At 43.2% G+C, this 60948-nt stretch overlaps 4 protein-coding genes and 1 pseudogene across 4 annotated transcripts in view; all 5 read right to left on the reverse strand.

The window, feature by feature from the left end:
- The window catches only part of LOC134338325 (hydroxycarboxylic acid receptor 2-like), a 2959-nt gene extending 2929 nt beyond the window's left edge, over nt 1-30 (reverse strand). The window contains exon 1 of the mRNA XM_063034075.1: nt 1-30. This exon is cut by the window's left edge and continues 2929 nt beyond it. Coding sequence (XP_062890145.1) covers nt 1-11 — 11 coding nt within the window. The 5' untranslated portion in view covers nt 12-30.
- Nucleotides 31-12572: 12542 nt separating this feature from the next.
- On the reverse strand, nt 12573-13649 carry LOC134338568 (hydroxycarboxylic acid receptor 1-like; annotated as a pseudogene).
- A 16527-nt stretch (nt 13650-30176) lies between these two features.
- LOC134338371 (hydroxycarboxylic acid receptor 2-like) lies at nt 30177-31208 on the reverse strand. The gene has a single exon (XM_063034159.1). The coding sequence runs from the start codon at nt 31206-31208 to the stop codon at nt 30177-30179; it is 1032 nt and encodes a 343-aa protein (XP_062890229.1).
- Nucleotides 31209-53198: 21990 nt separating this feature from the next.
- LOC134338372 (hydroxycarboxylic acid receptor 2-like) lies at nt 53199-54230 on the reverse strand. Its single transcript, XM_063034160.1, has one exon. It carries the CDS (start codon nt 54228-54230, stop codon nt 53199-53201), a length of 1032 nt encoding a protein of 343 aa, XP_062890230.1.
- Nucleotides 54231-59714: 5484 nt separating this feature from the next.
- LOC134338373 (hydroxycarboxylic acid receptor 2-like) lies at nt 59715-60746 on the reverse strand. The gene has a single exon (XM_063034163.1). It carries the CDS (start codon nt 60744-60746, stop codon nt 59715-59717), a length of 1032 nt encoding a protein of 343 aa, XP_062890233.1.
- Nucleotides 60747-60948: the final 202 nt, after the last annotated feature.

The raw sequence follows: 60948 nt of genomic DNA on the forward strand, positions 1-60948 counted from the left end.
GCGTTCTCCATTGTAAAAGTACTCCAGTAACTTCCGTTACATTGCAATAAAATGTTTTACTTAACCGAAAGATGGGCAAATTTATACACTTTCTCTAGATTACGTCATGTCACATGACGGGGTTAACAACATTGGGGAAGTACGGGATTTATAAACTTACTGTCACGAACCCCGTGACGGGAATAAAGAACCAGCAGAGATGGAAAACACTTTGGAGTCCAGTATTGCTATAAACTAATAATATTTATTAGTAACTACGCAATACAGTAATATAAATGTAGATAAATCAAATAGGTTAGCAATGATTATATATATAAGTAAGTATATCAGTAAGTGTGGAAATGTATGTATGAAAAACCCAGCTTCCTCCAGTCTAGAGGTAAAAAGATGATGAGTAAAGTTCAGTTCAGTTCAGTTCGTGGTATTGAGTTGAGTAGTGATGGAGAAAGCGAGAGAGGGAGCGAGAGAGAGAGTGAGATCAGAGTCTTCAGGTGAGCTGACGCCGTCGATCTTCTTGTTGTCCTTCGAAATCCTTTAAAAGTCACCGACTGTGACTTTAACAAAGGGGACCGGTTTTCTGTGGTGGAGCTATCCCCCAGGCGAGGGTGGACACATGGACAACTCCCCACCAGTCAACTCCTTTTCCTTCTTTCCACTGCAAGAGCAATGGATCGATCCGCCTGATCAATCCTCCAAACCCCACTTTTTCTGCGGGCACAACAATGCTCATTCAGTGTCCAAAACATGTGCCCAAGGTCTGTATCATCTGACCTCCTATTTTATCTTCCCGTACTGAGCATCAACTGTCACTCAAACAACTCCTCCTTCCTGTCTCTGTGAAAGAAAAGCAAGCAGGCCAAAAATCCTTGAAGAAAGTGTCAACAACCTGCCGAAAATCATAACATCGAGTGTCCATTAAATTGCGCTGCCTTCGGTCACCATGGCAACTTACGAGCTGCTCGGTGCTGTCTCCACTTCAGCAGAAATCCAACAGTTAACCAGTTCTTAAAGTGACCGTCCAACAATTAGTCTTCGTCTCTCTCTCTCTCTTTTACAAACAAAATAACTCTCTCTCTCTCTCTTTTCAAAAGCACAGTTAATATGGGTACTTCAGAATCCTCTCACATTACTGAGAAAAAAAATTCAAAGATACCATATGATTGAATATGCATGAGGTAGAGAACAGAGTAACAGTAACCGGTAAACCAAATTTAAACTGTTCTCCACACGCAAATTGATCTCTTTGGGATCAAATTTAATGAATAAAAATAATCGTAATGAGAGCATTCACATTCTTATTACACCCATATCAAAACATTAAACCTTATTAGATATTCGGAACTCAATAATTTGGGGCGGCACTGGAGTGTAGTGGTCAGCACAATGCTTCACAGTACGGGCGACCCAAGTTCAGTTCCCGCTGCCGCCTGTAAGGAGTTTGTACGTTTTCTTTTCCCCGTGACCGCGTGGGCTTCCTCAGGGTGCTCCGCTTTCTTCCCACAGTCCAAAGACCTACTGGTTAGTAGGTTAATTGGTCATTGTAAGTGGTCCTGTGATCAGAATCAGAATCAAGTTTATTATCACCAGCACGTGTTGTGAAACTTGTTAACTTAGCAGCAGCAGCACAATTCAGTACATGATACTATAGAAAGAAAGAAATAAGTAAATAAATTACAGTGAGTGTGTATATATGTATACTGAATAGATGTAAAGTAGTGGAAAACAGAAATATTATATTTTTTTAAAAGTGTTCATGGGTTCAATGTCCATTTAGGAATCGTATGGCAGAGGGGAAGAAACAGTTCCTGAATCGCTGAGTGCGTGCCTTCAGGCTTTTGTATCTCCTACCTGATGGTAACAGTGAGAAAAGGGCATGTCCCAGGTGATGAGTGTCCTTAATAATGAACGTCGCCTTTCTGAGGCACCGGTCCTTGAAGATGTTTTGGGTACTCAGGAGGCAAGTACCCAAGATGGAGCTGATTAATTTTACAACTTTCTGTAGCTTCTTTCGGTCCAGTGTAGAAACCCCCCCCCCCCTTTCCAGATAGTGATGCAGCCTGTCAACATTCTCTCTATTGGACATCTATGGAGGTTTCTGAGTGTTTTAGCTGACAAACCAAATATCATCAAACTCCTAATGAAATATAGCTTTCAGTACGCTGGATGAACTCAGCAGGTCGGGCAGCATCAGTTAGAAACGATGAGTCGACGTTTCGGGCCGGAACCCTTCGTCAGGACTGAAGAATGAAAGATGGGGAAGGATTTGAAGAATGCTTGTAATGTCAGTTGAAAGACCGGTAATTTGAAAGACAAAGGGGTGGGGGAGGGGAAGTATTGACGTCATAGCCCTGAAAACAATGGGTGGTAGAAGAAGGAGGCGGAACCATGAGGGAGCTGGGGGAGGGGGGAGGGTGAAATAGGGATAGAGGAAGGGAGGGGGAGGGAATTACCAGAAGTTGGAGAATTCTATGTTCATACCAAGGGGCTGGAGACTACCTAGACGGTATATGAGGTGTAGCTCCTCCAACCTGAGTTTAGCCTCGTTATGGCAGTAGAGGAGGCCATGTATAGACATATCTGAATGGGAATGGGAAGCAGAGTTGAAGTGGGTGGCTACTGGGAGATCCTCTCTGTTGTGGCGGACGGAGCGGAGGTGCTCAATGAAGCGGTCCCCCAATCTGCGTCGGGTTTTACCGATGTAGAGGAGGCCGCACCGGGAGCACCGGATGCAATAGATGACCCCAACAGACTCACAAGTGAAGTGTTGTCTCACCTGGAAGGACTGTTTGGGGCCCTGAATGGTGGCAAGAGAGGAGGTGTAGAGACAGGTGTAGCACTTACACTTACAGGGATAGTGCGGGGTGGGAGATCCGTGGGGATGGACGTGCAGATAAGGGAGTCGCGGAGGGACCGATCCCTGCGGAAAGCAGAGAGGGGTGGAGAGGGAAAGATGTGTTTAGTGGTGGGGTCCTGTTGAAGGTGGTAGAAGTTGCGGAGAATAATGTGCTGGATCTGGAGGCTGGTGGAGTGGTAGGTAAGGACAAGGGGAACTCTGTCCCTGTTGTGGTTGCGGGAGGATGGGGTGAGGGCCGAAGTGCAGGAAATGGAGGAGATGCGGGTGAGGGCATCATTGATGACGGTAGAAGGGAAACCACGATCTTTAAAGAAAGAGGACATTTGAGATGTCCTGGAACGGAAAGCCTCATCCTTGGAGCAGATGCGGCGGAGACAGAGGAACTGGGAATAGGGAATGGCACTTTTGCATGTGGCAGGGTGGGAAGAGGTATAGTCAAGGTAGTTATGAGAGTCAGTGGGCTTGTAGAAGATGACAGTGGACAGTCTGTCAGTCTGTCTCCAAAGATGGAGACCGAGACATTGAGAAAGGGGAGAGAAGTGTCCGAGATAGAGGAAGTGAATTTGAGGGCTGCGTGGAAGTTTGAAGTAAAGTCGATGAAATTGACGAGCTCAGCATGGGTACAGGAAGCAGCACCAATGTAGTCGTCAATGTACCGAAGGAGAAGTTGAGGAGCAGTACCAGAATAGGTTTGCAGCACAGACCCAGCTACGCCTGCCTCTTCGTTGGTTATGTGGAACAGTCTGTGCTCCAAACCTATTCTGGTACTGCTCTCCAACTTTTCCTTCGGTACATTGACGACTACATTGGTGCTGCTTCCTGCACCCATGCTGAGCTCGTCAATTTCATCGACTTTACTTCAAACTTCCACGCAGCCCTCAAATTCACTTGGTCTATCTCTGACACTTCTCTCCCCTTTCTTGATTTCTCAGTCTCCATCTCTGGAGACAGACTGTCCACTGTCATCTTCTACAAGCCCACTGACTCTCATAACTACCTCGACTATACCTCTTCCCACCCTGCCACATGCAAAAATGCCATTCCCTATTCCCAGTTCCTCCGTCTCTGCCGCATCTGCTCCGAGGATGAGGCTTTCCGTTCCAGGACATCTCAAATGTCCTCTTTCTTTAAAGATCGTGGTTTCCCTTCTACCGTCATCAATGATGCCCTCACCCGCATCTCCTCCATTTCCCGCACTTCGGCCCTCACCCTATCCTCCCACAACCACAACAGGGAGAGAGTTCCCCTTATCTTTACCTACCACCCCACCAGCCTCCGGATCCAGCACATTATCCTCTGCAACTTCCGCCACCTTCAACAGGACCCCAGCACTAAGCACATCTTTCCCTCTCCACCCCTCTCCGCTTTCCGCAGGGATCGGTCCCTCTGCAACTCCCTTATCCGCACGTCCATCCCCACGGATCTCCAACCTGGCACTTATCCCTGTAAGCGTAAGTGCTACACCTGTCCCTACACCTCATCTCTTGCAACCATTCAGGGCCCCAAACAGTCCTTCCAGGTGAGACAACACTTCACTTGTGAGTCTGTTGGGGTCATCTATTGCATCCGGTGCTCCCGGTGCGGCCTCCTCTACATCGGTAAAACCCGACGCAGATTGGGGGACCGCTTCATTGAGCACCTCCGCTCCGTCCGCCACAACAGAGAGGATCTCCCAGTAGCCACCCACTTCAACTCTGCTTCCCATTCCCATTCAGATATGTCTATACATGGCCTCCTCTACTGCCATAACGAGGCTAAACTCAGGTTGGAGGAGCTACACCTCATATACCGTCTAGGTAGTCTCCAGCCCCTTGGTATGAACATAGAATTCTCCAACTTCTGGTAATTCCCTCCCCCTCCCTTCCTCTATCCCTATTTCACCCTCCCCCCTCCCCCAGCTCCCTCATGGTTCCGCCTCCTTCTTCTACCACCCATTGTTTTCAGGGCTATGACGTCAATACTTCCCCTCCCCCACCCCTTTGTCTTTCAAATTACTGGTCTTTCAACTGAAGCTACAAACATTCTTCAAATCCTTCCCCATCTTTCATTCTTCAGTCCTGACGAAGGGTTCCGGCCCGAAACGTCGACTCATCATTTCTAACTGATGCTGCCTGACCTGCTGAGTTCATCCAGCGTACTGAAAGTGTTGCTTTGATCACAGCATCTGCAGATTATTTTGTGTTAATGAAATATAGCTGCTGTCTTCCCTTATTTATAGCTGCATCAATATATCCGGACCAGGTTAGATTCTCAAAGACATTGACACCCAGGAACTTAAAATTGTCTCACGCTCTCCATTTTTGATCCCTCTATGAGGATTGGGTCATTTCCTTTCATCTTACCCTTCCTGAAGTCCACAATCAGCTCTTTCATCTTACTGACATTGAGTGCAATGTTGTTGCTGCATCACTCAACCAGCTGGTACCATCTTGCTCCTGTGCACCCTCTCATCTCCTTCTCAGATGGTACAAACAACGGTTCTATCATCAGCAAATTTATAGATGATACTTGTGTTATAACTAGCCACACAGTCGCGAGTATAGAGGGGGTAGAGGAATGAGCTGAGCACACACCCCTGAGGTACGCCAGTGTTGATCATCAGCGAGGAGGAGATATTATGACCAATCCACACAGATTGTGGTCTTCCGGTGAAGAAGTTGAGGATCCAATTGCAGAGGGAGGCACAGAGGCCCAGGTTCTGTACCTTATCGATCAGGACTGTGCAAAAGATGGTGTTAAGTGCTGAGCTATAGTCAACAACCAACATCCTGACATATGTGTTTTATTGTCCAGGTGGTCTATTTAAATCCTTAGAAAGAGGTAACATAGGATTGGAAGTTGTAGAATTCTTGTGGGTAGCATTAAGAAACTGCAAGGGTAAAAAGCGTCTGATGGGTCTACAGGCCTCCAAACAATGGCCAGGGTGTAGGATGCACATTACAATGGGAGATATAAAAATGCACATAAAAGGGGCAATGTTGCGATAGTCATGGGGTATTTCAACATACAGGCAGGTTAGAAAAATCATGCTGGTGCTGGATCCCATGACAGAGAATTTGTAGAATGCCTACAAGGTTGTTTTTAAGAGCAACTTGTGGTTCGGGTTCTGATTAGGAAGCCGAAGGTAAAGAAACCCTTTGGAGACAATGATTATAATAAGATAGAATTCACCCTGCAGTTTGAGAAGGAGAAGCTAACTTCAAATATATCAGTATTACAGTGGAGTCCAGGGAATGACGGGGATGTGAAACAGCAGCTGCCAAAGTTGATTGGAAGGGGACTCTAGCAGGGATGATGGCAGAATAGCAGTGGATGGAGTCTTTGGGAGCAATTTGCAAGACACAGGGAAGGTATTTCCCAAAGATGAAGAATATTCTAAAAGGAGGATGAAGCAGCCATGGAAGTCATGAAAACAAGAGAAGTCAAAGACAGCAAAAAGGCAAATGAGAAGGCATATAAAACAACACACACAAAAAAATAGGAAGTTAGAGGATTGGGAAGCTTTTAAAAAACACCAGAAGGAAAGTAAGAAAGCCATAAGGAGAGAAAAGGTGATATATGAAGGTAAGCTAACCAATAATATAAAGGAGAATACCAAAAGTTTTCTCAGCTATATAAAGAGTAAAAGAGAGGAAGAGTGGAAAATAACACTGCAGAGTTAGTAATGGGGGACAAAGAAGTGCCAGATGAGCTTATTAAGTATCTTACATCAGTCTTCACTGTGGAAGGCAACAGCAGAATGCCAGAAATGCAAAAATGTCAGGACAGAAGTGAGTGTTGTTGCTTTTACTAAGGAGAAAGTGCTTGGTAAGCTGAAAAGTCTGAACTTGATAAATCACCTGGACAAGATGGACCACACTCCGGGGTTCTGAAAGAAGTAACTGATGAGATTGTGGAGGCATAAGTAATGGTCTTTTAAGAAACACCAGTTTATGGAATGGTTCCAGAGGACCAGAAATTTGAAAATCTCACTCCAATCTTTCAAAAAGGAGGCAAAATAAAGGAAATTAGCCTGATATCCGTAGTTGGAAGAAAATTAAGAGTCTATTATTAAAGATGAAGTTTGGGATGCTTAGAGGCACATGATTAAATAGGCCAAATTCAGCATGGTTTTCTTAAAGGGGAATCTTGCCAGACAAATCTGTTGGAATTCTTTGAGGAAGTAACAGGCAGGATAGAAAAGGAGAGTCAGAGAATTCTTCAATTCGATTTTCAGAAGGCCTTTGATAAGGTGCCACACATGAGGCTGCTTAGCTAGATAAGAGCCCATGGTATTACAGGAAAGATACTAGCATGGATAGAAGATTGGCTGACTGGCAGGAAGCAAAGAATGGGAATAGAGGGGGCCTTTTCTGTTTGGCTGCCAGTGATTAGTGGTGTTCTGCAGGGATTGATATCTGGACTGCTCCTTTACACGTTATATGTCAATGATTTGGATGAAGGAATTGAAGGATGAAGGAAGTGGCCAAATTTGCAGATGATACAGAGATAGATGGAGGGGCAGGTAGTGTTGAGGAAGCAGGGAGGCTGCAGAAGGACGTAGACAACCCTCTGGCCAAAGAAATTCCTCCTCATCTCTGTTCTAAAAGGTCATCTGTCATTTCTGAGGCTGTGCTCCCTGGTCCTAGAATTCCCCACTGCAAGAAGCATTCTCCACATCCACTCTATCTAGGCTTTTCAGTATTTGAAAGGTTTTATTGATCGTTCCAAACTCCAGCAAGTACAGGCTCAGAGTGTTGTGTATTTAATGTTTCAAAGTCAAAGTATATTTAATATCAATGTATACCATGCACAGCCTTGAGGTTCGTCTCCTTACAGGCAGCCACAAAACAAAGGAACCCAACAAAACCCATTTAAAAAGCTGCCAAACACCCAATGTGCAGGGGAAAAAAAACTAACTGTGCAAACAACTGAAGTTAATGGAATTGAGACCACGAAGCCAGCCATCACTGCAGCTGGTCTCGCAACCCATTGGTTGCAGCCATAGCTTCAGTACAGCACAGAGAATACTTCAGTAATGTTTGAGTAAACTTCTAAACAAATTGTTGGTTCAGCATTCTTTGTTTCAATAATTCATTATGAGCTAGCTGTCAATTGCATATGTTGTGACACTATCACATGATATGGGCGCGTCTCACTTAAAGTAAAAGCACAAGCTTAAAACTCTCATCTCCTGGCTCTTGCTTTCTTTTGAATTAGTTTGGGAATGGAGGGATAGATGGAGGAGAAGATGGCGGCGTGACGGCAGCGCGCGCGGCCTCTCCGGTGATGAATATCTGTTATCTGTCAAGTAGGGGACCGTGCACAATTCTGATTTGATGGAGACAGACATGAGAGTACGGAGGAACATCTGGAAAACTTCTGAAATGCCCGCTTCGCTGCTGCTGCTACTGTGTGGTAACCGGAATCTCCGGAGCAGAAGGCCCCAAAATCCTTGGCTTTGCTTGTTTCAGCGGCTGGGGCGAGGTCGAAGGCGCTCGGCAGAGGATGGCGCTCGGGAGGCTGTATCGGAGGGGCTGGTCGGAGGCTCGAAGTTTTTGGACGGATGGACTCAGTGTCGGCTGTGGTCGGCTGCTTCCAAGGCATCGGCAAGTTGACGGTGCCTGGAGGTTTATGGCAGGGAGTTTCTCCCTTTTGCCGCCTGCTATCGGGGACTTGGGAGTCGATCAACTCGGGGACTTTTGAGACTTTATTTACCTGCCCATGGTTTGTTCTTCATCAAATTATGGTATTGCTTTGCACTGCTGTAATTATATTTTATAATTATGTGGTTCTGTCAGTGTTAGTCTTTGGTTTGTCCTGTTTTCTGTGATATCACTCCGGAGAAACATTATATCATTTCTTAATGCATGTATGCATTTCCAAATGACAGTAAAACAAGACTGAGTGTTCTCATAATCTAATATTTGGGAATTACAAAGCATAACCCAGAGTCATCAGATGCTTTTCTTTTCTCATGCCGATGCAAGCAATGAAGCAGAAAGTGACCAAAACTGTTTTACAAACCTATGTGGAATATAAAATGATGTAGATCCAAATTGCTGCAGTATTGAAAGTATATAACTCATGTTGCTGGGCACACATTGTGTCGCTTGTAGACGTGTGGCTCTGTATTTTGATTTATTTCGAGATTTAGCACACCAACAGACCCTTCCGACTCACTGAGCTCCTGCACCAATTAGCCTCCTAATCCAAACGTGTTTGGAATGCGGCAGGAAAGCCGAGCACTGGGAGGAAACCCACACGGTCACGGAGAGAACGTGCACACTGCTTACAGACAGCAGCAGGAATTGAACCCAGGCCGCTGGTGTTGGTGCTGTAATAGCACTACGCTAACTGTGCTGACCCAAACAAGTTCCATCAGCAAGTGGAAACAAGTGCCGGTTCCACAATTCTCAGAGCCCCGACATCCTGCTTACATTACAGAGTTCTTGGACCATCTTAAAACTGAGATCAAGGGGTAAATTCATCAAAAGGATGACACGGTCAATCAAGTTTAGCAAAGTCATAAACATCTTAAGGGGACATAGAAAATCACCAGAACTCCAGTACTTCTCAGTTTTCAAAGTCATCATCCTGCAACGGGACATCACAGCACATGAACAGTGCCCACAAGTACCAGATTCAGCGAACACACAGTTCTGCATTTGAATTCCACAATTTCGAACTCCAGCTGTATAGGTAGATTCGATGCAAGCACGCTTTTTCCACTGAGGTTGGGTGGGACGGCAACTAGAGGTCACGAGTTAAGGGCGAATGGTGAAAAGTTTAAGGGGAACGTGAGTGGGAACTTCTTCACTCAGAGGGTCGTGAGAGTGTGGAAGGAGCTGCCATCACAAATATTGCATGCAAGCTCGGTTTTAATGTTGAGAAGTTTCGATGGTAGGTACATGGAAGGCTATGGTCCTGTGCAGGTTAATGGGAGTAGACAGTTTAAATGGTTCAGCACAGACTAGATAGGCCAAATGGCCCGTTTCTCTGCTGTACTTTTCTATGACTATATAATTTTACCTGAAAATAAAACATATACAAAGCAGTTGTATTTCTGACTAGTCCAAGTCGATTCTTCTAAAAATTACTGGTGGGTTGTGAGCAGAATCGACAATCTCATTGGAGACGTGTTACGGGGCTGAATTGTCAATTGTTAAAATGCCACAGTAAACACAGTCACAATATTTCAGAGACAAGTAAACAAAATGATCACAAATGAAGTTCTGCATACTCAGAGCGTTAACGTTGCATTCCATATTTATTAACATTTCTCTCAGAAATCACAAGATTTAATGCAATGAAATATATCCGGCATTACTATCAGAATTTTATAGGTTACAGCATACAACTGTATGATACTTCAACTTGATATTAAGTACATGAACCATTTGTATGGTCCTATCAAAACAGTAAAACTTTGTTTGGGATTCAGAATTCACTCCTAATCCTGTTGAAATGCAATTTCTCTATCTGAATAAAAACTACTCAACTGGAATCCTACACTACCCCAGCTCTCGTCGTAGACTAGGAAGTTGGTCCAGCAGGTGCCCTCAATGAGATGAACAGAATATTATTCAAATCAATCTCATTGATTATCCAGAATTGCTGTTCCATGCACTATACTTGCAGAGTACAGAGAGACAACAGTATTCCCAGAGTAGATTTTCTGTTACCACAAGGATCTGCTGAATGAAGGTTAAAAGTGATTTCTGCTCTCCTTCATGCAGCCTGGACATGGTTATCATGGCTGTAGGAGGGAAGGCAGCAATAGTTCCACGCGACACTCTCTATCATGGTGTTTAAGTTCATGTGGGTAAGTGTGAAATAATCGGACAGAGACACCAGACATATATTGATTAAATCCTGGGGAATAAAAGAAGTTACTAACTCAGAATCCCACATGCCCTTGGTTGCCCTTGATTCTTAATAAGGAATATTCAGTGTTCATTTCTTTCCACACTGCCACCTTGTGTTGGAGTTCTTTGCTGCAAACAATAATCCACAAAAGTCACTTCCAAGGAACTCAAACAGAAAGTCTGCTGGAAATCCAAGCAACATACACAAAATGCTGGAGCAACTCAGCAGGCCGGGCAGCATCTATGGAAAAAAGTACAGTCAGCGTTTCTGGCTGAGACCCTTCGGCAGGACTTCATTGACACCCATATCTCCGTTCTAAATACTGATCATCTTTAATTAATGATGACCATCCTTCTTCAGTACTGATAATCTTTCTTCATTCCAGATTTCAATTTGATTTACGGAAAATAAATTCCCCAGTTTTGAACCGGCGCTTCACTTCCTCTCTCCAGTTCACCAGAAAAGGCTTTTCTCTGGCACCATTCCAGCAACCGCTTACAACACTTTGCTACTGACTGAAAGTCTACAGGTAGGATTGAACTTGGTTGTATAATGTTACTGCAGATTCCTCTGGACAGTCAGTCAACCTGAGAATAATGGGTAGAAGCTATCTACAAACGAGACACATAGGCTGAAGTCATCTGAGGAAGTAATTGCTTACATGGAAAGAGAAAATCTTAAAATATCCATAAACCCTTTCCTTCAAAGCAGGGATTCCCAACCTGGGATTCACGGAACCCTTACTGTTTTCTTAACAAAACTATAAAAGTTTATTTACATCACATATACATAAGGTACAGACAGTCAATATTTACAAGACAGTAAGTATACTCAAATTAAAATGTGGTTACTACCGTCTGTAAGATAATCAATACCTCGGGGAGCGGGGGGCGACCGCTTACGAATGTCCCCACAATGTGCCCGTCGCAACCGTGTGCTCCCTGTCCAGGTACAGTCGGGCACGGCAGTATCCTCAGAAAAGGGGCAGGCAGTCGGCCCGGGCAGGGCTCGCCCTCCACTTTCCTCCGCCATGCCTGTGAATGGCCATCTTGGCCAGACCCAGGACCAAGCCCGCCAACAGATCCTCCTCACGCCGCGACCCCCGGCGTACGCGTGGTACACTGACTGCTCCCGCCCACAGAGTGGAAAGGTGGACGGGGTGTCAGTTAACCTGCTCAAGAACCCATTCTACGGGACTACCGATGCAACACCTTCCACCCCAGATCCGCAATGTACAGGGGAAGCACCCCTGCATAAAGGGACTTCCACTGGGGGCCTCCTCCGCTGCCAGATGGTAACACAAGGCAGGTCCGGTCGGCAGACGAAGGCAAGGAAGTCAAAGGTGTGCAGGAGCAGCCCGTACAAGAAACGCTTCGGAGCGTCACGGAACTGCACGGTGGGCATCCCTGCGAGACGGCTCACGTTCAGCGGGACCCTTTCCCGCGTGGTCTCCCGAGGCCAGGGTCCGACCACCACAGCGGGTGGTGGTGTAGTCGGAACCCCTCCACTTCCCCGTGCCCACCCAACAACCACCCTAATAGGATCGGGACCAGAGCCCCCAGCAGCTAGGAGCACCCTGCCCGGATGAGCCCAGACCCCGTCCCCTCCACAGTTCCCGGTAAAAGCGGCGTAGTTCCCTCAGAGCAGCACGTCATCCAGGATCCGCGTGCTCTCCTGGCAAAATAAAATAGGGAACCCACGATTTAAAGACAGCGTTTCTTAATAAACAACCTCTGAAATAAACTTACTTTAAGTAGATAAGATGCAGTATCTTCTCTACATATAAAGGGAAGTGTATTTCAGAACTTGTTACTTAAGATCGACTTATCTCGCACCAACATTGTCAGAATTGATCAATTTCTGCGTCCGGTCGCATTTATCAGCTTTACTTTGATCACGTAACAATAAAGAGCATCTAGTTCACACGGACCGGGAACAATTGGATGGCTGTTGATGAGCTCGTTTGCTGTTCAACAGTCTGCCCCTCCCTGGATGTTCCTTGTTCAGTGGCTGATCTGCGACAGCTTAAATTAAAACGAATTAGAGCTTTCTCCAAACAATCTTTAAACTGCGCAGTTGAAAAATAGTAAATAATGGGATCGATCACACTGTTCAAATACGTTATAAACAACGTATTGTAAAAGATATTCGCTGCTATGTGATACGACTTGCAGTCGAATGGATTTCTTAGTTTAGTCACCAAAACCCCGACCACAGCAGCACTGGTGGGCAAGAAGCAAATGACAAAAACCGCAGCCACGGCTATCACAAGTTTCACAGTTCGCTTATATTTAGCCCGCATTCCAGCTTCCATCTGCCGTAACCTCCAGATGATGGCGGACGTAGAGAACAGGATAACTGAAACTGGCAAAAGAAACTTAAAGAATATAAAAATAAAGTCAGTCCAAATTGCTGTGGGACGCAGAGCCTTGTTGATGCTGAAAGCCTCACAGTTTGTCACGTTGTGTTGTTAAAAATCATGTTTGTCTATCAGCAAGTGCAAGCAAATAGCCACCGCTACAATCCACAGACCGCCTGCTATCATCACCGCATACCTTGTAGAGATCCTGTTTACCTTGTGGAGTGGATGGACCACCTTAAAGTAACGATCGATCGCTATAACCATGAGGAAAAAGACGCTGCCAGTTCGGTTCAGGGAAATCGTGAAAATGTTCAGTCGACACAGTCCATCACCAAAAATCCAGTCCTTCCCTCGGAGAAAATAAACAGCTCGAAAAGGTAGGAGGCACATTAACAGAGAGTCCGCAATCATGAGATTCAGTGAATATATAATACTTGGTTTCCGCGACTTCACATGAACACAAAAGATCCACAAAGCAATCGTATTTCCAGCAAGCCCGAGGATGAATGTGACGATAATTATGGGCGGGTTGTAGGACGAGTTAACATCTTCACCAGCAGCACATTGCGGGGTCGAGTTCGCCATTGTGCGAAAAAGTCAAGTTGTGTCCGGGGAGAGCAAACTCAATCAGAGTCGAACAACCTGCAAAGTTGATCTTCGAATGAGTTTGTTCCCCTGTGGGTGGAGTATATGGGCGGAGTGAAATAGTCAGAGCACCAATAAATTGTGCGATCGAATCATCAATCCAGGAAAACTGGAAGCATCAGCATTTAAATTAAGCAGCAGACAATGAAATATATTTAGCTTTCATTGCCAGGCATAAAATTGTACAATACTTAGTTTTGCTGTTGAGTGCATGAATAATTTTATATTAAAAGTTAATGAGGGGGCGTAAATTTAAGCTGATAGGAGGGAAGTGTAGGGGGATGTCGGAGGCAGAGTTCTTTACGCAGCGAGGTTGGGTGCGAGGAACACGCTGCCAAGTTTGGTGGTAGAGGAAGATACATTAGGGGAATTTCAGAACCGTTAGGTGGGCCCATGGATGATAGGAAAATGGAGGACTATGTAGGGTTTGACTAATATCAAAGTAGATTAAAATTCGACACACATCGTACTGTGATATAATATGTTCTTTTAAAAAGGACATATTATGTAATAGTAATCAACCCCAAAAATTATTTCACTGTTACTAAAGTCATTCTTCTAAAATCTCCTGCCGACAATTGACATCAAAATGCATTGGGATATGAATTAAAAGCAGAAAACGCAGAAAACTCCCAGCATGTCAACTATGGAAAGAAAATCAGAGTTTATGCTTCAGTATGTAGGTGTTTCTGTCATGGTCCGGTCCATGAAGTCCGTATTCTGGTTCATGGTCCGGTCCATAGTACCTTATTCCAGGGTTTCTGGTTTTCCCCAGTCTCTGTTGTAGGCACATGATTCTCGTTTTGGGGCTGAGTAACGCCCCCCTTGGACTAGAAGAGACGGGAGCACGGAGCCTTGGACTAGAAGAGACGGGAGCACGGAGCCTTGGACTAGAAGAGACGGGAGCACGGAACACGGAGCCGGGACCCCTCCTTGGAAAACAGGGATTCCTGGCTGGACTGTCTGTTCCCCTCTTTGTCTTTCCCCCCTCCGCCTGACTCTCTGCCTGGATACCTCGCCTAACTCTCTGCCTGCTTACCTAGCCTGGATACCCCACCTGTATCGCTGAAGTTTTACCGCCGGAGCAAGACCGGAGCCTTGTTCGGTCAAGTAAGAAACTGTCATTCGTTTTTTGTAATTGTCTCTCTGTGTACACACATTTGCTAGGTAGGTCCGGCCGTTTGCCGCTACCTAGTGTTCGGAACTGCCTCTGTGTCCTCGCCTTCGCGAGGTGGGTCCATCCGTTTGCCGCCAGCTTGTGTTGGGATCCGTCTCTTCATGTTCAGCGTTCTGTGTATGAGCATTACACCCATCTCACCAATTAGCCTACTAATCCAGAATGCGGCAGGAAAGCCGAGCACCAGGAGGAACCCATGAGGTCATAGATAGAATGTACATACTCCTTACAGACAGCAGGTAGAAACAAATCAGCAACTACAAACAAATGGCGGTTCCACAATTCAGAGAGCCCCACCCGTCATCATTCCGTACATGCTGTTTACATTACCGACTGCTTGCGCCATCAAAAACTAAGTTAAATTCGTTAGAACGATTACGCTGTCAATCAAGTTTTTTAAAAGTCATAAATATCTTGAGGGGTCAATGAACATCACAAAAAAAAATCCAGTGCTTCTCAGTTTCAAAGTCATCACCCGGCAATGGGACATGACAGTACATGAACAATATCCACAAATACCAGATTCACAATGTCTACAATTCATGTATAAACAATACTGTATCTGAGTTCCATGATTTGATCCCCAGCTGTATAGAGAGGGTAAATGCAAGCAGGCTTTTTACTGGGGCTCGGTGGGATGGCAACTAGAGGTCATGGGTTAAGACTTACAGGTGAAAGGTTTAAGGGGATCATGAGGGGAATCTTGATTACCCAGAGGATAGTGAGGGTGGGAACAAGCTTCCAGCATAGTAGTGCATGTGAATTCAATGTCAATGTGTTAAGAGAAGTTTGGATCGGTACATGGATGGTAGGTGTTTGGAAGGTTATGGTCCTGGTGGAGGTCATTGAGAGTAGGCAGTTTAAATGGTTTGGTATGGACTAGAGAGGCCCAAAAGCCTGTTTCTGTGCTGTGCTCTATGATTTTACGTGAATATAAAATATCTACAAAGCAGTTATATTTCTGACTAGTCCTAGGATGATTGTTATAATAACTACTGGTGGGCTGTGAGCAGGGTTGTTGACCTCACTAGAGACACATCGATGGGCCGATTTATCCATTGTCCGAAGAAAACTTATTCAAAGATTATCATGTTTGCATACAGCAAAATTCAGAGTATCAGAATTCGGAGTTCAAAATTTACTAACATTGCTGCTAGAAAGCATAAGATTTAATGCAATGAAATACAAACGGCATTATTATCAGAATTTGATAAGTCATAACATACTTTGATTTGATACTAGGTACTTAAACCATTTCTATGGTCCTATCAAAACTATAAAACTTTCTTTAAGATTCAGAGTTCACTCCACATTCTGCTGAAATGCAAATTCTCTAACTATAGAAAAATTATCCAATTGGAAACTCATCCTATCCCAGCTCCCATCACAAACTAGTAAATTGTCCCAGCAGGTGCCCCGAATGAGATTAGCAAAATATTATTCAAATCCACCTCATTGATTACACAGAATTGCTGTTCCATACACTTCACTCACAGCATACAGAGAAACAACAAGACTCCCATGTAGGTCTTCTGTTTCCACAAGGATCTGCTGAATGAAGGTTAAAAGTGATTTCTCTCTCCTTCATGCAGCCCGGACATGACTTATCATGGTTGTTGGAGGGGAGGCAGCAATAGTTCCTCGGGCCACGCTCCATCATGGTGTTTGTAATGTGGTGAGGCAGTTCAGTCTATTTTAAAGTCATTCACTGCTGCACTGCTGCCCTACTGATAGCGATAAATTCCTAGCATACATATGTATGCATGCACTTAAGTCACAAACGTGTATGTGAGCACGCACACGCACACTAAACCATGCATCACAAAGTTCTTCAACATTCTAGTTACCACAGTGCAACTGTCTGCATGCGTGTCATTGTGCATGTGTGTGCAGATACGTGTTTCGGTTCATGCAGGTCAGCGTGAAATACTAGGACAAAAGACACCAGAAATATGTTGATTAGATGCCAGGGGAAAAAGAACTTACTATCTCCATATCATATTGTCCTTGGTTGTAAAGACATTCTTCAAAAGGTATGTTCAGTGTTTATTTCATTCGACACTGCCCTCTACTGTGGGAGTTCTTCACTGGAAACAATGACTTACACAAATCTTCTATTTCCAAGGAATTAAAGATCAAATAAATTGCTATATAACCCATTGGAGTAGAATTGGGCCATTCGGCCCATCGAGTCTATTCCATCATTCCATCATGGTTGCTTTATTATTGCTCTCAACACCATTCTACTGCCTACTCCCCGTAACCTTACTAATCAACAACCTATCAAACTCCGCTTTAATTATACTTGGCTCAATAACCATCTCTGGCAAAGAATTCCACAGATTCGTCAGCCTGTGGTTAAAGAAATTCCTCCACATCTCTGTTCTAAATGCTGACCATCCTTCTTCATTACAGATTTCAATTTTATTTCCTGAAAATAAATTCCCCGATTTTGAACCGGAGCTAGCTCCTGTCTCCAGTTCCAGTTCACTAGGAGAGGCTTTTCTTTTCCAATTCAGTACCTAGTTCCAGTACTGTCACGATATGGGTACATGCAGCTTGGCACCAGCACAGCGGCCCCTTGCATCACTTTCCTCCTGACTGAAAGTCCACTGGTAGGGTTCTTCTTGATTGACTTGATTACCGCTGATTCTAGTGGGCAGTCAGTCAACCTGAGAACGGCCCACTATCATGTGTAGAAGCTAGCTACAAACGAGACACATAGGCTGAAGTCCTCTGAGGGAAAAAAGAAGTTTTAACTATCCATAAACCCTTTCCTTTAAAGCAGGGGTTCCCAACCTGGGGTCCACTCACTGGGAAGCCTCCATGACATATAAAAGATTGGGAAACTATGACTTAAAGACAGGAAGGTTTTCTTAATGAACACGCTCTGAATAAGCTTACTTAAGCAGTTAAAATACAATTTCATCTCCACATAAAGGGAAGCGTATTTGAGATCTGGCTTGTTAAGATCCGAGTTTTGCTGCACCAACATTTTCAGAATTGATCAATTTCTGCATTCAGAATATTTTTGTGATTGCTACTTTAACCTGTCTTAATAAGTAGTTTTAAAATGGATCAAAGTATTAATTTATTTAGTTTTAACGTGGAAGGGCTAAATCACACCATGAAAAGAAATAAGATTTTTGCCTAAATTAAAAAACTTAAGGTTCCAATTGTTTGTCTTCAAGAAACCCATATATGTATGTGTGACAACTCATGCCTTTTTAATCGATGCAGAGAGCCTCATTTCCATTCCTCATTTCAGGCCAAAGCTAGAGGTGTTTCTATTCTTATAGATAATAAAGTTCCTTTTTTTCAACATAAAGTCATTTCTGAAACTAATGGGCATTTTGTTATAGTATCAGGAAAATTAAATAACAAATTAATGGTATTTCCCAATGTCTATGCTCCGAATATAGATGACCCAGTTTTCTTTGCAAGTTTTTTTCCATTTTTGCCAGATCTAAGTCTGTACTCATTGGTGATGGGTGGAGACGTTAATTGTTGCTTAGATCCAGTTTTCGATCGTTCATCTTCTAAACTAATGATACCAAATAAATCAGCTGTGTTTATTAAAACTTTTTTAATGAAATGTGGTATTAATGATGCTTGGCGTATTTTTTTCATCCAGTAGACAAAGAATATTCGTTTTTCTCTCATGTCCATCATACATATTCCAGGATTGATTTTTTTTATTGATAGCCAAATGATTCCATTAGTACAATCCTGTGTATACAAAGAAATTGCTGTTTCAGATCACGCTCCTGTGTTTCTATCTTTAAATCTCCCTTGTCTTCTTCAAACAAATAGATCTTGGCGATTTAATCTAACATTGTTATCTCATAAAGATTTTTTTAAGTTTATGGAGAGACAAATTACATTTTTTTGAAGAGAATACATTAGAGGAGACTTCTAGTCTTATCAGATGGAATGCCTTTAAGGTGTATATTATAGGACAAATTATTTCTTATACTGCAAGTATTAAGAAAAAAGCTAATACAGAGAGAAATGATTTAGCTAATCAGCTGAAACAGTCAGTCCAAGAGTATGCCTTGGCTACAGAACCTGCCTAATATAAGAGATGTGTTGAAATTAAAACTAAGTATGATCTCCTTTTAACTTATCCAATTGAAACCCAACTCCTAAATGAAAAAAGTCAATTTTATATTCATGGAGATAAAACAGGTAAATTATTGGCTGATCAAATCAAAACCTTTATAGCTAAACAACAGATTAAAGAAATATGCAAAGCTAATGGTGATAGGACAACTGATTATTTAGAAATAAATGATACTTTTAGAGAAATTTACTCTAAACCTTATAGTTCTGAATCTTCTAAGGATAACACTGTAATGAACAATTTTTATATCAACTAAACATTCCTACAATTTCTGCTGACAACAGAAAGTTGTTGGAACAACCAATTTTTTTTGAGGAAATTGCCGAGGCTGTAGGCTCATTACGTTTGAGGAAAGCTCCAGGTCCAGATGGATTTTCTGGAGAATTTTACAGGACCTTTTCCTCACCGCTTATACCTCATTTATGTTCAGTTTTTTTGAATTCATTTAAGTTGGGCAGACTCCCTCAATCTTTTTATGAGGCTTCCATTTCTCTTATTCTTAAGAAGAAATAGGATCCAACTGAATGCTCTTCTTATAGACCAATCTCTTTACTTAATGCTTATACTAAGATCCTATCCAAAGTTTTGGCCTATAGAATTGAAAATATTTTACCATCTGTCATTTCTGATAACCAAACTGGATTTATCAAAAATGGATATTCTCACTTTAATATTAGTTGGTTATTAAATGTTATTTATTCTCCTTCTAATATAATATCAGAATGTAGGGTATCGCTAGATGCTGAGAAAGCTTTCTGCAGGGTTGAATGGAATTATTTATTTAAAACTTTAGCAAAATACAATTTTAGACCCGTTTTCATTCAATGGATTAAAATACTTTACTTAGCTCCTTCCGCTATGGTTATCACTAATTCTCATAATTCTAAACCATCTAAGCTTCAACGTGGCACTAGACAAGGCTGTCCATTGAGCCCTTTGCTTTTTGATCTGGCCTTATAACCCTTAGCCATTGCCTTTCGAGAATCTAATGATATCACCGGTATTTTAAGCAGAGACACTATTCATAAAGTCTCGCTGTATGCTGAAGATCTGCTGCTATTTATTTCTAATGTTCAGACTTCATTACCTCATCTGCTTTCTGTACTTTCCTTTTTTAGCCAGTTCTCAGGTTATAAATTAAACCTATATTAAAGTGAATTTTTTCCTTTGAACAATTTGATACCAACAAATTCTAACCTTCTTTTCAAAACTGTAAGAAACCAATTTACCTACTGAGGTGTAACAATCACTAAAAACTGAAAGTGTCTCTTTAAAGAAAATTTTCTTACCCTATTGAATCACGTAAAATGGATACTATCAAATTGGTCGCCTCTTTTGCTATCACTGATTGGTCGAATCAACTCTATCAAAATGAATATATTACCTAAATTTATATATCTTTTTCAGGCTTTGCCAGTTTTTATTCCTAAATCCTTTTTTGATTCCCTTGACTTTATTATATCTTCTTATATCAAGAAGAATAAGCGTTCTAGTTCAGTTTCAGTTTCAGGGTTCTAGGAATACACATCTCAGAAGACCTTACATGGTCCACTAACACCACAACAGTAGTTAAGAAAGCACAGCAATGCTTGTTTTTCCTTAGGACGCTGAAGAAAGCTGGTCTACCTGAACAGATGCTGGTGACCTTTTACCACTGCACCATAGAGAGCATCTTAACATACTGCATCTCTGTGTGGTATCTCAGTTGTACAGCAGCCGATAGAAAATCACTTCAGTGGGTCGTCTCTAGCACACAGAAGATCATCGAGGCACAACTCCCAGCCCTGGAGGACACCTACAGCTCACACTGCCTAAGGAAAGCTACAAGCATCTGTAAGGACAATACACACCCATGCAATCATCTGCTTGATCTTCTTCCATCTGGCAGACGTTATAAGATTTTCTATGCCCGCACTTCCAGACTGAAAAATAGCTTTTTCCCCCCAGAGCTATACTTGCTCTGAACCAATCAATCAAGCATCATCCATAAATTTGTTATATTGCTACTTTTAATACCGGTTTAATGGTTGTCAGGTATCTGAGTTGTGCTTTTGTACTGCTGGGCATTGCTTCTACTGGCTAGTTACTTGACTTTAATTATTGTTTATTTATTTTATTTGTTGTTTTTAGCATTGAGTACAAAAGTTGCAAACTTATTTTCGCTGCATTGGTGCATGACGAATTGTACTATGCAATGACAATAAAGAAATTTCATTTCATTTCATTTCTAGATTAAACAAAATTCATCTTCACAAAGATAAAAAGAATGGAGGATTAGCCTTACCAAACTTTAGATTTTATTATTGGGCAGTTAATATAAGAAATCTTACATTCTGGTTATATTACATAAACCATGAGGATTGCCCGATGTGGGTTTTGTTAGAAGCTAACTCTGTTAATAAATTCTCTATTATTTCTCTTCTTGGATCCTCACTCCCTTTGTCTCTGAGTAAGTCAACTGATAATCTGGTAGTTAAACACACTATGTGAATTTGGATACAATTTTGAAAATACTTTGGCTTATTGAGATTTTGTTTTTCAAGTCCCATTTTTTCTAATTTTTTTTTTAACTCTCTATGATTGATGTGGCCTTTAAAGAATGGGATAGATTAGGTATTAAATGCTATCAGGACTTTTTTGTAGAGGGAAGCCTTTTCTCGTCTGAACAACTGTTAACTAAATATCGTTTACCAAAAACTCATTTTTCGGATACCTACAAATAAGAGCTTTTTTTACAGTCTCAAGTAACTACATTTCTTAAAAGTCCTGATAAGAATCTACTAGATGTAATCTTTAATTTGAAACCTTTTATAATGGATCTATATCTAATATTTATAACAGGCTGCTGGGAATGAGAAGATATCCTTTAGATAAAATTAAAAATCTTTGGGAACAAGATTTACACATTTCAATTTCTGAGAAGATTTGGAATCAAATTTTTTAATTGGTTAACATTTCATCGTTATGCACCCGCCACCTTCTCCTACAATTTAAAGTGGTCCATAGGGCCCATGTGACCAAAGATAAGTTGTCTGGTTTTGATTTAGTTATATTTCCGTATTGTGATAAATGTAATAATGGAGAAGATTCACTCATTCATATGTTTTGGACATGTCCAAGTCCTGGAAAATTTTGGAAAGAAGCATTTCAAACTTACTCAATACTTTTAAAGTAAACTTTAAGCCTCATCCTTTGACTGCTTTTTTTGGTATTGTTGGAGGAAAGGATATTATTTTGGAGTCATCTGACTGGCACATTTTGGCTTTTAGGTCCCTATGGCCAGAAGGATGCTTTTGCTTAAATGGAAAGATGCAACCCCTCTTATTCACGCCCAATGGTTATGTGATGTGATGTCATGTTTAAATTTAGAGAAGATTTGATGTTCAATCTCTGAATCTAGTCAAGACTTTCAAACATTCTAGGGAACTTTTCTGAATTATTTTCAAAACCTTTGATTTGCTGTTATGTCAGATGATGACTAATAATTTTTTTCCTTTTTTTTACTAATCAACTTCGATCTTGGTAGTGGGTTAGCTATGTTTAATATCATAAAATTACGATATTTCAATGTTACAAATTAATTAACTTGTATGAATATAGGGTAAGGAGTCTTTATATGTGATTTAGTAGAATGTATTGATATATTTTTTTTCCTGCACTCTATTCTTACATGTAAATTAATTAATAAAAATATTGGAAAAAGAAAAGGTAGACAGCACATTAACAGAGTGTCCGCAATCCTGAGATTCAGTGAATACACAACATTTGGTTTCCGTGACTTCACATGAACAAAACAGATCCACAAAGCAATCTTACTTCCAGCAAGCCCGAGGATGACTGTGACGATAATTACGGGTGGATTGTAGGATGAGTTAATACCTTCACCAGGAGAACATTGCGGGGCCGAGTTCGCCATTGTGTGAAAAGGCGGTCACACAGTCAAGATGTTTCAGAGGGAAGCAAATTCATTCGGAGAGAAACAACCTTACAAGCTGATCTTCTTTGAATGAGTTTGTTCTCCTGTGGGTGTTGTATATGGGCAGAGTAAATTAGTCAGAGATGTCTGATGAAATCACCAAGTTCCAGGAAATCTAGACGCACAAGCATTCAGATTAAGGAGCAGACAATGAAATATATCTGATTGTCACATTTCTTCCCCAATCTGATGTTTGGTTTAAACAACAACTGTACCCCTTGACCATGACTGCATGTTTTCATGCATTGAGTCTCTGGCACATGAACCATGAGGTTCAAGAACAGTGTTACGAGAATACACATAAAATTAAGATGTTTGCTGGCCTGGGCTAGCATCAGTGGCATCAGCAGTTGGTCTGCCACCTGCCCTCAGGGGAAGGAGAGATAAGGAACAATGGAGCAGCGTCTGGAGATGTGTAATGAAGGGATGTGGGAGGAAGAGCTGTCTGGAGCGGCTCCCCCCTTTGAACCCTGAACTGTTTGAAGTGATGGACAGGCGATACCCCAGCAGGGGGATAAAAAGGGACAGGTTCGCTAAGACAGACACACACGCCACCCGAGGTAACGAGACCCTGGAAGCGGTGCGCCTCTCACGAGTGGTGAGAAGTACCGGACAACGCCCAGGGTGGAAAGGTACGATCAGCGGGAACCCGGTGTGTGTCCGCCCTTGCCTGGGTGCCGGGTTCACTGCAGAGGATCGACCGCATCTGGAGGAGGGGTCACAGTCGGTGACCTCAGGTGACATCACCAAGGACCCGCCCAAATGCTGTTTGTGAGCCATCCCGCTGGTCTGTGAGTGAAGCAGTGTTCTGAATGATCAGTTGTTCCTATTCTATCTCTGTCTCTCTTCCCCCACCTTGTCCATCGCCATGGCAACGATTACTGCGAACTGAACTACAAACTGGACTGAACTTTGAGTCATTTTGAAATTGGTCATTTACCCCTAGACAACGATAGAGCTTGATTGATGCTGTTATCTTAATTCTGTGCACATGTGTGGTTATCATTGTTGAATTGTTGCATTTATTATCCTTTCGATTACTGTGTTGCTTGTTTCTTTAATAAAACTTTCTTAGTTCTAGTACTCCAGACTCCAACTGAGTGATCCATTTCTGCTGGTTTGGCAACCCAGTTACGGGGTACGTAACAACAGTTACTACCCTCCAACCATCAAGCTCTTGAACAAAAGAGGACAACTACACCCATTCTGTTTCCACAATCAAATGATCTCACTTTGTCCTGACCAAGGGTCTTAACCCAAAACGTTGACTGTACTTCTTCCTATAGATGCTGCCTGGCCTGCTGCTTTCCACCAGCATTTTGTGTGTGTTGCATCTCACTTTAACCACACTTTACCTTGTTTTTTCATCTCCATCTTATTTACTGCTCGTTATTTAGATTTGCATTTGCACCGTTTGTTGTTCGTTGATCCTGCTTACAGTTACTGATCTATAGATTTACTGCATGCCCGCAAGGGAAAAGAGTCTCAGGGTTGTACATGGTGGCGTGTCTGTACTCTAACAATCAATTTTACTTTGAAATTTGTACTTCTGAACTTTGAACATAATTGCCTGATTGGATAATTATCGAGCTGGTGGGCAGGTGTGATTCATAAAATGGCCACTATTGGGATTCAGTTAAAGTCCATAGTAGCCACTGGCCACTGTGAATGGAAGGCTAATGTAGGTACAGTACCTGCTGACCGGAATTCCTGGGAGTTCTGTTGATATCAACTTAGATAAAGACTGAAAATGATGGATTCCAAAGGGTCTCCCAAGGTATCAGAGCAGACCTGCAGTCAGATAATTTAACCACTGGAGGCGCTAGTCTGGTGAAGGTCAGAGGCACCAAGCGTTATCACTCGGACTTCTATCAGGTTCCCCCCTACAGCCCATGAGTTATTCTGCTCAGACTCCCAGTGCTCATGCTGAGAAATACAAAATGAATTCATGACTTTATGTCCCAATGCTCAGACAATCCTTCATTGCCATCTCAATTTCTACTTCACTTCAATCCTTCAGCCTTCCTCCAATCTTGCTGCCGTCACTGCGGACACGCCTGCCTCACTCAACAAATATGAATTCCCCCGCCGACTTTGGGAAACCCTGGCCAACGGCTACTCAAAGTACAGAAGGAGCATTCGGGATGGAACTGAGAAGCTCATGCCCATACTTCAGAAGCGCTACACAGAGCTGCATAATTAGTAGGAGGAGCAGACCACCTCAGCTACACCCACTCCGCACCCTGTCAGGAAGAATCTGCTCATCTGTGGAAAACCATAAAACCATCAAAAGCTATTGGATCAGAATAAGGATAATCGGACGAGCGAGTCTGCTCCACTACTTAATCATGGCTGAGTTTCTGTTTCCAACTCCAGTCTCCCAACTTTATCCTATAACCCTTAAAACCCCCTTAACAACCAAGAACATATAAATGTTGTCTTAAATACACTCAAAGATTTGGCCCCAAACGCCCTATATGACAATGAATTCCATAGAGTCCCCACACTCAGGCTGTGGAAATTTCTCATCTCAGTTCTAAAGAGATGATGCTTTATTCTGGGGCTGTGCCCTCGAATCCTAGACCTCTGGATCCTTGGATCCTCTCCCACTAATGGAAACATCCTCTGCACGTCAACATTATCAGGGTTTGTGGTTCCTCATATTGAGATGACTGATTACCTCAGAATGGAAAATAGAAGCATCTATAGGAACAGACAGGAGTGGATAATGTTCCTTATCTGAACAGCTGGACATGTTGCACCCTGTGTGCATTTAATATTTTGTAATAGTTGAGTACTCTTGAATATAGATTGCTTAATTAAGGATTCTTGTTATAATTAGTTTAAATTTCTATGTAAATTATGTTATTTGGACACGTCATCACATGATACGGACACGTATTGCTTGAAGTAAAAGAACAAAGTTAAAACTCACATCTCTTGTCTCCTGTTTTCTTTTGAGTCAGTTTAAAGTTTTGGAGCCACAAAACATAACCCAGGGCCCTCGGGCCACGCTCGATCATGGTGCTTGTAATGTGGTGAGGCAGTTCAGTCTATCTTAAAGTCATTCACTGCTGCACTGCTGCCCTACTCAGAATAATACCTGTGAGCTCAGTTTCAAAGTTCAGGTGAATTTTGGGCAGGTATATGGATGGTAGGCAAACGGAGGGCTATGGACCTGGTGAAGGTCAATGAGAGTAGGCAGCTTAAATGGTTTGGTACGGACTAGATCGGCCAAAGGGCCTGTTTCTGTGCTGTACTTTTCCTTGACGCTAACATTTTACATGAAAATAAAGTATCTACAAAGCAGTTGTATTTCTGACTAGTCCTAGGATGATCGTTATCATAACTACTGGTGGGCTGTGAGCAGGATTGACGACCTCAGTAGAGACACATTGCTGGGATTATTTCTCCATTGTCGAAAAAGCTTTATTCAAAGATAATCATATCTGCATACAGCAAAGTTCAGAGCATCAAAATTCAGAATTCAAAATTTTCTAATATTGCCACCAGAATGCATAACATTTAATGTAACGAAATACATCCGGTTTTGTTATCGGAACTTTGTAGGTCATAACATAGAAATGTATAATCATTTCGATATTAAGTACATGAACCATTTGTATGGTCCTATCAAAACCAATAAATTTTATTTGCTATTCAGAGTTCACTCCTAATTCTGTTGAAATGCAAATTCTCTACCTGAATGAAAATTGTCCAGTTGGAAACTCACCCTACTCCAACTCCCGTCACAAACTGGTAAATTGGTCCAGCAGGTGTCCTCAATGAGATGAGCATAATAGTATTCAAATCCATCTGTCACATACCACATGACGGGAATAAAGAACCAGCAGAGATGGAAATCACTTTGGAGTCCAGTATTGCTATTAACTAATAATATTTATTAGTAACTACTTAATACAGTAATTTAAATGTAGATAAATCAAACAGGTTAGCAATGACTATGTGTAAGTGCAGAAATATATGTGAACAACCAAGCTTCTTGAAGTCTAGGGGTAAATAGATAGTCTTACGATGATGAGTAAATTTCAGTTCATGGTATTGAGTTGAGTAGTGATGGAGAGAGAGAGAGATTTGAGTCATCAGGTGAGCTGACCCCATCGATCTTCTCGTTGTCCTCCGAAATCCTTTAAAAGACACCAACTGTGACCACAACAAAGGAGACCGGTTTTCTGTGGTGGAGCTATCAACTCAGGCAAGGGTGGACACATGGACAACTCCCCACTGGTCAATCCCTTTTATCACTGCAAGAGCTACTGATTGATCTGCCTGATCGATCCTCCAAAAACCCACTTTTCCTGCGGGCACAACAAAGTTCATTCAGTGTCCAAAACATGTGTCTGAGTCTATATCATCTGACCTCCTATTTATCTCACCGTACTGAGTACCAACTGTCAGTCAAATAACTCCTCCTTCCTTTGTCTGTGTAAGAAATGCACTAGCAGGCAAATGTCCTTGGGAAGTATAAACACGCTGCCGAAAAATCATAACATCAATTGTCCATCAAATAACGCCGCCCTCGGTCGCCATAGCAACCTACGAGCTGCTCGGTGCTGTCTCTCTCCAACTCAGCAGAAATCCAAAAGTTACTCCCAGTACCTTAAAGTGACAGTCCAAAAGTTATTCTTTGTCTCTCGCTCTCTCTTTCCAAAAGCACATGTTGGTGTTAAATAACTCTCTCTCTCTTTCTCAAAAGCACAGTTCATACGGGTAATCCAGGACCACGTCACACCATCTCACTGATTATACAGCATTGCTTTTCCAGGCACTTTATGCGACAGAGGACAGAGAGACAACAGTATTCCCAGAGAAGATTTTCTGTTACCACAAAGATCTGCTGAATGAAGGTTAAAAGTGATTTCCGCTCTCCTTCATGCAGCCTGGACATGGTTTACCATGGTTGTAGGAGGGGAAGCAGCAATAGTTCCTCGCGACACACTCTATCATGTTGTTTAAGTTCATGTGGGTAAGTGTGAAATAATCGGACAGAGACACCAGAAATATTTTGATTAGATCCTGGGGAATAAAAGAACTTCCTGACTCAGAATCCCACATGCCCTTGGTTGCCCTTGATTCTTCATAAGGAATATTCAGTGTTCATTTCTTTCCACACTGCCACCTTGTGTTGGAGTTCTTTGCTGCAAACAATGATCCACAAAAGTCACTTCCAAGGAACTCAAACAAGTGAAAGTCTGCTGGAAATCCAAACAACACACACAAAATGCTGGAGGAACTCAGCAGGCCGGGCAGCATCTATGGAAAAAAGTACAGTCAGCGTTTCTGGCTGAGACCCTTCGGCAGGACTTCATTGACACCCATAACACATAGGAGAAGAATTAGTCCATTCAGCCCATCGACTCTGTTCGACCATTCCATCACAGTAGCTTTACTATCGCTCTGAACCCATTCTCATGCCTTCTGGCCAGGAGTTAGCAATCAAGAACCTATCAACTTCTGCTTTAAATATACCCAATGACTTGTCCTCCACAACCACCTCTGGCAGTGAATTCCACAGATTAACCACCCTCTTGTAAAAGAAATTCCTCCATATCTCCGTTCTAAATACTGATCATCTTTCTTTAATGATGACCACCCTTCTTCAGTACTGATAAAATCTTTCTTCATTCCAGATTTCAATTTTATTTACAGAAAATAAATTCCCCAGTTTTGAACCGGCGCTTCACTTCCTCTCTCCAGTTCACCAGAAAAGGCTTTTCTTTGGCACCATTCCAGCAACCGCTTACAACACTTTGCTACTGACTGAAAGTCTGCACGTAGGATTGAACTTGGTTGAATAATATTACTGCAGATTCCTCTGGACAGTCAATCAACCCGAGAATGGCCCACTATAACGGGTAGAAGCTAGCTACAAACGAGACACATAGGCTGAAGTCATCTGAGGAAGTAATTGCTTACATGAAAAGAGAAAATCTTAAAATATCCATAAACCCTTTCCTTCAAGGCAGGGGTTCCCAAATGGGATTCACGGAACCCTTACTGTTTTCTTAACAAAACTATAAAAGTTTATTTACATCACATATACACAAGGTACAGACAGTCAATATTTACAAGACAGTAAGTATACTCAAATTAAAATGTGGTTACTACCGTCTGTAAGATAATCAATACCTCGGGGGGCGGGGGCGACCACTTACGAATGTCCCCACAATGTGCCCGTCGCAACCGTGTGCTCCCTGTCCAGGTACAGTCGGGCACGAACGTATCCTCAGAAAAGGGGCAGGCAGTCGGCCCGGGCAGCGCCCGCCCTCCACTTTCCTCCGCCACGCCTGTGAATGGCCATCTTGGCCAGACCCAGGACCAAGCCCGCCAACAGATCCTCCTCACGCCCCGACCCCCAGCGTACGCGTGGTACACTGACTGCTCCCGCCCACAGAGTGGAAAGGTGGTCGGGGTGTCAGTTAACCTGCTCAAGAACCCGTTGTACGGGACTACCGATGCAACACCTTCCACCCCAGATCCGCAATGTACAGGGGAAGCACCCCTGCGTAAAGGGACTTCCACTGGGGACCTCCTCCGCTGCCAGATGGTAACACAAGGCAGGTCCGGTCGGCAGACGAAGGCAAGGAAGTCAACGGTGTGCAGGAGCAGCCCGTACAAGAAACGCTTCGGAGCGTCACGGAACTGCACGGTGGGCATCCCTGCGAGACGGCTCACGTTCAGCGGGACCCTTTCCCGCGCGTGGTCTCCCGAGGCCAGGGTCCGACCACCACAGCGGGTGGTGGTGTAGTCGGAACCCCTCCACTTCTCCGTTCCCACCCTACACCCACACTAATAGGATCGGGACCAGAGCCCCCAGCAGCTAGGAGCACCCTGCCCGGATGAGGCCAGACCCCGTCCCCTCCACAGTTCCCGGTAAAAGCGGCGTAGTTCCCTCAGAGCAGCACGTCATCCAGGATCCGCGTGCCCTCCTGGCAAAATAAAATAGGGAACCCACGATTTAAAGACAGCGTTTCTTAAAAAACAACCTCTGAAATAAACTTACTTTATGTAGATAACATGCAGTATCTCCTCTACATATAAAGGGAAGTGTATTTCAGAACTTGTTACTTAAAATCGCCTTAGCTCGCACCAGCATTTTCAGAATTGATCAATTTCTGCGTCCGGTCGCATTTCTCAGCTTTGCTTTGATCACATAACAATAAAGAGCATCTAGTTCACACGGACCGGGATCGATCGGATGGCTGATGCAGAGCTCGTTTGCTGTTCAACAGTCTGCTCCTTTGTAGATGTTCCTTGTTCAGTGGCTGATCTGCGACAGTTTAAATTAAGACGAATTAGAGCTTTCTCCAAACCATTTTTAAACTGCGATGTACAAAAATAGTAAATAATTGGATCGACCACACTGTTCAGATACGTTATAAACAACGTATTGTAAAAGATATTCACTGTTATGTGATACGACTTGCAGTCGAATGGATTTCTTAGTTTAGTCACCAAAACCGCGACCACAGCAACACTGGTGGGCAAGAAGCAAATGACAAAAACCGCAGCCACGGCTATCACAAGTTTCACAGTTCGCTCATATTTAGCCCGCATTCCAACTTCCATCTGCCGTAACCTCCAGATGATGGAGGACGTAGAGAACAGGATAACTGAAACTGGCAAAAGAAACTTAAAGAATATAAAAATAAAGTCAGTCCAAATTGCTGTGGGACGCAGAGCCTTGTTTATGCTGAAAGGCTCACAGTTTGTCACGTTGTGTTGTTCGAAGTCATGTTTGCCTATCAGCAAGTGCAAGCAAATAGCCACCGCTACAATCCACAGACCGCCTGCTATCATCACCGCACACCTTGTAGAGATCTTGTTTACCTTGTGGAGTGGATGGATCACCTTAAAGTAACGATCGATCGCAATAACCATGAGGAAAAAGACGCTGCCAATCCGGTTCAGGGAAATCATGAATATGTTCAGTCGACACAGTCCATCACCAAAAATCCAGTCCTTCCCTCGGATAAAATAATCAGCTCGAAAAGGTAGACAGCACATTAACAGAGTGTCGGCAATCATGAGATGCAGTGAATATATAATACTTGGTTTCCGCGACGTCACATGAACACAAAAGATCCACAAAGCAATCGTATTTCCAGCAAGCCCGAGGATGAATGTGATGATAATTATGGGCGGGTTGTAGGACGAGTTAACATCTTCACTAGGAGCACATTGCGGGGTCGAGTTCGCCATTGTGCGAAAAAGTCAAGTTGTGTCCGGGGAGAGCAAACTCAATCAGAGTCGAACAACCTGTAAAGTTGATCTTCGAATGAGTTTGTTCCCCTGTGGGTGGAGTATATGGGCGGAGTGAAATAGTCAGAGCACCAATAAATTGTGCGATCGAATCATCAATTCCAGGAAAACTGGAAGCATCAGTATTTAAATTAAGCAGCAAACAATGAAATATATTTAGCTTTCATTGCCAGTTTATGCTTCAGTATGTAGGTCTTTCATTTTACTTTCTTTGAATTTCAACAGTTTTTGATTATCTTTTGAGATGGAGACGACTCCCTGAACATCATCTGGTACCAGTGAAGGTGCTGTATTTAAACAAATCTTCTTTATTTTAAGGATTTGTAATATAGAAGTCCATCTACTTCCTCTGGTTTGGGGAAGTGATTCAGCTTGAGTGACATGGCTACTGAACAGAATGGTTTCACAATATCTGAGTGGATCAATATCTATCCTGGTGTGCAATGGGGATGCTGAGAGTGTCACAGATTGGGGCGCTGGTGCAGGCCCAAATGCAAGACACAGACACTGAAGTACTAGGGACAGGTCTAGGATGCAGGACCTGGGCTCAGACATGGACAAGAAACAGGGAACCCAGACAAAGAACCATGAACTCAAAGCCTGGGCTTGGGAAAGCGGGACCAGGACTAGGAACCATGAACTAGGAACTGGGCTTGGACTCTGAGCCAGAGACTGGACAAGGACCTAGAAGCTGGGTCTTGCCTCAGGCTTGGACCCCAGAACTAGGCAAGGACATGACATGGCTACAGGACAGGACGTGACTGGGGTCTTGAGGCTTGAGGCTGGGGTCTTGAGTCTTGAGGCTTGAGGCTGGGGTCTTGATTCTGCAGGCTGGGGACTTAAGTCTTGAGGCTGTAGGCTGGGAGCTGGGGTTTTGGAATGTGGAGGCTGATAACTTGGAGGCTGGAGCTCAGAGACAGACTAGGAACTGAACATCAACATAGATTCGGGACTTATCCTTCAAAAAGCTGGGACTCATCTTTATCTCCACACCACGGTGGGAAAGGTCCATCCGTCATGTAACGGCAGAACGGCTGGACTTACCCAACAGAGGCAAAGAGAAGACAGGTCCCCCCACAGGGCAATGGCAGAACGGCCTGACTTCCCCACGGAGGTGAGGACAAGACAACACAGATCCCCCAGGACTTGAGCTGACCGGGATTTGTAAAGGAATCTGGAAATGGGGATCTCAAATGTTGAGTACACCTGATCATGGGGACTCTAGCTTTTTAACCTCTTTTCAAGTAGGTCTGGAATCAAGCATCACTCAAGTCACACATGGGAAAAGCAGGACCTGGGGATCGACTGTTGCTGAATATATCTCCAGCAGTGTGAATGCTGAGAATGTTACTGTACGAGCTGAGTGGAGGGAGAGTGTGACGGAGAGGGATCAGCAGCGACACAGGCTCTTCCAAGTCATCCAACAGGCAGAAGCTTGGATCTACTTTGGCTGTCAGGTTATCGATACACTCGAAACAGTACACCAGAAATGAATGCAGGACCAGGCCATAGAGATCCCTGAATTTCACCCAGAATTCACTCAGATCATCACCTCAACACTTGCTGCACATTGGCACAAATGGCAGAACCTCTGCCTCACTGCACCAGAACTCTGGGTTCAAAACATAACCCTGGATTCCTTTGGGTCTGGAGTTTGTACATTCACCCTGGACGACATGGGCTTCCTCTGGGTGCTTCAGTACCCCTGCCACCTTGCAAACAAATGCATGTCAGTAGATGAATGTCCTGCTGTAAATCGCTACAAATATTACACCATTGGGCCATAAGGTATAGGTGCACAATTAGGGTATTTGGCCCATTGACTTTGCTTTCATCATCGCTGACACATTTCCCGTCTCAGCCCCAACCTCCTGTCTTCTCCCCCTCTCCCTTCTTCATTAATTTAGGATCTACAAACCTCTGCCTTAAATATACCCAATACCCTGGCTTCCACAGCCACCTGTGGCATCGAATTACACAGAGTCACCACACTCTGGCTAAAAGAAATCTCTCCTGATCTCCATTCTAAAAGGACGTCCCTGTATTATAAGGCTGTATCCTCTGGTCTTAGACACCCGAACCATAGCAAACATCTTCTCCACAGCTTCTCTTGGTAGGTGGCAGAGTGTGGGAGAAACCAAGGAATATGTGGGGAGAAATTTTAAAATATTTGATTAATTTAGTATTTGGGTAAATGGATTCTTGACAGTCACCAGAAACATAAAGGCGTAACTTGTTAATTTCTCCCCGTGACTTATAGAATTAAGGATATCTGTATTCAAACCCAGAAGTTTTAAGTTGCTAGTTGCCATAAACCACACGGAATATGCAGCTTGTCACGCACATGGAACGGTGGAAAGCCTCACTCTCAATTACTCAGCTTCATTCACCAACAGCTCATTAACCATATTAGGAACAATTCCTCATTCCATTCCTTCACTCAGACTGACACAATCCCTTCCCATCCAGGAAACTTGGTGCTAATCTAAAAGAAAGATGAGTTACTCAGAGTGGAAGTGTGACCTTATGTTCTCATCAAAGCCACCAATTTCGGGATTTAGGCAAAAGTCCATAACAGCCACTGCCAGTGAAGAATACTGCCGGTACAGTAACTGCCGACCAGAATGCCCAGGAACCTGTTTTCAACCTGGGTAAAGACGGATGATGGCAGATTCCAAATGATCTCCCGGAGTATCCGAGCAGCCTTGCGGTGAGGTTATTGAAACAGTGGAGGAACCAGCCTGGTGAAGATCAAAGGCGCAAAACCTCATCACTTGGACTTCTATCAGGTTCCCTCATATTGCCTGTGTGTTATCCTGCCAGTGTTACACGGAGGCGGCTGGAGCGACTGGCAGCGGACCCAAGTGCAGGACACAAGCATGGAGACAGACTAAACAGAAATGTATTTATTGATAGCTACGAAGAAGGCCAGGTAGTGAGGATAAAAAGCCAACAAGGACATGAACGTTGGATAACAAACTAGCAAAACCTGGACTTAGACTTCAGCTCGGACACGGAGCCTGGACCTGGACTCGGGCTCAGACACAAACCCTGGACTTAAACTCAGAACTTGGACCTCGACTTAAGCTCAGGTACGGAGACTGGACTTGGACTCAGAACCTGAACATGGACTTCAGCTCGGACAGGGAGCCTGGACTTGGACTCGGACTTGGACACAAACTCTGGACTTCAACTCAGAACCTGGACTTGGAATTGGACTCAGACACGGAACCGGAACTCAGACTTGTACTCGATCAAAGTGCCAGGACACAGAACCTGGACTTAGACTTGGACTTGAACACTGAACTTCAACTTGGGCTCAGGCACAGAGTCTGGACATAGACTTGGACTCAGAGCCAGGACATGAACTTGGACTTCCACCCAGAACCTGGACCTGGGCTTGGACTCGGAGGCAGGACTTAGACTTCGACTTCAAACCTGAACTTGGCCTTGGACACAGAGCCAGGACATAGACTTGGACTTGGGCTTGGGCTTGGGCTTGGACTTGGAAACTGGACTTGGGCTTGGACTCTGGACTTGAACTTGGGCTCGGACACAGAGCCGGGCCTTAGACTTCGACTTGGACTAGGACTCGGAACGACAAAACAACAACAGTCCATTCGAGTAGCAGCAAATGGCATGCCAACTGAGCTGGATATGAGACGACAAAACAACGACAGTCCATTCGAGTAGCGACAAATGGCCTGCCTACTGAGCTGGATACAAGACAACTAAACAACGACAGGCCATTTGAGTAGCGGCAAACGGACTGCCTACTCAGCCCGATACAAGATGATGAAATCCAAACCACAACAGTCCATTCGAATCTCGGCTTGGAGAACTGGCCACCCGCCAGCAAATCTCAGCTGGCCATGGAAACGGCAGAGTTCGTACCTTTGGCTCGGAGTGGCAGCAAACGGCTGGCAAGTCAGTTGGACACGAAAACAATCAAATCCACAAAGCAAACCTGGGCACCGGAGGCACTTACAGAGTCCACAATGAACGGGGACCCGAATCGGGTACAACTGCAGTTGCTCAGGTGACGGTCCAGCACCGAGTAGCTGTTAGCTGGAGTTTTTACGCTGCCGGCTCGGATGGGAAATGGCTGCCTTAATCAAGACACCCGATGCACAACAGGGAAAAGGAATTAACTGGAATGAGGAGTCAATGGACTGGACCGGGACAGCCAGGAATGCCAGTGCCCATGCTGAGATATACAATATGAACTCCTGTATTTGAGTCCCAAACCACCAGACAATCCTTCATTGCCATCTGCATTTCTACATCACTGAAGGCCTTTGGCTTTCCTCCAGTCATGGTGCCATCACTGGGGACATGACTGCCTCACTCAACAAATGCAAGGTGCCATCTGACTGTGGGAACCCCTGGCCTACAGCTGTTCAAAGTAGAGAAGGAGCATTCGGAATGGAACTGAGAAGTTCATGCCCATACTTCAGAAACGCTACAAAGAGCTGCGTAATTAGTAGGTGGAGCAGACCACCTCTGCTACACCCACTCCACACCCTGTCAGGAAGCAACTGCCCATCTGTGGAGGACCATAAATCCATCGTAAGATATTGGATCAGAATTAGGCTATTGGGACCATCGAGTCTGATCCTCTATTTAATTATGCCTGAGTTTCTGTTTTCAACTCCAGTCTCCCAACTTCACCCTACAACCCTTAAACCCCTTCATGATCAAGAACCTATAAGTCATTGTCTTAAATACACTCAATGATTTGGCCTCCTCTGCCCTATATGACAATGAATTCCACAGATTCCCCACACTCTGCCTGTGGAAATTGCTCATTTCAGTTCCAAAGAGACCTCCCATTATTTTGAGGCTGTGCCCTTGGTTCCTTGGATCATCCCCTACTAATAGAAACATCCATGACTAATTACCTCAGAATGGGGAAAAAAAACATCTACATGAATGGACAGGAGTGGACAATGTTCCTTATCTGAAGAGGTGGAGATATTGCAAACCTGTTGTATATTTAATATTCTGTAATATTTGAGTCATACCATATATTTTTATTTGTTGATTAAGGATTCTTCCTATAATTAACATTAATTTCTATGTAAGTTACATTAATTGCCTACGTCATTGCATGATAAGGGTGCGCCTCATTGGAAGTAAAAGAACAACGGCAAGACTCGCATCTTTCAGCTCTTGTTTGGTTTTGAATTGAATCTTGATTACTCAGAGGATAGTGAGGGTGTGGAACCAGCTTCCAGCACAGTAGTGCAAGTGAGTTCAATATCAATGTGTTAAGAGAAGTTTGGATTGGTACATGGATGGTAGGTGTTTGGAAGGCTATGGTCCTGGTGGAGGTCATTGAGAGTAGGCAGCTTAAATGGTTTGGTATGGACTAGAGAGGCCCAAAGGCCTGTTTCTGTGCTGTACTCTATGATTTTACATGAAAATAAAATACCTACAAAGCAGTTATATTTCTGACTAGTCATAGGATGATTGTTATAATAACTACTGGTGGGCTGTCAGCAGGGTTGTCCACCTCACTAGAGACACATTGATGGGCCGATTTATCCATTGTCCAAAGAAAACTTATTCAAAGATTATACTGTTTGTATACAGCAAAATTCAGAGCATCATAATTCGGAGTTCAAAATTCAACATTGCTGCTAGAAAGCATAAGATGTAATGCGATGAAATACAAGCGGCATTGTTATCAGAGTTTGCTAAGTCATGACATACTTTGATTTGATATTAAGTACTTAATCCATTTCTATGGTCCTATTAAAACTATAAAATTTTCTTTAGGATTCAGAGTTCACTCCATATTCTGCTGAAATGCAAATTCTCTAACTAAATAAAAATTATCCAATTGGAAACTCATCCTATCCCAGCTCCCATCACAAACTAGTAAATTGTCCCAGCAGGTGCCCCGAATGAGATTAGCAAAATATTATTCAAATCCACCTCATTGATACACTTCACTCACAGAGAGATAACAAGACTCCCAGTGTAGATTTTCTGTTTCCACAAGGATCTGCTGAATGAAGGTTAAAAGTGAATTCTACTCTCCTTCATGCAGCCTGGAGATGACTTATTATGGTTGTTGGAAGAATAGTTCCTCAGGCCACACTCCATCATGGTGTTTGTAACGTGGTGAGGCAGTTCAGTCTATATTAAAGTCATTCACTGCTGCACTGCTGACCTACTCATAGCAATAAATTCCTAGCATACATATGCATGCACGCACTTCAGTCACAAACGTGTATGTGAGCACGCACACACACACAAAACCATGCATCACATAGTTCTTAAACATTCTAGTTACCACAGTACAACTGTCTGCACGTGTGTCATTGTGCATGTGTGTGCAGATACGTGTTTAGGTTCATGCAGGTCAGCGTGAAATACTAGGACAAAAGACACAAGAAATATGTTGATTAGATCCCAGGGGAAAAAGAACTTACTATCTCTGTATCATATTGTCCTTGGTTGTGAAGACATTCTTCAAATGGTATGTTCAGTGTTTATTTCATTCGACACTGCCCTCTAATCTGGGAGTTCTTCACTGGAAACAATGACTCACACAAATCTTTTATTTCCAAGGAATTAAAGATCAAATAAATTGCTATATAAGCCATTGGAGTAGAATTGGGCCATTCGGCCCATCGAGTCTATTCCATCATTCCATCATGGTTGCTTTATTATTGCTCTCAACACCATTCTCCTGCCTACTCCCCGTAACCTTACTAATCAACAACCTATCAAACTCCACTTTAATTATACTTGGCTCAATAACCATCTCTGGCAAAGAATTCCACAGATTCGCCAGCCTATCGTTAAAGAAATTCCTCCACATCTCTGTTCTAAATGCTGACCATCCTTCTTCATTACAGATTTCAATTTTATTTCCTGAAAATAAATTCCCCGATTTTGAACCGGAGCTAACCTCCTGTCTCCAGTTCCAGTTCACTAGGAGAGGCTTTTCTTTTCCAATTCAGTACCTAGTTCCAGTACTGTCACGATATGGGTACATGCAGCTTGGCACCAGCACAGCGGCCCCTAACATCACTTTCCTCCTGACTGAAAGTCCACTGGTAGGGTTCTTCTTGATTGACTTGATTACCGCTGATTCTAGTGGGCAGTCAGTCAACCTGAGAATGGCCCACTATCACGTGTAGAAGCTAGCTACAAACAAGACACATAAGCTGAAGTCCTCTGGGGGAAAAAATAAATTTTAACTATCCATAAACCCTTTCCTTTAAAGCAGGGGTTCCCAACCTGGGGTCCACTCACTGGGAAGCCTCCATGGCACATAAAAGATTGGGAAACAACGACTTAAAGACAGGAAGGGTTTCTTAACGAACACGCTCTGAATATGCGTACTTATGCAGTTAAAATACAATTTCATCTCCACATAAAGGGAAGCGTATTTGAGAACTGGCTTGTTAAGATCCGAGCAACACACATAAAAGTTGCTGGTGAACGCAGCAGGCCAGGCAGCATCTCTAGGAAGAGGTACAATCGATGTTTCAGGCCAAGATCCTTCGTCAGGACGAACTGAAGGAAGAGTGAGTAAGGGATTTGAAAGTTGGAGGGGGAGGGGGAGATCCAAAATGATAGGAGAAGACAGGAGGGGGAGGGATGGAGCCAAGAGCTGGACAGGTGATAGGCAAAAGGGATACAAGAGAGGATCATGGGACAGGAGGTCCGGGAAGAAAGACAAGGTGGGGGGGGGACCCAGAGGATGGGCAAGGGGTATATTCAGAGGGACAGAGGGAGAAAAAGAAGAGTGAGAGAAAGAATTTGTGTATAAAAATAAGTAACAGATGGGGTAAGAGGGGGAGGTGGGGCATTAGCGGAAGATGGAGAAGTCGATGTTCATGCCATCAGGTTGGAGGCTACCCAGACGGAATATAAGGTGTTGTTCCTCCAACCTGAGTGTGGCTTCATCTTTACAGTAGAGGAGGCCGTGGATAGACATGTCAGAATGGGAATGGGATGTGGAATTAAAATGTGTGGCCACTGGGAGATCCTGCTTTCTCTGGCGGACAGAGCGTAGGTGTTCAGCAAAGCGGTCTCCCAGTCTGCGTCGGGTCTCGCCAATATATAAAAGGCCACATCGGGAGCACCGGATGCAGTATATCACCCCAGCCGACTCACAGGTGAAGTGTTGCCTCACCTGGAAGGACTGTTTGGGGCCCTGAATGGTGGTAAGGGAGGAAGTGTAAGGGCATGTGTAGCACTTGTTCCGCTTACACGGATAAGTGCCAGGAGGGAGATCAGTGGGGAGGGATGGGGGGGACGAATGGACAAGGGAGTCGCGTAGGGAGCGATCCCTGCGGAATGCAGAAAGAGTGGGGGAGGGAAAGATGTGCTTAGTGGTGGGATCCCGTTGGAGGTGGCGGAAGTTACGGAGAATAATATGTTGGATCCGAAGGCTGGTGGGGTGGTAGATGAGGACCAGGGGAACCCTATTCCTAGTGGGGTGGCATGAGGATGGAGTGAGAGCAGATGTACGTGAAATGGGGGAGATGCATTTAAGAGCAGAGTTGATAGTGGAGGAAGGGAAGCCCCTTTCTTTAAAAAAGGAAGACATCTCCCTCGTCCTAGAATGGAAAGCCTCATCCTGAGAGCAGATGCGGCGGAGACGAAGGAATTGCGAGAAGGGGATGGCGTTTTCGCAAGAGACAGGGTGAGAAGAGGAATAGTCCAGATAGCTGTGAGAGTCAGTAGGCTTATAGTAGACATCAGTGGATGAGCTGTCTCCAGAGATAGAGACAGAAAGATCTAGAAAGGGGAGGGAGGTGTCGGAAATGGACCAGGTAAACTTGAGGGCAGGGTGAAAGTTGGAGGCAAAGTTAATAAAATCAACGAGCTCTGCATGCGTGCAGGAAGCAGCACCAATGCAGTCGTCGATGCAGCGAAGGAAAAGTGGGGGACAGATACTAGAATTTTTTTAAATTTCAAAATATACTTTATTCAAAAATAAATATATACAATAAACCATTCAATAACTTTTCATCCTTTACACACGTTTCCATTATAGTCAGTACATATCCGTATTTATAGCCACCCACGTGGCACTCCAGTAGTTCAGCTTACCATATCATTGTTGAGGGGTATACTCCCCGCCCACCGACCCCTCCCACTCCCACGGGTGGAGAAACCTATACCGTGGTCCTTCCCCACCGGGTCCTTGCGGTGACTGCACCGAGTTTCAGTGCGTCCCTCAGCACGTACTCCTGCAGCCGAGAATGTGCCAGTCGGCAGCATTCTCCCACGGACATCTCCATGTGCTGGTAGATCATCAAGTTTCGGGCCGACCAAAGAGAGTCTTTCACCGAATAGGCACGGAACATAGATTGTTCCACAAAGCCAACAAAAAGGCAGGCATAGCTAGGACCCATACGGGTGCCCATAGCTACACCTTTAGTTTGGAGGAAGTGGGAGGAGACAAAGGGGAAATTATTAAGAGTAAGGACTAATTCCACTAGACGGTGCAGAGTGGTGGTAGAGGGGAACTGATTAGGTCTGGAATCCAAAAAGAAGCGTAGAGCTTTGAGACCTTCCTGATGGGGGATGGAAGTATATAGGGACTGGACATCCATGGTGAAAATAAAGCGGTGGGGGCCAGGGAACTTAAAATCATCGAAAAGTTTAAGAGCGTGAGAAGTGTCACGAACATAGGTAGGAAGGGATTGAACAAGGGGCGATAAAACCGTGTCGAGGTATGCAGAAACGAGTTCGGTGGGGCAGGAGCAAGCTGAGACAACAGGTCGGCAAGGAGGTAATTAGCCCTTACTCTTAATAATTAATCCTTTGGCTTCTCCCACTTCCTCCAAACTAAAGGTGTAGCTATGGGCACCCGTATGGGTCGTAGCTATGCCTGCCTTTTTGTTGGCTTTGTGGAACAATCTATGTTCCGTGCCTATTCTAGTATCTGTACCCCACTTTTCCTTCGCTACATCGACGACTGCATTGGCACTGCTTCCCGCACGCATGCAGAGCTCGTTGATTTTATTAACTTTGCCTCCAACTTTCACCCTGCCCTCAAGTTTACCTGGTCCATTTCCGACACCTCCCTCCCCTTTCTAGATCTTTCTGTCTCTGTCTCTGGAGACAGCTTATCCACTGATGTTTACTATAAGCCTACTGACTCTCACAGCTATCTGGACTATTCCTCTTCTCACCCTGTCTCTTGCAAAAACGCCATCCCCTTCTCGCAATTCCTCCGTCTCCGGCGCATCTGCTCTCAGGATGAGGCTTTTCATTCTAGGACGAGGGAGATGTCTTCCTTCTTTAAAGAAAGGGGTTTCCCTTCCTCCACTATCAACTCTGCTCTTAAACGCATCTCCCCTATTTCACGTAATCTGCTCTCACTCCATCCTCATGCCACCCCACTAGGAATAGGGTTCCCCTGGGCCTCATCTACCACCCCACCAGCCTCCGGGTCCAACATATTATTCTCCGTAACTTCCGCCACCTCCAACGGGATCCCACCACTAAGCACATCTTTCCCTCCACCCCCTCTGCATTCCGCAGCGATCGCTCCCTACGTGACTCCCTTGTCCATTCGTACCCCCCCATCCCTCCCCACTGATCTCCCTCCTGGCACTTATCCGTGTAAGCGGAACAAGTGCTACACATGCCCTTACACTTCCTCCCTTACCACCATTCAGGGCACCAAACAGTCCTTCCAGGTGAGGCAACACTTCACCTGTGAGTCGGCTGGGGTGATATACTGCATCCGGTGCTCCCGATGTGGCCTTTTATATATTGGCGAGACCCGACTGCAGACTGGGAGACCGCTTTGCTGAACACCTACGCTCTGTCCGCCAGAGAAAGCAGGATCTCCCAGTGGCCACACATTTTAATTCCACATCCCATTCCCATTCTGACATGTCTATCCACGGCCTCCTCTACTGTAAAGATGAAGCCACACTCAGGTTGGAGGAACAACACCTTATATTCCGTCTAGGTAGCCTCCAACCTGATGGCATGAACATCGACTTCTCTAACTTCCGCTAATGCCCCACCTCCGCCTCGTACCCCATCTGTTACTTACTTTTATACACATATTCTTTCTCTCACTCTCCTTTTTCTCCCTCTGTCCCTCTGAATATACCCCTTGCCCATCCTCTGGATGCCCCCCCCTTGTCGTTCTTCCCGGACCTCCTGTCCCATGATCCTCTCGTATCCCTTTTGCCTATCACTTGTCCAGCTCTTGGCTCCATCCCTCCCCCTCCTGTCTTCTCCTATCATTTTGGATCTCCCCCTCCCCCTCCAACTTTCAAATCCCTTACTCACTCTTCCTTCAGTTAGTCCTGACGAAGGGTCTCGGCCTGAAACGTCGACTGCACCTCTTCCTAGAGACGCTGCCTGGCCTGCTGCGTTCACCAGCAACTTGTATGTGTGTTGCTTGAATTTCCAGCATCTGCAGAATTCCTGTTGTTTGCGTTGTTAACATCCGAGTTTTGGTGCACCAACATTTTCAGAATTGATCAATTTCTGCGTTCAGAATATTTTTGTGATTGCTACTTTAACCTGTCTTAATAAGTAGTTTTAAAATGGATCAAAGTATTAATTTATTTAGTTTTAACGTGGAAGGGCTAAATCACACCATGAAAAGAAATAAGATTTTTGCCTATATTAAAAAACTTAAGGTTCCAGTTGTTTGTCTTCAAGAAACCCATATATGTAAGTGCGACAATTCATGCCTTTTTAATCGATGCAGAGAGCCTCATTTCCATTCCTCATTTCAGGCCAAAGCTAGAGGTGTTTCTATTCTTATAGATAATAAAGTTCCTTTTTTTCAACATAAAGTCATTTCTGAAACTAATGGGCATTTTGTTATAGTATCAGGAAAATTAAATAACAAATTAATGGTATTTCCAAATGTCTATGCTCCGAATATAGATGACCCAGTTTTCTTTGCAAGTTATTTTCTATTTTTGCCAGATCTAAGTCTGTACTCATTGGTGATGGGTGGAGACGTTAATTGTTGCTTAGATCCAGTTTTAGATCGTTCATCTTCTAAACTAATGATACCAAATAAATCAGCTGTGTTTATTAAAACTTTTTTAAAGAAATGTGGTATTATTGATGATTGGCGTATTTTTTTCATCCAGTAGACAAGGAATATTCATTTTTCTCTCATGTCCATCATACATATTCCAGGATTGATTTTTTTTTATTGATAGCCAAATGATTCCATTAGTTCGATCCTGTGTATACAAAGAGATTGCTGTTTCAGATCACGCTCCTGTGTTTCTATCTTTAAATCTCCCTGGTCTTCTTCAAACAAATAGATTTTGGCGATTTAATCTAACATTGTTATCTCATAAAGATTTTTTTAAATTTATGGAGAGACAAGTTACTTTTTTTTTGAAGAGAATACATTAGAGGAGACTTCTAGTCTTATCAGATGGAATGCCTTTAAGGCGTATCTTATAGGACAAATTATTTCTTATACTGCAAGTATTAGGAAAAAAGCTAATACAGAGAGAAGTGATTTAGCTAATCAGCTGAAACAGTCAGACCAAGAGTATGCCTTGGCTACAGAACCTGCCTAATACAAGAGATGTGCTGAAATTAAAACTAAATATTATCTCCTTTTAACTTATCCAATTGAAGCCCAATTCCTAAATGAAAAAAGTTAATTTTATATTCATGGAGATAAAACAGGTAAATTATTGGCTGATCAAATTAAAACTTTTACAGCTAAACAACAGATTAAAGAAATATGCAAAGCTAATGGTGATAGGAGGACTGATTATTTAGAAATAAATGATACTTTAAGAGAAATTTACTCTAAACCTTATAGTCCTGAATCTTCTAAGGATAACACTGTAATGAACATTTTTCATATCAACTAAACATTCCTACATTTTCTGCTGACAACGGGAAGTTGTTGGAACAACCAATTTCTTTTTTGAGGAAATTGCCGAGGCTGTAGGCTCATTACGTTTGAGGAAAGCTCCAGGTCCAGATGGATTTTCTGGAGAATTTTACAGGACCTTTTCCTCATCGCTTATACCTCATTTATGTTCAGTTTTTTTGAATTCATTTAAGTTGGGCAGACTCCCTCAATCTTTTTATGAGGCTTCCATTTCTCTTATTCTTAAGAAGAAATAGGATCCAACTGAATCCTCTTCTTATACACCAATCTCTTTACATAATGTTTATACTAAGATCCTATCCAAAGTTTTGGCCCATAGAATTGAAAATATTTTACCATCTGTCATCTCTGATAACCAAACTGGATTTATCAAATATCAATATTCTCACTTTAATATTAGTCGGATATTAAATGTTATTTATCCTCCTTCTAATATGATATCAGAATGTAGGGTATCGCTAGATGCTGAGAAAGCTTTCTACAGGGTTGAATGGAATTATTTATTTAAAACTTTAGCAAAATGCAACTTTAGACCCGTTTTCCTTCAATGGATTAAAATACTTTATTTAGCTCCTTCCGCTAGGGTTATCACTAATTCTCATAATTCCAAAGCATTTAAGCTTCAACGTGGCACTAGACAAAGCTGTCCATTGAGCCCTTTGCTTTTTGATCTGGCCTTAGAACCCTTAGCCATTGCCTTTCGAGAATCTAATGATATCACCGGTATTTTAAGCAGAGACACTATTCATAAAGTCTCGCTGTATGCTGAAGATTTGCTGCTATTTATTTCTAATGTTGAGACTTCATTACCTCATCTGCTTTCTGTACTTTCCTTTTTTAGCCAGTTCTCAGGTTATAAATTAAACCTATATTAAAGTGAACTTTTTCCTTTGAACAATTTGATACCAACAAATTAGAACCTTCCTTTTAAAATTGTAAGAAACCAATTTACCTACTGAGGTGTAACAATCACTAAAAACTGAAAGAGCCTCTTTAAGGAAAATTTTCTTACCCTATTGAATCACGTAAAACGGATACTATCAAATTGGTCGCCTCTTTCACTATCACTGATTGGTCAAATCAACTCTATCAAAATGAATATATTACCTAAATTTATATATCTTTTTCAGGCTTTGCCAGTTTTTACTCCTAAATCCATTTTTGATTCCATTGACTTTATTATATCTTCTTATATCGAGAAGAATAAGCGTTCTAGTTCAGTTTCAGGGTTCTGGGAATACACATCTCAGAAGACCTTACATGGTCCACTAACACCACAACAGTAGTTAAGAAAGCACAGCAATGCTTGTTTTTCCTCAGGACGCTGAAGAAAGCTGGTCTACCTGAACAGACGCTGGTGACCTTTTACCACTGCACCATAGAGAGCATCTTAACATACTGCATCTCTGTGTGGTATCTCAGTTGTACAGCAGCTGATAGGAAATCACTTCAGTGGGTCATCTCTAGCACACAGAAGATCATCGGGACACAACTCCCAGCCCTGGAGGACACCCACAGCTCACACTGCCTAAGGAAAGCTACAAGCATCTGTAAGGACAATACACACCCATGTAATCATCTGTTTGAACTTCTTCCATCTGGCAGACGTTATAAGATTTTCTATGCCCGCACTTCTAAACTGAAAAACAGCTTTTTCCCCAGAGCTATAATTGCTCTGAACCAATCGATCAAGCATCATCCATAAATTTGTTATATTGCTACTTTAATACTGGTTTTATGGTTGTCAGGTATCTGAGTTGTGCTTTTGTACTGCTGGGCATTGCTTCTACTGGCTGGTTACTCGACTTTAATAATTGCTTATTTATTTTATTTGTTGCTTTTAGCATTGAGTACTTAAGTTACAAACTCATTTTCGCTGTATTGGTGCATGACAAATTATACTACGCAATGACAATAAAGATATCTCATTTCATTTCTAGATTAAACAAAATTCATCTTCACAAAGATAAAAAGAATGGAGGATTAGCCTTACCAAACTTTAGATTTTATTATTGGGCAGTTAATATAAGTAATCTTACTTTCTGGTTATATTACATAAATCATGAGGATTGCCCGATGTGGGTTTTTTGAGAAGCTAACTCTGCTAATTAATTCTTTATTATTTCTCGTCTTGGATCCACACTCCCTTTGTCTTTGAGTAAATTAACTGATAATCTGGTAGTTAAACACACTATGTGAATTTGGATACAATTTCGAAAATACTTTGGCTTATTCAGATTTTCTTTTTCGAGTCCCATTTTTTCTAAGTAATTATTTAAACTCTGTATGATTGATATGGCTTTTACAGAATGAGATAGATTAGGTATTAAATGTTTTCAGGATTTGTTTGTAGAGGCAAGTCTTTTTTCATTTGAACAACTTTCAACTAAATTTAGTTTATCCAAAACTCACTTTTTCGATACCTACAAATAAGAGGTTTCTTACGGTCTCAAATAAGTACATTTCCTAAAAGTTCTGATAAGAATCTACCAGATGTAATCTTTAATTTGAAACCATTTTACAATGGATTTATATCTAATATTTATAATATGCTGCTGGGAATGAGAAGACTTCCTTTAGATAAAATTAAAAAATCTTTGGGAACAAGATTTACAGACTTCAATTTCTCAGAAAACTTGGAATCAAATTTTTTAATTGGTTAACACCTCATCGTTATGTGCTCGCCACTCACATCGACAATTTAAAGTGGTCCATAGGGCCCATATGACTAAGGATCAGTTGTCGTTTTTATTTGGATATATCTCCGTATTGTGATAAATCTAATAATGGAGAAGCTTCACTCATTCATATGTTTTGGACATGCCCAAGTTTTGAAAAATTTTGGAAAGAAGTATTTCAAACTTACTCAATACTTTTAAACTAAACTTTAAGCCTCATCCTTTGACTGCTTTATTTGGTATTGTTGGAGGAAAGGATATTATTTTGGAGTCATCTGACTTGCACATTTTGGCTTTTATGTCTCTTATGGCCAGAAGGACGCTTTTGCTTAAATGGAAAGATGCGGCCCCTCCTATTCACGCCCAATGGTTACATGATGTGATGTCATGTTTAAATTTAGAGAACATTCAATGTTCAATCTCTGAATCTACTCAGGACTTTCAAACATTGTGGGGATCTTTTCTGAATTATTTTCAAAACCTTTGATTTGCTGTTAATGCATAGATGCTGATTAGTATTTTGTTTTCTTTTTTTCTTTACTAATCAGTTTCGGACTTGGTACTGGGTTAGATTTTTTAAATATAATAAATATTACTATTTATCAATGTTACAAATTAATTAACTTGTATGAATATAGGGTAAGGAGTCTTTATATGTGGTTTAGTATAATGTATTGATATTTTTTCTGTACTCTATTCTCAAATGTACACTAATTCATAAAAATATTGAAAAAAGAAAACGTAGACAGCACATTAAACAGAGTGTCCGCAATCAGGAGATTCAGTGACTACACAATACTTGGTTTCCGCGACTTCACATGAACGCAAAAGATCCACAAAGCAATCGTATTTCCAGCAAGCCCGAGGATTAATGTGATGACAATTACGGGTGGGTTGTGGGCCGAGTTAACATCTTCACCAGGAGCGCATTGTGGGGTCGAGTTTGCCATTGTGCAAAAAGGTGGTCACACAGTCAAGATGTTTCAGAGGGGAGCATACTGATTCGGAGAGAAACAACCTTACAAGCTGATCTTCTTTGAATGAGTTTGTTCTCCTGTGGGTGTTGTATATGGGCGGAGTAAATTAGGCAGAGATGTCCGATGAAATCACCAAGTTCCGGGAAATCCAGAGGCACAAGCATTCAGATTAAGGAGCAGACAATGAAATATATCTGATTGTCACATTTCTTCCCCAATCTGAAGTTTCGTTTAAACAACAACTGAACCCCATGACTATGACTGTATGTTTTCATGCATTGAGTTTCTGACACATGAACAATGAGGTTCAAGAACAGTTACTACCCACCAACCATCAGGCTCTTGAACAAAAGAGGACAACTACACCGATTCTGTTTCTGTTGTTCCCACAATCAAATGCTCTCACTTCGTCCTGACCAAGGGTCTCAACCAGAAACGTTGACTGTACTTCTTCCTATAGATGCGGCCTGGCCTGCTGTGTTCCACCAGCATTTTGCTGGAATTTCCAGCATCTGCAGATTTTCTCGTGTTTGCGTTTGTAAATTCACTACTGCGAAGCCTCTTCCAGGGATGCCTACACTGAAGAAGTTTAAATCTGCTCTTCGACGGGAGTTTAGTGAAACCCTCTCTCACTGTTCCCCATCTGTAATTTCTTCGGCCCTTCAACTTTTCGACCACACGCTCACTCAGACCCGCTATTATAGCCATATATCCTTCCTAGGAACATGTCTCTGCCGCAAACTTACTGAGTTGGATTCAAGGTTTGTTTCCGAGCCTCCCAACTTGGATCTTCTGAGGAACCCAGGTCCTCACATTTAATTGACTCTGCCTCCCGGTGCTTCTCCCGCCGAGCTCTGAGGGCGACACTCTCCGCCATGAGGAGGTACCTGGCGTCCCTATCCCAGTCCCTTCCACACCTCCGAGACACTTTCTTCACCGTTTGTAATAGACCTGCCCGTTACTTTATCCTCCGTCGGACTTTGTCACGTCCTGCAAGATCCCGGAGCCTGCCAACACTAGCAGGCGTGAACTTCAGACCCCGGCTCCCGCCGTCAATCTCGGCAGCTCTACCAACCCAGAGCAAATTCAGAACCCGGACTCCATCACCATCCATGCGGGTTCCAACAAGCATGGACACCTTCAAAACCATTGCGCAGCCTCCAACTGCGACTCCAGCCTTGAACTCCAGGCCGGGTCTTCACGTGCTGCTATTGGAACTCCCATCTCCCCATTCTCCACCACCACTCTGCAACCCCGTCTCCCTCAGACCCTATCGTCAGCTCCTGGGACCTTAGAGACTGCATCCACCACTCACTCCAACCCTCCCCTCTCCACTGCCGCTACCAACCACCCACCCCCCACTGATCCCAGCTCTCATCCGAACAGGGTCTTCACCATCCCCTCCGACCTTCCACTCTCTGAGGCAGAGCGCTCTGTCCTCAGTAAGGGCCTCACCTATGTCTCCCTGCGCCCACACCTCAGCGAGTTCCGCGTACGCCATAACGTTAAACTCTTCTTCCGCCGGCTCCGTCTCCGAGCTTATTTCTTCGCCAACAACTCTCCTACCCCCACTGATAACCCCCTGTCCTGTCTTCAACCCTCCTCCTCTTCTGGACACCCCGCTCTGGCCTTCTGCCTGCTCTGGATCTTTTTATTGCTAACTGCCGACGGAACATCAACCGTCTCGACTTCACCACACCTTGTTCCAATTCCAACATCACTCCTTCCGAACGCTCTGTTCTCCATTCCCTCCGCACCAATCCTAACCTTACCATAAAATCCGCTGATAAGGGGGGTGCTGTAGTAGTCTGGCGTACTGACCGCTACCTTGCCGAGGCACAGCGACAACTCGCTGATACCTCCTCTTATTTACCCCTTGAACATGACCCCGCTAAGGAGCACCAGGCCATTGTCTCCCACACCGTCCTGACGAAGGGTCTCGAAAACGTTGACTGTACTTCTTCCTATAGATGCTGCCTGGCCTGCTGCTTTCCACCAGCATTTTGTGTGTGTTGCATCTCACTTTAAGCACACTCTACCTTGTTATTTCATGTTCGTCTTATTTACTGCTCGTTATTTAGATTTGCATTTGCACCGTTTCTTGTTCGTTGATCCTGCTTACAGTTACTGATCTATAGATTTACCGCATGCCCGCATGGAAAAGAGTCCCAGGGTTGTACATGGTGGCATGTCTGTACTCTAAAAATCAATTTTACTTTTAAAATTGAACTTTTGAACTTTGAACATGATTGCCTGATTGGATAATTATCGAGCTGGTGGGCAGGTGTGCTTCATAAAATGGCCACTATTGGGATTCAGGTAAAAGTCTGTAATGGCCACTGGCCACTATGAATGAAAGGCTCCTGCAGGTACACTACCTGCTGACCGGAATTCCTGGGAGTTCTGTTGATGTCCACTTAGATAAAGATTGAAGATGATGGATTCCAAAGGGTCTCCCAGGTATCAGAGCAGACCTGCTGTCAGATAATTTAACCACTGGAGGCGCTAGTCTGGTGAAGATCAGAGGCACCAAGCTTTATCACTCGGACTTATTTCATAATTTATTAGCATAATTTACATATTACTATTTAGCTATTTATTGTTCTATTACTATTTATTATTTATGGTGCAACTATAACGAAAACCAATTTCCCCCGGATCAATAAAGTGTGACTACTGCTACTACTACTACGACTGCTGCTTCTATCAGGTTCCCCCTATAGCAGGTGAGTTATTCTGCCGAGCCTCCCAGTGCTCATGCTGAGAAATACAAAACGAATTCAAGTCTTTGTGTCCTAATGCTCAGACAATCCTTCATTGCCACCTCAATTTCTACTTCACTTCAATCCTTCAGTCTTCCTCCAATCTTGCTGCCGTCACTGCGGACACGTCTGCCTCATTCAACAAATATGAATAACCACGCCGACTTTGTGAAACCCTGGCCAACGGCTACTCAAAGTACAGAAGGCACATTGAGGATGGAACTGAGAAGCCCATGCCCATACTTCAGAAACGCAGGAAAGAGCTGCGTTATCAGTAGGAGGAGCAGACCACCTCACCTACACCCACTCCACACCCTGTCATTCTGCTCATCTGTGGAAAACCATAAAACCATCAAAAGCTATTGGATCAGAACTAGGCTAATCGGACCAGCGAGTCTGCTCCACTACTTAATCATGGCTGAGTTTCTGTTTCCAACTCCAGTCTCCCAACTTCATCCTATAACCCTTAAAACCCCCTTAACAACCAAGAAACTATAAATCTTGTCTAAAGTACACTCAATGATTTGGCCCCAAACGCCCTATATGACAATGAATTCCACAGACTCCCCACACTCAGGCTGCGGAAATTTCTCATCTCATTTCGAAAGAGATGACCCTTTATTCTGGGGATGTGCCCTCGGATCCTAGACCTCTGGATCCTTGGATCCTCCCCCACTAATGGAAACATCCTCTGCACATCTACATTATCAGGTTTTGTGGTTCCTCACATTGAGATGACTAATTACCTCAGAATGGAAAAAAAATGCATCTAGAGGAACAGACAGGAGTGGATAATGATCCTTATCTGAACAACTGGACATATTGCACCCTGCGTGCATTTAATATTTTGTAATAGTTGAGTACTCTTGTATATAGATTGCTTAATTAAGGATTCTTGTTATAATTAGTTTAAATTTCTATGGAAATTACGTTATTTGGACACGTCATCACATGATACGGGCAGTCATCGCTTGAAGTAAAAGAACAAAGTTTAAAACTCACATCTCTTGGCTCTTGTTTTCTTTTGAGTCAGTTTAAGGTTTTGGAGCTACAAAACATAACCCAGGGCCCTCGGGCCACAGTCGATCATGGTGCTTGTAATGTGGTGAGGCAGTTCAGTCTATCTTAAAGTCATTCACTGATGCACTGTTGCCCTACTCAGAATAATAAATACCTGTTAGCTCAATTTCAGGGTTCAGGTGAATTTTGGGCAGGTATATGGATGGTAGGCAAATGGAGGGCTATGGACCCGGTGAAGGCCAATGAGAGTAGGCAGTTTAAATGGTTTGGTACGGACTAGATCGGCCAAAGGACCTGTTTCTGTACTGTACTTTCCCTTGATGCTAAGATTTTACATGAAAATAAAATATCTAGAAAGCAGTTGTATTTCTGACTAGTCCTAGGATGATTGTTATAATAAATACTGGTGGTCTGTGAGCAGGATTGACGACCTCACTAGAGACACATTGCTGGGCCGATTTCTCCATTGTCAAAAGAAAACTTTTATTCAAAGATAATCATATGTGCATACAGCAAAGTTCAGAGCATCAAAATTCAGAATTCAAAATTTTCCAATATTGCCACCAGAATGCATAAGATTATTGTACGGAAATACATCCGGCTTTGTAATCGGAACTTTGCATGTCATACCATAGAAATGTATAATACTTCATTTCGATATTAAGTACATAAACCATTTGTATGGTTCTATCAAAACCATTAAACTTTATTCGCTATTCAGAGTTCACTCCTAATTCTGTTGAAATGCAAATTCTCTACATGAATGAAAATTGTCCAATTGGAAACTCACCCTACTCCAGCTCCCATCACAAACTGGTAAATTGGTCCAGCAGGTGTCCTCAATGAGATGAGCAGAATAGTATTCAAATCCATCTCATTGATTATACAGCATTGCTCTTCCATGCACTTTACGTGACAGAGGTCAGTGAGACAACAGTATCCCAGAGTAGATTTTCTGTTACCACAAAGATCTGCTGAATGAAGCTTAAAAGTTATTTCTGCTCTCCTTCATGCAGCCTGGACATGGTTTACCATGGTTGTAGGAGGAGAGGCAGCAATAGTTCCACGCAACACACTCTATCATGGTGTTTAAGTTCATGTGAGTAATCGGAGAATGACACCTCACGTTGAGCGGGACCCTTTCCCGCCTGGTCTCCCGAGGCCAGGGTCCGACCACCACAGCGGGTGGTGGTGCAGCCGGATCCCCTCCACATCCCCGCGCCCTCCCTACACCCACCCTAATAGGATCGGGACCAGAGCCCCCAGCAGCCAGGAGCACCCAGCCTGGATGAGCCCAGACCCCGTCCCCTCCACAGTTCCCGGTAAAAGCGGCGTAGTTCCCTCAGAGCATCACGTCATCCAGGATCCGCGTGCCCTCCTGCCAAAATAAAATAGGGAACCCATGCTTTAAAGACAGCGTTTCTTAATAAACAACCTTTGAAATAAACTTACTTTATGTAGATAAGATGCAGTATCTTCTCTACATATAAAGGGAAGTGTATTTCAGAACTTGTTACTTAAGCTCGACTTATCTCGCACCAACATTTTCAGAATTGATCAATTTCTGCGTCCGGTCGCACTTATCAGCTTTACTTTGATCACGTAACAATAAAGAGCATCTAGTTCACGCGGACCGGGATCGATCGGATGGCTGTTGATGAGCTCGTTTGCTGTTCAACAGTCTGCCCCTCCCTGGATGTTCCTTGTTCAGTGGCTGATCTGCGACATCTTAAATTAAGACGAAGTAGAGCTTTCTCCAAAGCATGTTGAAACTGCGAAGTTGAAAAATAGTAAATAATGGGATCGACCACACTGTTCAGATACGTTATAAACAACGTATTGTAAAATATATTCGCTGCTATGTGATACGACTTGCTGTCGAATGGATTTCTTAGTTTAGTCACCAAAACCGCGACCACAGCAACACTGGTGGGCAAGAAGCAAATGACAAAAACCGCAGCCACGGCTATCACAAGTTTCACAGTTCGCTTATATTTAGCCCGCATTCCAGCTTCCATCTGCCGTAACCTCCAGATGATGGAGGACGTAGAGAACAGGATAACTGAAACTGGCAAAAGAAACTTAAAGAATATAAAAATAAAGTCAGTCCAAATTGCTGTGGGACGCAGAGCCTTGTTTATGCTGAAAGGCTCACAGTTTGTCACGTTGTGTTGTTTGAAATCATGTCGATATTTCAGCAAGGGCAAGCAAATAGCCACCGCTACAATCCACAGACCGCCTGCTATCATCACCGCACACCTTGTAGAGATCCCGTTTACCTTGTGGAGTGGATGGACCACCTTAAAGTAACGATCGATCGCTATAACCATGAGGAAAAAGACGCTGCCAATCCGGTTCAGGGAAATCATGAATATGTTCAGTCGACACAGTCCATCACCAAAAATCCAGTCCTTCCTTCGGATAAAATAAACAGCCCGAAAAGGCAGACAGTACATTAACAGAGTGTCCGCAATCATGAGATTCAGTGAATACACAATACTTGGTTTCCGCGACTTCACATGAACACAAAATATCCACAAAGCAATCGTATTTCCAGCAAGCCCGAGGATGAATGTGACGATAATTACGGGCGGGTTGTAGGATGAGTTAACATCATCACCAGGAGCACATTGCGGGGTCGAGTTCGCCATTGTGCGAAAAAGTCAAGTTGTGTCCGGGGAGAGCAAACTCAATCAGAGACAAACAATCTGTAAAGTTGATCTTCGAATGAGTTTGTTCCCCTGTGGGTGAACTATATGGGCGGAGTGAAATAGTCAGAGCACCAATAAATTGTGCGATCGAATAATCAATTCCCTGAAAACTGGGCGCATCAGCATTTAAATTAAGCAGCAAACAATGAAATATATTTAGCTTTCATTGCCAGGCATAAAATTGTACAATACTTAGTTTTGCTGTTGAGTGCATGAATAATTTTGTATTAAAAATTAATGAGGGGGCGTAATTTTAAGCTGATATGAGGGAAGTGTAGGGGGACGTCAGAGGCAGAGTTCTTTACGTAGCAAGGTTGGGTGCGAGGAACACGCTGCCAAGTTTGGTGGTAGAGGCAGATACATTAGGGGCATTTCTGAACCGTTAGGTAGGCAGAAGGATGATAGAAAACTGGAGGACTATGTAGGGTTTGACTGATCTCAAAGTAGATTAAAATTCGACACACATCGTACTGTGATATAACATGTTCTTTTAAAAAGGACATATTATGTAATAGTAATCAACTCCAAAAATTATTTCACTGTTACTAAATGCATTCTTGTAATATCTCCTGCCGACAATTAACATCAAAATGTACTGGGATATGAATTAAAAGCAGAAAACGCAGAAAAAAATTCCGGCATGTCAACTATGGAAAGAAAATCAGAGATAATGCTTCAGTATGTAGGTCTTTCATTATATTTCTTTTGGATTTCAACAGTTATTGATTATCTTTTGAGATGGAGACGACTCCCTGAACATCATCTGGTACCAGTGAAGGTGCTGTATTTAAGCAAATCTTCTTTATTTTAAGGATTTGTAATATACAAGTCCATCTACTTCCTCTGGTTTGGGAAAGCGATTCAGCTTGAGTGACACGGCTACTGAACAGAATGGTTTCAAAATATCTGAGTGGATCAATATCTATCCTGATGTGCAATGGGGATGCTGAGAGACATTATGGGATCAGGAAAGAGGAAAGAGTCAAAGCAGCAGAGGGCTTCAAAGGTATCACAGCTATTTGTGAACCATTAGCCTGCGGGGAGGCGGTAACAATCCGTAAGTTATGAAATTGACGCTGGAGGGTAAATAGAGTCTTCTGGGCAAATACGTCAGGGATTCCTAAGGGAGATTCAAGCCTGATACTCAGTGGTGGTGGGTCGTGTTCCCATTGGAAATACGAGAAAGTGTCCAGGAGCTGACGTTCAGGAGAGGGTAATTTGCACAAGCACTCTCACACTGTCCTTGTCAGCAGACTTGACGAGTCATTCCAGGAGTCATTCTTATTGAAGAGAGTCTTGCAAATGCAGGTTCAGTAGAGGGAGCAAATTGAAATATTTAGTTCTGAGTTGGCAGAGAGTGATGAATGGATCAGGAGAAGGAAAGGGCTTTCAAGAGTGACCAGGATTTGTAAAGGAATCTGGAAATGGGGATCTCAAATGTTGAGTACACCTGATCATGGGGACTCTAGCTTTTTAACCTCTTCTCAAGTAGGTCTGGAATCAAGCATCACTCAAGTCACACATGGGAAAAGCAGGACCTGGGGATCGACTGTTGCTGAATATATCTCCAGCAGTGTGAATGCTGAGAATGTTACTGTACGAGCTGAGTGGAGGGAGAGTGTGACGGAGAGGGATAAGCAGCAACACAGGCTCTTCCAAGTCATCCAACAGGCAGAAGCTTGGATCAACTTTGGCTGTGAGGTTATCGATACACTCGAAACAGTACACCAGAAATGAATGCAGGACCAGGCCATAGAGATCCCTGAACTTCACCCAGAATTCACTCAGATCATCACCTCAACACTTGCTACACATTGGCACAAATGGCAGAACCTCTGCCTCACTGCACCAGAACTCTGGGTTCAACAAATAACCCTGGATTCCTTTGGGTCTTACCCCTTGAACATGACCCCGCTAAGGAGCACCAGGCCATTGTCTCCCACACCGTCCTGACGAAGGGTCTCGAAAACGTTGACTGTACTTCTTCCTATAGATGCTGCCTGGCCTGCTGCTTTCCACCAGCATTTTGTGTGTGTTGCATCTCACTTTAAGCACACTCTACCTTGTTATTTCATGTTCGTCTTATTTACTGCTCGTTATTTAGATTTGCATTTGCACCGTTTCTTGTTCGTTGATCCTGCTTACAGTTACTGATCTATAGATTTACCGCATGCCCGCATGGAAAAGAGTCCCAGGGTTGTACATGGTGGCATGTCTGTACTCTAAAAATCAATTTTACTTTTAAAATTGAACTTTTGAACTTTGAACATGATTGCCTGATTGGATAATTATCGAGCTGGTGGGCAGGTGTGCTTCATAAAATGGCCACTATTGGGATTCAGGTAAAAGTCTGTAATGGCCACTGGCCACTATGAATGAAAGGCTCCTGCAGGTACACTACCTGCTGACCGGAATTCCTGGGAGTTCTGTTGATGTCCACTTAGATAAAGATTGAAGATGATGGATTCCAAAGGGTCTCCCAGGTATCAGAGCAGACCTGCTGTCAGATAATTTAACCACTGGAGGCGCTAGTCTGGTGAAGATCAGAGGCACCAAGCTTTATCACTCGGACTTATTTCATAATTTATTAGCATAATTTACATATTACTATTTAGCTATTTATTGTTCTATTACTATTTATTATTTATGGTGCAACTATAACGAAAACCAATTTCCCCCGGATCAATAAAGTGTGACTACTGCTACTACTACTACGACTGCTGCTTCTATCAGGTTCCCCCTATAGCAGGTGAGTTATTCTGCCGAGCCTCCCAGTGCTCATGCTGAGAAATACAAAACGAATTCAAGTCTTTGTGTCCTAATGCTCAGACAATCCTTCATTGCCACCTCAATTTCTACTTCACTTCAATCCTTCAGTCTTCCTCCAATCTTGCTGCCGTCACTGCGGACACGTCTGCCTCATTCAACAAATATGAATAACCACGCCGACTTTGTGAAACCCTGGCCAACGGCTACTCAAAGTACAGAAGGCACATTGAGGATGGAACTGAGAAGCCCATGCCCATACTTCAGAAACGCAGGAAAGAGCTGCGTTATCAGTAGGAGGAGCAGACCACCTCACCTACACCCACTCCACACCCTGTCATTCTGCTCATCTGTGGAAAACCATAAAACCATCAAAAGCTATTGGATCAGAACTAGGCTAATCGGACCAGCGAGTCTGCTCCACTACTTAATCATGGCTGAGTTTCTGTTTCCAACTCCAGTCTCCCAACTTCATCCTATAACCCTTAAAACCCCCTTAACAACCAAGAAACTATAAATCTTGTCTAAAGTACACTCAATGATTTGGCCCCAAACGCCCTATATGACAATGAATTCCACAGACTCCCCACACTCAGGCTGCGGAAATTTCTCATCTCATTTCGAAAGAGATGACCCTTTATTCTGGGGATGTGCCCTCGGATCCTAGACCTCTGGATCCTTGGATCCTCCCCCACTAATGGAAACATCCTCTGCACATCTACATTATCAGGTTTTGTGGTTCCTCACATTGAGATGACTAATTACCTCAGAATGGAAAAAAAATGCATCTAGAGGAACAGACAGGAGTGGATAATGATCCTTATCTGAACAACTGGACATATTGCACCCTGCGTGCATTTAATATTTTGTAATAGTTGAGTACTCTTGTATATAGATTGCTTAATTAAGGATTCTTGTTATAATTAGTTTAAATTTCTATGGAAATTACGTTATTTGGACACGTCATCACATGATACGGGCAGTCATCGCTTGAAGTAAAAGAACAAAGTTTAAAACTCACATCTCTTGGCTCTTGTTTTCTTTTGAGTCAGTTTAAGGTTTTGGAGCTACAAAACATAACCCAGGGCCCTCGGGCCACAGTCGATCATGGTGCTTGTAATGTGGTGAGGCAGTTCAGTCTATCTTAAAGTCATTCACTGATGCACTGTTGCCCTACTCAGAATAATAAATACCTGTTAGCTCAATTTCAGGGTTCAGGTGAATTTTGGGCAGGTATATGGATGGTAGGCAAATGGAGGGCTATGGACCCGGTGAAGGCCAATGAGAGTAGGCAGTTTAAATGGTTTGGTACGGACTAGATCGGCCAAAGGACCTGTTTCTGTACTGTACTTTCCCTTGATGCTAAGATTTTACATGAAAATAAAATATCTAGAAAGCAGTTGTATTTCTGACTAGTCCTAGGATGATTGTTATAATAAATACTGGTGGTCTGTGAGCAGGATTGACGACCTCACTAGAGACACATTGCTGGGCCGATTTCTCCATTGTCAAAAGAAAACTTTTATTCAAAGATAATCATATGTGCATACAGCAAAGTTCAGAGCATCAAAATTCAGAATTCAAAATTTTCCAATATTGCCACCAGAATGCATAAGATTATTGTACGGAAATACATCCGGCTTTGTAATCGGAACTTTGCATGTCATACCATAGAAATGTATAATACTTCATTTCGATATTAAGTACATAAACCATTTGTATGGTTCTATCAAAACCATTAAACTTTATTCGCTATTCAGAGTTCACTCCTAATTCTGTTGAAATGCAAATTCTCTACATGAATGAAAATTGTCCAATTGGAAACTCACCCTACTCCAGCTCCCATCACAAACTGGTAAATTGGTCCAGCAGGTGTCCTCAATGAGATGAGCAGAATAGTATTCAAATCCATCTCATTGATTATACAGCATTGCTCTTCCATGCACTTTACGTGACAGAGGTCAGTGAGACAACAGTATCCCAGAGTAGATTTTCTGTTACCACAAAGATCTGCTGAATGAAGCTTAAAAGTTATTTCTGCTCTCCTTCATGCAGCCTGGACATGGTTTACCATGGTTGTAGGAGGAGAGGCAGCAATAGTTCCACGCAACACACTCTATCATGGTGTTTAAGTTCATGTGAGTAATCGGAGAATGACACCTCACGTTGAGCGGGACCCTTTCCCGCCTGGTCTCCCGAGGCCAGGGTCCGACCACCACAGCGGGTGGTGGTGCAGCCGGATCCCCTCCACATCCCCGCGCCCTCCCTACACCCACCCTAATAGGATCGGGACCAGAGCCCCCAGCAGCCAGGAGCACCCAGCCTGGATGAGCCCAGACCCCGTCCCCTCCACAGTTCCCGGTAAAAGCGGCGTAGTTCCCTCAGAGCATCACGTCATCCAGGATCCGCGTGCCCTCCTGCCAAAATAAAATAGGGAACCCATGCTTTAAAGACAGCGTTTCTTAATAAACAACCTTTGAAATAAACTTACTTTATGTAGATAAGATGCAGTATCTTCTCTACATATAAAGGGAAGTGTATTTCAGAACTTGTTACTTAAGCTCGACTTATCTCGCACCAACATTTTCAGAATTGATCAATTTCTGCGTCCGGTCGCACTTATCAGCTTTACTTTGATCACGTAACAATAAAGAGCATCTAGTTCACGCGGACCGGGATCGATCGGATGGCTGTTGATGAGCTCGTTTGCTGTTCAACAGTCTGCCCCTCCCTGGATGTTCCTTGTTCAGTGGCTGATCTGCGACATCTTAAATTAAGACGAAGTAGAGCTTTCTCCAAAGCATGTTGAAACTGCGAAGTTGAAAAATAGTAAATAATGGGATCGACCACACTGTTCAGATACGTTATAAACAACGTATTGTAAAATATATTCGCTGCTATGTGATACGACTTGCTGTCGAATGGATTTCTTAGTTTAGTCACCAAAACCGCGACCACAGCAACACTGGTGGGCAAGAAGCAAATGACAAAAACCGCAGCCACGGCTATCACAAGTTTCACAGTTCGCTTATATTTAGCCCGCATTCCAGCTTCCATCTGCCGTAACCTCCAGATGATGGAGGACGTAGAGAACAGGATAACTGAAACTGGCAAAAGAAACTTAAAGAATATAAAAATAAAGTCAGTCCAAATTGCTGTGGGACGCAGAGCCTTGTTTATGCTGAAAGGCTCACAGTTTGTCACGTTGTGTTGTTTGAAATCATGTCGATATTTCAGCAAGGGCAAGCAAATAGCCACCGCTACAATCCACAGACCGCCTGCTATCATCACCGCACACCTTGTAGAGATCCCGTTTACCTTGTGGAGTGGATGGACCACCTTAAAGTAACGATCGATCGCTATAACCATGAGGAAAAAGACGCTGCCAATCCGGTTCAGGGAAATCATGAATATGTTCAGTCGACACAGTCCATCACCAAAAATCCAGTCCTTCCTTCGGATAAAATAAACAGCCCGAAAAGGCAGACAGTACATTAACAGAGTGTCCGCAATCATGAGATTCAGTGAATACACAATACTTGGTTTCCGCGACTTCACATGAACACAAAATATCCACAAAGCAATCGTATTTCCAGCAAGCCCGAGGATGAATGTGACGATAATTACGGGCGGGTTGTAGGATGAGTTAACATCATCACCAGGAGCACATTGCGGGGTCGAGTTCGCCATTGTGCGAAAAAGTCAAGTTGTGTCCGGGGAGAGCAAACTCAATCAGAGACAAACAATCTGTAAAGTTGATCTTCGAATGAGTTTGTTCCCCTGTGGGTGAACTATATGGGCGGAGTGAAATAGTCAGAGCACCAATAAATTGTGCGATCGAATAATCAATTCCCTGAAAACTGGGCGCATCAGCATTTAAATTAAGCAGCAA

Source organism: Mobula hypostoma, chromosome 27 (genome assembly GCF_963921235.1).
Source record: "Mobula hypostoma chromosome 27, sMobHyp1.1, whole genome shotgun sequence".
NCBI lineage: Eukaryota > Metazoa > Chordata > Chondrichthyes > Myliobatiformes > Myliobatidae > Mobula > Mobula hypostoma.

What these genes read in the sequence shown, in the direction of transcription:
- LOC134338371 (XM_063034159.1), bottom strand. Translation starts at nt 31,208, where the DNA reads ATGGCGAACTCGACCCCGCAATGTGCTCCTAGTGAAGATGTTAACTCG.
- LOC134338372 (XM_063034160.1), bottom strand. Translation starts at nt 54,230, where the DNA reads ATGGCGAACTCGACCCCGCAATGTGCTCCTGGTGATGATGTTAACTCA.
- LOC134338373 (XM_063034163.1), bottom strand. Translation starts at nt 60,746, where the DNA reads ATGGCGAACTCGACCCCGCAATGTGCTCCTGGTGATGATGTTAACTCA.